Here is a 61,538-nt window from a genome sequence, read left to right as displayed (position 1 = left end):
CGAACCAGAACAGCGCATGGAAACACCGTTTACCTTCCTGCCGGAGCGGTACCTATTTATCTACTTGCACTTTGACGTGCTTTCGAACTGCTAGGTTGGCAGGAGCAGGGACCGAGCAATGGGAGCTCACCCCGTCGCGGGGATTCAAACCGCCAACCTTCCGATTGGCAAGCCCTAGGCTCTGTAGTTTAGACCATAGCGCCACCTGCGTCCCCCTCCTTGTTGATATGATGATCTAAAATAGAAATTATGAAAACAGCACTTACGAAAACGGACACACACCAGGGTTGGCATGAACAACACTTCGCAAAGTTCCCTGGGAGAACGGTAGCTCTGTGAGGGGAACATGGAGTCACCTAATAACTCTCAACGCCCTTGAGAAACTACAGTTCCCATAATTATTTTTTTTGGGGGGGGGATGCTATTTAAAGTGGCATGGCGCTACTTTGTGTAATGCAAATGGGCCTTAGAGGGAGCACAGTGCAGCAGTTAAGAGTACAGCCTGGGAGCCCAGGGTTCAAATCTCCACTCTGCCACAAAGTGACTTTGGACCAGACACACTCTCTCATTAACCTACCCAATGTATATACCTCACTTTTTAAAAGATAATTTTTATTTATTTTCCGTTTAATAATATACATTCACATCATTATTATCCACTTTATCTCCCTGGCTCTTTAGAGCCTATCAACTTCCTTCCCTCCCGGCTCATGGCTTTCAAAATTAACCTTTATATCATTGCATTTTGTACGTTTTCCAATTCTAATTACATCCATTACAAAATAGCTCAAAATTTAAATAAATATAGAAAGGTAGAAAACTTCTTCTTACCAGTCTTCAGATAACCCTGCTAGTGATGTTAATTGCTTACAATAAATTTAGATATCATATAAATTTACTCCAGTCCTTTTGGAATAATTGATCGTGCTGGTTTCGGATTTTTCCTGTCAGCTTTGCCAGTTCTGAGAAGTCCACCATCTTCATCTGCCACTCTTCTTTTCTTGGTGCTCCTTTTTGTGTCCATTTTTGGGCTGAAATAATTCTTGCCGCAGTTGTTGCATACATAAACAGTTTATATCTTACCTTCGTATCTCTTCACCCACCATACCCAATAAAAAGGCTTCTGGTTTTTTAACGATTTTCTTTAAATATTTTCTTTAATTCAGTATATACCTCACCTTGAGCTGCTGGGAGGAAAGGTGAGTTAGACAAAAAAGAAACAGAAAAACATTTCAGATGGTTGGAGAAGAGGGAGCTTAAGAAAGCAGCTTGACCTAATGTCATCGAGTAATTGAGATTTCCCGAGTTCACAGCTCAACCCTAAACCGATACCTACCCATCTATTACGCAGAAAAGTCCTTCCTCGGTGTTGGGAAATTGCACTCACCTGTCCCAGCTGACATGGGTAGACGACACCTCCGCTACAAACTTTGTCCAACTCCTTCCTTCCTTCCACGCGAGTAGTCAAAACTGCGTCCCGTGGCGGTGCGTTCCGCCGGCCAACTCCACCATTTTGGCCAAATGCGCTTCCTCTAGGGAGACCCGCCCCTGAATCTGTATGTGGGCGAGTCTCAGGGTGGGCTCTCCCCACCCTCCACCTCTCCACGTCCTTCCCCGGACCTTGGAGGTCCTGATCCTGGAAGCAAATTGGGAAAATTTTAGGCGTGACTCTCGCACTATTTAAGCGGTTCCAAAGGAGTCAAGTCAGAGCTACCGCTGGGGAAGATTCTTCTTCAATTCCCCTTCCCGCCCCAGCTTTATTTCCCCCCTTCCCTTTTTAAGAAAAAGGTGTGGTTCCTTCCAAGATGGATTCTTTCCCCCCATTCAAGCACCGAAAAACCTTCGGTAAGACTTATTTTCTTTCTTCCCACTTATTCCCCCCACCCCCCTTCTCGTGTAAACGCTCGATTTCGCGATTCGGAGTTGCTCTTGTTTGGCTGCTGGCGCCCCCTGCTGGCCCAAGGGGCTGAGATTAATTCGGTAAACTGGGGTGGGGGGCTAGACTTTGGGCTGTCCTGCTTTGGGGAGAGCTAATTTTGGGAGGAGAGGCCGAGGGAGAGGTTGTTTTTTTCCTATTGCCTTAATTGACCCAGTTCTGTAATTTTCCACTCTGTCTAGCCTCCAGGAAAAGTGAAGTGGCCACGATCCGGATGAAGTTTCCTGGCAAACTGCCGGTATGTAGGCTTCTCCTTATATTGTTGGGTTAACAGGTATGGGGGAATGTTTATTTCGGCTTGCTTTGTTGTACTGGACCGTTTTGCATGTTAAAAGTAAGCTGGGCTATGGCTCAGCAAGGGTTTGTGTATAATGCTTAAACAAACCATGGTTCAGTGAAATTAAGTAAGGCAGTTATGGGCAGTGCTTTTTCCCCCCTAAAAAAATGTTTAGGGGCACTCTCATTTTGACTCAAGAAAACCACCATTTTATTGTTCAAATCGAGAAAAATAAATACAGTAGATGGACAAAAGTACAAAGATTTACAAAATGTTTAGAGGTACCCCCAGAAAAAAGCACTGTATTTAGAGTAAAAGCGGGAGCTGTTTTGCTCCTAGTTCTGTGCTTGATACCCAGCCCATCGTGTTGTTATATTTATGCTTAGTTAATTTAAAAATAATTAAGATTCCTTACGTGTTCCTAGGCTTGTAGTTTGTTTGGCTCCCAACAACCAGTAATTCTAATCATGAATTGTTGTTCTTGGTTCACTATTTTGTTCGGGGAAGACAAACCATGAACCTTGGGTTCACACATAGTGCTAAGCCAAACCATGGTTTACCTAGTAGCGCAGGAGGACCAAAGCAGCTGTAATTGGTGGTTTGGCTGCCTGCACGCTTGCTTGCCATTGCTAAACCAATTAAGTCAAGTAATATATCAATGTAACTGAGAGAAATTCTCATTTTGTTTATTTTCTCCATATATAACCCTCCCTCAGTCTTCCTGTTCATGCAACAAATATTTTTCTTCTTTATAGGATTGTAACTGAGCTTAAGTGAAACATTCCTGACTCCCAGCTGATGCAGTTTCCCCAAAAATAGATGGTTATTGGGAAATCTTAAAACAATTATTTAGCCCCATATTGCAACCAAAAAACCCCCACCCAGAACCCTCACCAATAAAATCACATCCATGCTCCTAAAATAAGATGTTGCACCCCTGCAGATTATTATTATTAATTGAATTTATTATTAATTGAATTTTGTTCAAAGATTAAAATCAAGATATAAAACCACAAAATGAATAATACTAAAAACAACCACCCAATGGCGCCCCCCCAAAACACACACACACACACATTTTAAAAGGGCATAAGATGTAAATCGGATCAACTAAAAGCCTGGTTAAAAAGGAACGTTTTTGCCTGGCACTGAAGGGTGTATAATGAAGGTGCCAGGCGAACTTCCCTGGGGAGAGCCTTCCATGGACGGGGGGCCACTGCAGAGAAGGCCCCGTTCTCGTGTTGCCACCTTCTGGATCTTTCGAGGAGGCACACAAAGAAGGGCCTCCGAAGATGATCTCAGGGTCCATATGGAAAGAGGTGGTCCTTGAGGTATTGCGGTCTTGCGCCGTTTAAGGCTTTATAGGTCAAAACCAGCACTTTGAATTGAGCCCGGAAACTAATTGGTAGCCAGTACAGTCTGACCAAGATCAGTGTAATATGCTCAAACCATCTTGCTCCGGTGAGCAACCTGGCCGCTGAATTCTGCACCAGTTGAAGTTTCCAAATTGTCTTCAGAGGCAGCCCTACATATAACGCATTGCAGTAATCTAACCTTGACGTTACCAGAGCATAGACCACAGTACGGTGGTATCTCGGGTTAAGTACTTAATTCGTTCCGGAGGTCCGTTCTTAACCTGAAACTGTTCTTAACCTGAAGCACCACTTTAGCTAATGGGGCCTCCTGCTGCCACTGCGCCGCCGGAGCCCGATTTCTGTTCTCATCCTGAAGCAAAGCTCTTAACCTGAAGCACTATTTCTGGGTTAGCGGAGTCTGTAACCTGAAGTGTATGTAACCTGAGGTACCACTGTAGTTAGCCAGGGGTCAGCAAACTTTTCCACTGTCCCTCAGACCTTGTGGGGGGGGCAGACTATATTCTGAAGGGGAAAAAGGAACGAATTCCTATGCCCCACAAATAACCCCGAGATGCATTTTAAATAAAAGCACACATTCTACTTATGTAAAAACACGCTGATTCCCGGACCGTCTGTGGGCCGGATTGAGAAGGTGATTGGGCGGATCCGGCCCCCGGGCCTTAGTTTGCCTACCCATGAGTTAGGCTATCCCTGTCCACATAGGGGCATAGCTGGGCCACCAGCCAAAGCTGATGGAAGCCACTCCGGGCCACTGAGGCCACCTGAGCCTCGAGTGACAACAAAAGATCCAGGAGTACCCCAGGCTACGAACCTGCTCCTTCAGAGGAAGTGTCACCCCATTGATTTCCCACCCATCTGGTCTAGGGAACCACCCACAAGCAGTGCCTCTGCCTTATCTGGACTGAGTCTCAGTTTGTTGGCTCTCATCCAGTCCATTCCCGAGGCAAGACACTGGTCCGGCAGTGAACAGGTGAGTCAGGCAAATCAGTAGCAGGCTGATAAACCAGTGGCTATTGGCCATAATGGCGACAAGTAGAGCCTTCCTGTACAGAGACAGTCTATCTGAGACAAATTGGAAATGGCTGTCTTCACTTGTAACCATTTTGCTTAAGCTTCCCGGGGAATCTGACCATCTGCTATTGAAGAGCAATCTCAGATGTGGCTCTTCTTCCTTTGCAGATAATCCTGGAGCGCTACCCCAAGGAGAAGATGTTGCCAGCCTTGGACAAGACCAAGTTTCTGGTTCCCGAAGACCTCACCATGGGCCAGTTCATCACAATCATCCGGTGAATGAGCCTCTGAGGAGTCTGGGCAGTCTGTAAAAATGGGAGGCTTACTAAGCATCTGGCTGGGTCGCTCATCCTTCTACAACCATATGTTGGGCTGGATTTAAGCAGCGACTATGTTAATTGGATTTTTAATGCTCTGGCTTGGTGTGTGTGAGTGGGGGAGAAATATTATTGTATTGGCACACAGGGAAATAGGCTTGGAGGGGCAGTAGCAGCTGGGGCTGGTGGGGTGGAAGGCATGGAGGTGGAGCTACAGCCAATGACAGCCAGGGCTGGAGCCAATCATAGGCGGAGCCAGCTCCCGATTGGTTGGAAGTCAGAAGTCGGGCAGGTGTGGGCAAACTCAGGGCAGTGCGCCATGCACCCTAATGGACCAGACTCCACTGTTTTGGGGGGAGGTGAGGATGCAGAATTTGTTTAGGCTACCCGGAAGCCATGTTTTGACTCGTGCCCGTTTCCTCCCTCAGCAACCGAATGTGCATCGGGTCCACTCAGGCATTCTACTTCCTGGTTGACGGCAACCGCAGCCTCGTCAGCATGTCTTCCACCATGTCTGAAGTGTACATGACGTACAAAGATGAAGATGGCTTCCTCTATATGACCTATGCCTCTCAGGAGATGTTCGGCTGATGGCAAATGGGTCGCCTTTGGATCCCGAGTTCCTCGTTTATTTTGTCTGGGAGATGTGATCACCTGCATTTTGGACACCAACTACCTCTTCTTTCTCCCCACCCCACCAGATGATGGTTTTCTTGGAACGTAGGTTTTGATCTACCGAGGTGAAACTCACCCCCACCTCCTTGCAGTTGCTCCGGTATCTCAACCTCCTTGAGAAAGAGGTACCCCACAAACCGCACCTTTCTTAGTATCGCCAAGGCATGGCCTTCCTAAGCACGCACTACGTCAAAGTCCTTCCCGGCCTTCGCTCCTGCTCCCAGGTTGATACAGTAGGAGACTGCTTTGACCGTCAGGGATGGACATGAACCAGTGACCTTCCCAGTGTTGGGCTCCCAACTCTCATCAGCCTGGCCCAACAGTCAGGGATGGCAGGAGATGTAGTTCAGCAACACCAGGAAGGTCGTTGGTTCCCTATCCTTCAATTCAGGGGTGGTAGCTGGTTATATTATTGCTCCCCCTCCCATACTCCCCATTACCAAGTCCATAAATGAAGATTGCCTCCGATAACGCTTTCTTTTGACATCCAGGGATGATGGCTCCAGGGGTACCCTGTGTGGTGAGGGTTTTGCCCGCTGGAATGAGATCATCTCTTGGATCTTCTGTGGCAGGTGGGCCAGTGCAGCCTTCTTTTTCATGGCCCAACCACAAGGTTTCATGTGCAGAGGTGAAGGGGATCTGTTTTTTTCTATTTAATTGCAAGTATTAAGACTTCTGAAAAAGGGAACAGTGGAACAACTGGGTTTAAAATGTAAAATTACGGTTTACTGTAACGGGGGGAAATGTCACTTTGTTCAACACTTCAATTACTTTGTACCTTGCATGTTAAATCTACCACTCTTGAGTAGAAAATACAGTTTGAAAACATGTTTTGCGTGCCAAAATCTGCTTTTGTGGGGGGATGGCACTCTTCTCTTCCCCGTGCACCTTGGTTTCCTACATGACATAATTGGCATCAAGGTATTCTGCGTCAAGCCTGATTCAGACTCTTGGATATCTCAAGAAGATGGATGAAAGCAAAGGAGTCTTTGCTTAAGATCAGCTCTGCAGAACCCCAGCTGCGTCCTGACCCTTGCTCCCTTCCCTGCCATCCAACTGGAAATTGCTGGTTAGTCTTGGTGGACTCCTTGCATGATTTTTCTGCCTAGTGTAGCACTGGTAATGTTTCAATCTAGATACCGTGTGATTTTTAATTGTACGGTTATTGAGTCTTTTATTTCTTACATTGTATTAGCTTGCATCCTGTAGACGTCAAACTGCACTTCAGTAAAATGCAATGTAAGAAGTTAAAGAAGTAATAAAAATACTACTTAAAATGAATGTTGGTACAGTGGTGCCCCGCAAGACGAATGCCTCGCAAGACGGAAAACTCGCTAGACGAAAGAGTTTTCCGTTTTGGAGGTGCTTCGCAAAACGAATTTCCTATGGGCTTGCTTCGCAAGACGACAATGTCTTGCGAGTTCCTGCTGGTTTTTTTTCCTCCCCCCCCCCTTTTCTAAGCCACTAAGCCGCTTATCAGCTGATCCGATCAGAAGATAAGCCGCTAAAAGCCGCTAATAGCGCTAATCCGTCAATGGGCTTCCTTCGCAAGACGAAGAGAATCACAGAACGGTTTCTTTTCGTCTTGCGAGGCACCACTGTATTTAATGTAGCTATGCCACGGACCACAATTTGGGAATCCCTAGCCTTAGAGGAGAGAAAACCCTCCACCCACATACCCCACCCACCCACCCACACCCCAAAATCACAGAAGAGAGAGTACTGGAGCACTTGATGCCTGGTTTTTTTACTGTTAAATGGGTATCCTTGGCAGTGAGGCTGCTTTGTAGCTGCTTATAAGAACAAACAGGCTGGAGAAACACATTTCACAGTGGGAGGGTTGGCAAGTTCTGGGAGGAAGGTTGAGGCTGGCAGTGGCTGCTCTGAAGTGAGCAGGCTTGGAAACGGGAAAGAGCGTCGGAAGTGGCTCGGAAGTGGGAAAAGTTAAAATCTCACCTGCGCTGCGCATGACCCTGGCAAGCCCCATCTCTCGGCCTTTGATCTTTGTCTGTAAAATGGGAGCATGTCAAAACGGATGCAGCTTGGTGGGGATCTGTGCACTGCCTGCTTTAGACTGGGCTAGTGCCTATTGGGACTATAATAATAATATAATAATAATTTATTCCTTCACCCACCTGACGGGGTTGCCCCAGCCACTCTGGGCAGCTTCCAGCATAATAAACACATACAAAAAAAGTCAAACATGGAAAACTTCCGGATACAGGGCTGCCTTGTAGGATGGAAGGCAGGGAGACCAACAGTAGGTGGCGCCAGAGCCAATGACAGGCAGAGCAACCCCTGGTTGATGGTAAGCAGAAGGCAGAGCCATGGGGGCGCGCTAAAGTCAGGCACGAGGTTGGCGGGGCTGTGCCCCACTTTCCCTCGCATCAGCCTCCACTGTTTTAGACTGTCATGACATCCAACGTGTCACAAAGAGTAGGGCAGGGGGGCTGCTTTGAAAAGGAATACTCTGCCCACTTCTCCCAATGAGTCCCACCTGCACTGCATGGTGGGATAGAGTCAGAACCATGCCTTTCAACATAGTCTTCCTCACAGGCGCTTCTCCCCCTATGCAATCTTTTTCTGTGCATCCAGGAGGGCTAGTGCTGTTCCCATCCCCCCTGCTGTCCTCTCAAGTGAAATTCTGACTTGCAACAACTGTCAGGAACAAAAGGCTTTCAGACCTTTCCTCCCACAAAACTGAATGTCCTCTAGGCAGCAATACCTAGAGCTCAAGCTTAAATGCCGCTCCAACTTCATATTAAACCTGCAACCACAAGTTTGTACATAAATAAATACTGGAGTGGGAGGACGAACCCCTTCCCCAATTCTTTTTACGTTTGCTTCTTCCAAACGATGCCCAGGGGTGACCCGGGTGCAAACCTGCACTTCCCAACAATTCACCTCGTGGAAAAAGAAACAAGAAAGTCTCAAGGGCAAGGTGGGGAAATGATTAGGAAGCCAGGAGGGAAGGTTGAACCTGATAGGACGAGCCCCCATCATTGGCTCAGACAGTTAGGGCTCTGTCTCTCTGCCTCCTGGCTTCTGCACAATGTTTTACAAAAGGGATGGGGGTTTTTTTGTCCTTGCATGTTGGGAACTGTCCATCTGCTCAGTCGTGAACCACCTGCCCCATGGCCCAAACTGGGCGGGGGTATAGGCCCCCTACGAAGGGTTCTCAACATCCTGTTTGCAACGCTTGGCTGCCAGGTCCTCGTTGTGGGCCTTGCGGATGTGCCGGTAAAGGTCTCCGGACTGCGTGTAACTCCGCATGCAGTAGCGGCACTCGTAGGGGCGTTCCCGCGTGTGGACGGTGGCGTGGCGCCGCAGGGTGTAGGAGCACGAGAAGGTCTTCCCGCACGTCTTGCAGGTGGGGACGTCTTCCGTGAAGATGCCAAAGTTGGAGTGGGACTCGTAGTCCTGCAAGTACATCTGTTCGTGCAAGGGCGGAGTCACCATGTTGGAGAAGCTTTGTCCGGCAGGCACAGGGATCATGTGGTACGGGACGTGCTCTTGAGGCAGGAAGCCGCTCTCGGAAGAGACCTCTTCCATCCCACCTGGCTCTTCAAAGCTGTCGGGGTGGCGCCCACAGCCTCCGGCAGGCCCTGCCTCTACAGCGGACCTCTGGAATATTGTCTCCAGCCTCAAATCTGCGCTCTGCCCCTCCAGTTGATCCATCATGTCCGGCTCCTCATCGGAGATCACGATGGCTTCCACCTTGACCTTGACGGAGGACCTGCTTGGCTCCTTCTGGCAAAACACACCGAGACCACCTGTCTGTTGTTCTCCATACCTCTCCGAAGGGCCGGCATGACCCTCAGCTGCATTCCTTGGTGGCGAGCAGCTGTGTGATATGGTTTCGGTGGAGCTGCTAGGGCTGGAGAGGGAGATGTCAATGACAGGGGGTGGAAGAGGCCTCACAGGAGGAGGAGGAGCTTCCATCCCTGGCTGCGTGGTGTCCGCCATGTCCAAAGTGGAGGCCAATGGCTCCTCGGAAACCATTTTCTCTCCACCTCTCCACTCCTGTTTCTTGCTCTTCCCTGTTTCGCTTGGCTGAGGGGGCGGCAGCGGCTGGGCTCCGGATGTTTGAAGTTGGCACTTGGAGGTGCTGGGCAGAAGTTCTGAGCTGCCCAGGGGATCCTCCTCCTTCTTGGTGCTGTCGGCTTCTGCCAAGGCGCGGGCCTGCAGCTTCTTCTTGCACACCTTGACGATGTCGTTCATGTGCAAGTAGCTGGCGGCCGCCAGGATGTCTTCCACCGGCATGTCGTTGAAGGAGAGGCTGCCTTTGTACATGAATTCCAGCAGCAGCCCGAAGGCGGGCGCTGTGACGATCTCATTGTTAATGGAGACCAAGTCTCTCTTGTCCAGCCGCTCCTTATAGAACATGTGGAAAAAGGCACTGCAGGAGGCCAGCACTGCCCGGTGGGCCAGGAACTGGGTGCTGCCCACGAGGACCGTGCAGTCACAAAGGAAGCCCTCATGTTGCTGCTCCCAGAGGCTCTGCAGCAAGTTCTTGCTGTGGTTTGGGAACTCCATGCTGGGATAGCTCTTTCACGGTGAGGGGCTGACCAACAGCATAGTCCAGACTCCTTGAGAAAGCAGGGGAGGGGGGAGAGGGAACAAGAGAGAGTGGGGGAAAAACTTGGTAACTTGTAAGAAATGGCTTTTAGGACGTTGACCCCTTCCCCCTTTATTTATGCAGAAAACATTTTGCTAGAAATACATTCAAGGGGTTAGTACTAGCCCTAAATGACTTGGGAGCAAAGTACCCAAAAGGGCACCTAACCCAAGATCAGCTATCTCAGATTCTACAATGAGGTGCGTCTGCCTCCTTCATTATTGACTTTCAAGAGGAATGTGGCATTTAAGGGCTGACCATAAGATCAATCTTGAAATCTGTTGTTGACTGTAATTTTAGAATGTTTCTGCCTGCTCTCAGAATGCTTAAAAATATTAATGATATGTGCCCAAGGCAATGCAGGATATTAATCTGAGTAAATAGTAATGAATAATAAACATTAAAAGCTGCCTTATGCTGGCTGGAACACTGATCTCAATCTAGCTCTGCGTTGCCTGTTTTGCCTGGGAAAGACTCCTCAAGGTCTCAGGTGGATGTTTTTCTTAGCCATTCTACCTAACAGCCTTCTAAACTGGAGACGCTGCAGACTAAACATGGGAACTGCCAGATGTAAAAGGTAAAAAAAGAAGAGAGAGAGGGCACTGCCAACTCTGCCGCCTGAAACTCCATCTCCCAAGCGTCCAGCTTTTCTCATCTGGAGGCTGCAAAGCAACGGCATGTTGACTTAAGGTCTCCTACAACCCCCACACCAACTCCTGTTCTACAGCCCCCACCCCGTTACTATGCTCCACTGTTTGCAGATATTTCACCAGCTGCCAACCAGTTCCCTGCCCGGATTACTAATGACAATCCAGAATTTCCCAATTTCCCCCGTTCTGAACCCACAACCCCACCATCAAATACCTCAGTTTGCACCACGGAAACGCCATTTAACTTCCCGCCAGAGTGGTACCTATTTATCTACTTGCACTTTGATGTGCTTTTGAACTGCTAGGCTGGCAGAAGCTGGGGGGATTCGAACTGCCAACCTTCTGATTGGCAAGCCCTAGGCTCTGTGGTTTAACCCACAGCAGCACGGCCCTCCAAATGTCACTGAACTACAACTCCCAGCACCCCCGACCACGCTGACTGGGGGGGCTGATGGAAGTTGGGAGGGCCACAAAATCCCTATGTCAACTGCGTGCCCATTGATGTATTCCTATGATGGCAGCGCACACTCTCCATAACTGAGAACAAAGTCTGTGTTTCCCACTCCTGCACCCTCCTTACCCTGTATCCCAAGTCCTGGGACTTCTCCCCGTTATTTGATCTCAACCCCCCAATAATTATATAATAATCTCCTTTCCCATAAGGTCGAAGGTGGGAGGATCATTGGTGGCTCCCCCTCAACTGACCTCAGCATTTCCACCCCCTGCCCCCCCAATGAAGCCTGGAAATATGATGGAGACCCCCTTATAATGAATACCCCCTTTTATTTCCTTCTGCCCCGCCTTGGCCTCTGTGACCCCCATAATAAAAGCAGGGGAACCCCACAAATACTCCTCAATTTGCCCCTCCCCCACTGCGTGACCCCCTCCCCAAGTTGCCCCCCCTCCCCAGGTCCCACCCTCAGGGGGAGATAACGTGCTTCCTCCCCGCCACAATGCACTACAGACATATATCTATAAGGGAAAGCGCCCTTCTTCCTCCCCCCCAACAGGGGGTGCGTTGGGTGGTGGAAGAGCGCCTTCTTTCCCCCACTTACCCACCACAAAGCGGAGGCCTCGAGGGACCCGCCCCCTTCTGCCTGATTGGCTGCGCTCGCTAGGGAGGCGGGGCTCCCTCTAGTCACTCTCTTGCCTCCTCGCCTCCTGAATGGCTCCCGCTCCGCCCGCCTCCCCAGCAGCGCTCATTGGGGCTCCTCCTCGCCCGTCGCCTTTCTCGGCCAACTGTCTTTGAGTGCGTCGCGCCGAAAGGAGCTGAGGGGGAAAGGCAAGGGCGGGCCTCTCTCCGCCTGCTCTTTCTTCCGATTGGCTCAGCCCAGCTCCGTCAGCCGCGACGACCGCGGTCCGCTTTCGGCCCGGTGATTGGAGGAGGCGAGGAGCCGCCGCGCTTTCTGGAGCCTGAGTGGTCACCCCACCCTTGGCCCTTATCGCCGATTGGTGGGATCGTCCTAGAACTGAACCGGAGGAGGGAGAGCTTCGGTTTCCATAGTTACTAGGGAGTTGCGAGGCGATGGAAGGGGACCGCGTCGCTGTTGCTGCTTATGCAAATATTGTTTTGCATACATTTTGCTAATATATGCAGGTTACATAATTATTCATTGCTCGCAAATACTAAATAAAAAACAAACTTTTATTATTTTCACAATAATCATAATAATTATAACAAGAGTAACTATATTTTATATTATTATATTTATTATTAATAATTAGTATGAGTAATTATTGAGTAGTCTGGTAAAGTGCTTTTCCATATATCAGGTGCTTTGCAACAAAAAAATAAAAAGCCATTTATTGTCTCCCCCCCTTTTTCCCCCAAATGGATGCTTTTAGTTGTAATGGTCGATTGTGAACCATCCCAAACGGCAGCAGAGAAAAGTATATTGTCAGGATTCGTCTGTCTGGCAATGGAGTGTGCCTCTGGGGGTGAAGCCAAACCACTGGCGAATCGCAGTACCTGCTATGGCTGCAGAGAACTTGTAACTGCTGCCTCCTGTGTTGTTTTTGCTGTGTTTGCAGAGTACTGAAGTGAGCTTTCTGGGGCGCAAGGCTGAGCAGGGTGTATGGAGGTCAGACAAGAAGACAAGACCCTTCTCTCATCCTCACTGATGTGGTCCAAAGGAAAGCATATGACACCAGCTTGGCTGCAGGAGTTGCCGGAAGGAGGCATACAAGACACCATCCAACCACCTTAAGGACTTTGCTCTGGATTAGGGTTTACTCCTTAGCCTTTTGTTCTCCCGAAGATGTCCTTCAAGGCAGTGAGTACAGTACATGGATTTTTCCTTAGCGGGGTGTCCATACTTTTTTTAAAGAGGGCCAGATTTGATGAAGTGAACATGCGTAAGGGCCGACCAAAGTTGTTGAGCTTTTCTTAGGATTTTACCTCATGAAATAAACTACCACAGGGGCCAGATTAAACTGACTGGCGGGCCGTATTAGGCCCCCAAAACGGACTTTGGACATACCTGCCTTAGGGTTTACTCCTGAAGACATTCTTATGAAAGAGTATAGTGGATGGGCTACCTTCCCAGGTTGACGAGCCCCATCTGCCCCTCATTTCCCTCTACAGCACTTACAATAACCGCCTTCTTGAGCGTTGGATCCACTATTGGTTTTATCCGCTCAATCTGCCAGAGCCTGTCTTTGCATTCAGGGGAAATCCCTAACTCACCAAGAGTTTGAAACCCATTGGCTACCCTCACCTGGCACCTTCCATTCTCACAATCAATAAGACATTGCACACTTATTTGTCACTTTTACCTGACCTAAGTTTTACTTGGATGCTACAAAATTATTATTATAGTACAGTGGTACCTCTGGATGCGAATGGGATCCGTTCCGGAGCCCCGTTCGCATCCTGAAGCAAACGCAACCTGTGTCTATGCGTGTAGTGATTTGCCACTTCCGCGCATGCGTGTGACATCATTTTGAGCGTCTGCACATGCGCGAGCGGCAAAACCCGGAAGTAACACGCTCCGTTATTTCCGGGTCGCCGGAGAGCGCAACCCGAAAAGGCTTAACCTGAAGTGACTTCAACCCGAGGTATGACTGTATTGGGCTTTATCCAACATTACTCCTGCTTAGAGTAGGCCCATTTAAATTAATAGGCAAGTCTTAGGTCCTTTAATTTCAGCAGGTCTATGAATATAATTTAGTTGGGTATGGCTTTTTAATTATTATTGACCAGGTGGAATGTATAATGTAGTTCACTTCCTTATTCATGGGAAGGATATTTCCAGTAGTACAGTCATACCTTGGAAGTCGAATGGAATCTGTTCCGGAAGTCGGTTTGACTTCCAATTTGCAGCTTCTGAAGCTCCTGCAGCCAATCAGAAGCTGCGGAAACCACGTCGGACATGCAGGTTCCAAAAGAACATTCGCAAACAATCACTTCTGAGTTTGTGGCATTCAGGAGCCAAAACATCCGAGTTCCAGGGCATTCAGGTTCCAAGGTACAACTGTATAGATCAATTGCATTTAAAATATTTAGAATATATCATATTTATGATTATATGTAAAATTATTTAATATATTAGGCATATTTATATCCTGCTTTTCTACTTTAAACCATTCAATAGCCCTACTGTAGATAGCTAGCAACAAATGATGAAAGAAGGGAAATGCAAAAAATTAACAGTGTTCAAAAACCTCTGAAATCAGGTGTAGGTAGACTCATAGATGTGAAAATAGATGGATCTGTTCTGCCTCCACTGTTAGAGGGATGGAGGAGTGGGTGGCATGGGTAAGTGCTGGCTTAGGGCAGACAGAGGCTGTTGGGGGGCAGCGTCTCATTTTCCCTAATGGATGATCCTTCACTGTGTGTACAGTGGTACCTCGGGTTACATACTCTTCAGGTTACATACGCTTCAGGTTTCAGACTCTGCTAACCCAGAAATAGTGCTTCAGGTTAATAACTTTGCTTCAGGATGAGAACAGAAATTGTGCTCCGGCGGCGCAGCGGCAGCAGGAGGCTCCATTAGCTAAAGTGGTGCTTCAGGTTAAGAACAGTTTCAGGTTAAGTACGGACCTCCGGAACGAATTAAGTACTTAACCCGAGGTACCACTGTATTAATTCACTTCAAAGCATGGTAATCCATGATAAGCTAGCTCTGCCCCGAACATCTTTGCCAAAGCCCTACACCTGGTGGCACCAGCAGGCTTAGAAGGCCAATCAAACATCCTTCGCATAGGCTGGAAAAACAGATACAACAACGTCTTCTGCTTTGTTTTTGTGTCTTTGGCTGCTCGCCTTCCTGCTGTTGCACCGGCTGATGTTCCTCTTTCTCTCCTTTCCACAGCGGCCGCTAGGAGTCAGCTGTCAGAAGGCGAAGCCTGTATATGTAAACAACCTGCCAGCCAATTGCCGCCTCCTGTCATTTCAAATCCATCCAGTGGGTTTCTTTTTGAATTGTTAACGTCTCTGTGAGTCAGAGCCTTCCTGACAGATCGCTTGGGCTTTCGAACAGGGTGCCCGGCAGTGGAAATCTTCGGAGGGGGCTGCTGCTGGTGGGAGATCTTTCCTACCCGCTGAAGATCCCTTCCTTCTCCGACCTGACACGATATGAGGAGGAAAGAACCCACATCGGGCAGGTCCAGGGACATCCCGGTGAGGAGGTCGAGTCGCTTGCAACCGGACAGAGTTGGAGAGCAGGTGAGGCGGGGAAAAGTTTGCAGGATGCATGCTCAGATCCCAGCATATCCGTTGAAAGGGAGTTAGGTTCCAGGGCTGGGGAAGACCCTTGCGCTGCCAGAGTTAGGCAGCTAGATGGACCAATCAGTCCGAGCGCCAAGCTGCTTCCTGTACCAGCTGGACAGCTCCTCCGTGGGAACAACCTGCTTTCCAACAGTGAAGAAATCTAAAATAGTGGTTCCCTAATTTCCACCACTTCTTGCACCACTTGAAAATTGCTGAGGGTCTCGGCGCACCACTGAATTATGTTTTTTCTGCCTGCTGTAGCAGTTGTGCGATGCTGTGCTAGACCAGGCAGTGGCGTAGCGTGGGGGGTGCAGGGGGGGCGGGCGCAACATCTGGGGGGGGGCTCGCACTCGTAGCTCTCTGCCCCTACCTGGCTCACTCACTCTCTCCACGGGTTAGGGGGTGCAAATTACTTGCCTTGCCCCGGGTGCTGACAACCCACACTACGCCACTGAGACCAGGCATAGGCAAACTCAGCCCTCCAGATGTTTGGGACTACAACTCCCATCATCCCTAGCTAATAGGACCAGTGGTCAGGGATGATGGGAATTGTAGTCTCAAAAACATCTGGAGGGCTGAATTTGCCTATGCCTGTGCTAAACGCTGCATAATTTCTAACTGTTTTCTTGTTGCTGCTTTTATTTCTTACATATTGTATTTAATTGTACAGTCATACCTTGGCTCACCTAGCAGTTCGAAAGCATGTCAAAGTGCAAGTAGATAAATAGGTACCGCTCCGGCGGGAAGGTAAACGGCGTTTCCGTGCGCTGCTCTGGTTCGCCAGAAGCAGCTTAGTCATGCTGGCCACATGACCCGGAAGCTGTCTGTGGACAAACGCCAGCTCCCTCGGCCTATAGAGCGAGATGAGCGCGCAACCCCAGAGTTGGACATGAGTGCTCCGGTTTTTGAAAGATTTTTGGAAGCTGAATGTCCAGCGCGGCTTCTGCTGCTTCTGATTGCCTGCAGGAGCTTTGGTTTCTGAACGTTTTGGAAGTTGAACCGACTTGCGAAATGGATTCCGTTTGACTTCCAAGGTACGGCTGTATTACTGTTTCAACAGCACAGAATGCAAATTGTAATGCAGTAAAACGCAATATAACGAAAGACGCTGTACCTCCCTTCTCAGAGGTAGTATGCCTCTGAATAGCCCTCTTCAAATATCTAAAGGGCTGCCACATGGAAAGTGGAGCAAGCTTGTTTTCTTCTGCTTCAGGGTGTAGGACCTGAACCAATGGCTTCAGCTTACAAGAAAGGAGATTCCGATTAAACATCAGGAAGAATGTTCTGACCGTACGAGCTGTTCGACCGTGGAACTGACTTCCATGAGAGATTGTGGACTCTCCTTCCTTGGAGGTTTTTATGCAGAGGTTGGATGGGCATCTGTCCTGGATGCTTTAGCTGAGATTCCTGCATTGCAGGGGGTTGGACTAGATGACCCTTGGGGTCTCTTCCAGCTCTATGACTGTGAATACCAGTTGCTGGCAATCACAAGTGGGAAGAGTTGCTCTTTCACTCATGCCATGCTTGTGGGTTTCCAACAAGGATCAGGCTGGCCGCCATGAGAACAGGGTGCTGGACCAGATGAGCCACTGCCTTGACCCAGCATGCTCTTCTTATATCCTTACGTTAAGCAATCAAAATACAATCAAAAATCAATATGAATGCTTAATGTGATGGATGTGCTGTTTCTGATCTTCAACCACTAATCCACAGACCTACCACAAAGCACCTAAATGAAGCTCACAGATGACTCACACACACAATTTGGGAATCCCCGGGCTAGAACAATACAGTGGTACCTCGGGTTAAGTACCTAATTCGTTCCGGAGGCCCGTTCTTAACCTGAAACTGTTCTTAATCTGAAGCACCACTTTAGCTAATGGGGCCTCCTGCTGCTGCTGCTGCCGCGCCGCCGGAGCACAATTTCTGTTCTCATCCTGAAGCAAAGTTCTTAACCCAAGGTAATATTTCTGGGTTAGCGGAGTCTGTAACCTGAAGCGTATGTAACCTGAGGTACCACTGTACTTCTCCTGATTTCTAGTTACCAGCAAAGCAACTATTATTGCAGATTGTTAATGAGGCAAAATTCAGATATCTGGGTGCAATTGACAATGTTTCTCCCGACTCCGTCCCAGAACTGGCAATAATGCTGATGGATTTTGTCAGCCCACAGCAGTAGGAAATCCTATTGCTGTTGTTAGTAGCATTACTTGGTTGCATTATACCAAAAGTCTCAAGGTGACTTTGCAAGACGATGAAATCAAAACTAAAAGATAACCACCACAGTAAAAGCTGAAATCATGCATAAATATGTATCATTTGGTGTGGTGTGAGTTGATTGAACAGGTGAGCAACCATCCACAGCAGCAAAAAATTGCTGGACTTAAAATGATATTTTCAGTATATGTCTGTGTATGATTCTAAGCCAAGGTGAAACAGCAAAAGTGTCAATGTAAGATGTCTGATATGTCTCATTTCATGGCCTTTATAGTCAATTGATACATTTTAATTAAAGTAAATCTTAATTTTTAAAAATATATCTATATGTATATCTGTATCTCTATATCTAATTAACAGGCAGGTTCCTAAGTGGTTTCAGAGTATTTGCTCTCTTTGGCCAGAATACTTGCAGGACAGGAACAAAATTTCCCCTTAGATCATCTTAAAAAGCTGATAATTCGGGAAAGGGGCCTGAAACATTCCTGAGGGGTCAGCCTCCCTCCCTCTGGTGCTGAAGGAAATTGCCTCTGTGCCACACTAACGTGTCAAATGCTTGAACCAGAAATGGGAAATATCTGGCCCTCCACAGGTGGTTGGACTACAGCTCCCATCAGCCAGCATATGACCATTGGCTGGGAATGATGGAACCCGGAGCCTGGCAACATCTGGAAGGCCACAGGTTCCCTAAACTGGCCTTTAAACTTCATATTTGATGGAGAAGCGAATCTTGAATCGATAGCTGGATTTTGAACACCGCTTTTGGAAGGGGAGCCACAATTCAATAGCAGAGCACAGACTTTGCTCTGTAGAAGGTTCCTGCTTCACCTCTTTGCTTCACCTACATTGGCTCCCAGTACATTTCCGAGCACAATTCAAAGTGTTGGTGCTGACCTTTAAAGCCCTAAATGGCCTCGGTCCAGTATATCTGAAGGAGCGTCTCCACCCCCATCGTTCTACCCGGACACTGAGGTCCAGCACCGAGGGCCTTCTGGCGGTTCCCTCACTGCGAGAAGCCAAGTTACAGGGAACCAGGCAGAGAGCCTTCTCGGTAGTGGCGCCCTCCCTGTGGAACGCCCTCCCACCAGATGTCAAAGAGAACAACAACCACCAGGCTTTTAGAAGACATCTGAAGGCAGCCCTGTTTAGGGAAGTTTTTAATGTTTGATGTATGACAGTATTTTAATATTTTTTTGGGAAGCCGCCCAGAGTGGCTAGGGAAACCCAGCCAGATGGGCGCGGTATAAATAATAAATTATTATTATTATTATTATTATTATTATTATTATTATTATTATCTTGGCACCTCCAGTTTAAAAGGAACTCTTGGATGGTGACGACGATGACGACTTTATTTGTACCCTACCCATCTGTCTGTGTTGCCCCAGCCACACTGGGCAGCTTCCAGCATATACAAAAACATAATAAAGCAGTAAACATTAAACTTCCCTATATAGGGCTGCCTTCAGATGTTTTCTAAAGCCTCTGAGCTTGCAAGGAGTGACACAAATGAAAGTTTACAGCAGCATCTTGCACCAACCATGCACTCACCCTTGCAGAGAAGTGGGCTTTGGTGTCTTGGTGAGGAGGAGAAGGGGAGATCTCAGAGAGGTTGGGCACACTAAGGGCATCGTGCCCGAAGCCCATCCTGCCCCCACAAACTGGAACGGGCACTGGCCATACTGGCTATGGGAGCTGGAGTCCAGTAACTTTTGTATGGCTGCAGGTTTACCCATCAGCGGCGGCTGGTCCAATAGGGAGGCAGTAGCAGAGCATGCAGGAGATTAAAGTTGCAGTGGCACCTCTTCTTAAAAAAGATCACAGGCTGCTGGGCTGTGAAAGGCTTTCCAGCTGAGAAACCAGAAAGCCAGATGGCAGCGTTGGCAGCAATGCTGGGGTTAGATCACTCAGACGCCTGACTTGGGCAAAGGCAGCTCTTGCAGCGCAGGCTCCTTTCAAAGGGCAGGAAGTTTTCTGTGTGAGTGGCGGGCAGAGGAGGCGGGCAGAGAGCTCCTATCTCTTTGTGACTGTAAAAACATCTGTGCAGCAAGAGGAAACTCCCAGGGGAGCTGCCTTGCGCTAATTGCAAGTAACGGTTGCGGATGGCACCCCTTGGGTCGAAGCCTTCGCACACACGTGTGCTTTCTCTCGCACAATCCGTCAGAGCGCCAATACTCCCTCAAGTTGCTTTTGGATGATGACAGGGTGATCGGTTCTTTTCCCTTATTTTTAAAATAGATTTTATTAAAGTTTGAAAAATAATTTGAAGGTTAATATCAGAGAGCTTTTCATCAAGGATAAAAAAAACTAAGAAAGAAAGAATTCCAATTCCTCATCTGTCAGCTATATGTAGAAAATTATTCAACACAGCTACTCCAAGATAACACCCAACAAATCCACTTTCTATAAACTATTACAGTGGTACCTCAGGTTACATACGCTTCAGGTTACAGACTCCGCTAACCCAGAAATAGTGCTTCAGGTTAAGAACTTTGCTTCAGGATGAACAGAAATTGTTCTCCGGTGGCGCGGCAGCGGGAGGCCCAATTAGCTAAAGTGGTGCTTCAGGTTAAGAACAGATTCAGGTTAAGAACGGACCTCCAGAACAAATTAAGTACTTAACCTGAGGTACCACTGTATTACCTTCAGTCCCCAAACCCAGATACAGTGATACCTTGGTTCTCAAACTTAATCTGTTTGACTCCCAAAACCGTTCGAAAGCCAAGGCGCGGCTTCTGATTGGCTGCAGGAGCTTCCTGCACTCAAGCGGAAGCCGCGTCGGACGTTCGGCTTCCGAAAAAACATTTGCAAACCGGAACACTTACTTCCGGGTTTGCGGCGTTTGGGAGCCGATTTGTTTGGGAGCCAAGCCGTTTGAACACTGTGTCATGTTCATTTTCTTATTCACGCAAAAAGTCTATAAGGGTTTTCCACCCTTTAGTAAATGTCGACAATGGTTTTTCTCTGATTAAAAACATCAAGGGGGATCAGTTCTGATGGCTCCTTGAAACATGTTTTTTAATTTCGGAAGGCACCAGGATTATTCCCAGGATTGTTGGGGGCAGAGAGGATGTGTTTTATAAGTGCGTTAGGTGTATAGTGCATACGCAGTCCTCATCAACCCTCTTTCTGTACAATAACAAAACAAAAACCCGCTGCTAAGAGGAAGTGCCCCAATATACTGTAAGGCACCAGCTGCCAATCAACACGACTCTGCGCTGTTTCTCAAACGCAGGTTTCAAGGGAACCGCAAAGCTTCAGAGGAAGTCATGTCGCTGACATCCTTTCGCCCAGGGAGAGCATCAGAGCTCACAGGAAGCAGGCCGAGCCAGCCAAGGACCCATCACCCAGTCCCCCCAGAGGTTCTTCGCAATTGTCGGAAGAAGCAGAAGTTCATGAAGACAGCGGGCAAACCGTGTTGGAAAGAGACACCTCCTTGGTGAGTCTGTTTCAGAGCTAGTTGAGGCAGCTGGACTTTGACATAGCTGTCAACCGTCCCTTATTTGGCGGGAAAGTCCCTTATCCCAGCGCTGTGTCCCGCTGCTGCCCCTTATTGATGATGTCCCTTAAATTTCCCGGGTTTCAAAGGAAGCAGCTCCTCTCCCTCCCTCCCTGCCGGCCAGGGAGGAGGGGGGCTCCAACTGTGTTGCTTGGCTGCGTTGCTCACCCAATAAGGAGTCTAAGAACGACTGGGGGGTGGAGCTTGCATGCTTTGTGCCGATCAAATCGGCCGCGTTACCTGGGGACTCGCCTTTGCTCAGCGCTTCCCAGCGGAGAGGTGACAGTGGTTTTCCTTGCTGCATCCCCTTTGCCGGGTTGCTGCGCTGTGGGAACCACCGCTTGAGGCTTCGTTTGGCTGCTGGTTGACTAAAATCCCTTATTTTGACTGCTGATCCCTTATTTTCGAGGCTGCTAGTCCCGTATTTTCAAATCTGTAAGTTGACAGCTATGGACTTTGGCCATAGCTGTGCAACAAAGACAGGGTCACTCTCAGGGCTGGGGGTGTACCATCCAAACCTTTCTCTTTCCTCTCCAAATTCAGAAGCAAACTAAATGTACCACAGGGAGATATACTTACTTATCTATTGCAGGAGTGGGGAAAATTTTCTGGTCCGAGGGCCGCTTTCTTTCTAGGCAGCGTTTCGAGGGCCACACACCAAAACTGACCTAGGTCACACAGGCGCATCATTTATTTGTAGCACATTGCTTCCCCCAAATAATCCTGGCAAATGTGGTTTTACAATTGGGCATTGTAGCTCTTTGAGGGATGGACTACAGTCCCCAGGAGTCTTTGGGGAAAGTCATGTGAATTAAATGTGTGGCGTGGATGCGGCCTTCCTTGAATCCGGCGTGACTTACTTCTGTGTAAGGAAGCGCAAGATTGCCAAGTCAGGTGGCAATGTGAAACAGGCAGTGTGGAAAGGGCTAGAATGATAGGCGCAGGGATACAGGAAGTCTTTGTCAGACCCTCAAGCTGTTGTGGGACTCCAGCTCCCATCAGCCTCAGCCAGCATTGCCAACAGTCAGAGATGATGGGAGCTGGAGTCCAGGGTGGGGTGGGGGCATTCACTGCTAACAAATAAATAAATGAATAAATAAATGGGGAAAGTACCATTCAGAAGGTCAGCTGCCTTGTTTCTGTCAGTCAGGATTTGGTTCACAGGCAGAGTCCATTAATAGTAAGAGGACAACGACAACCAAGATGGCTGCCACAGCTGGGCTCACTGAACATAAAAAGACATCCCTCCATTTTCCTTTTCAGTCCCCCTTTGTCAGGCTGAGGAGACTGGATGTGCCACAGGAAGAGGAGCCTTCCCCACCCCAAAATGGGGCAAAGGAGGTAACAAGGGAGGCGTAACAAGAACAGGGGTCTTTTTTTTAAGCAGAGCCATCTGAGGAAATGGCTGCCAACTTCCTCCATATCCCAGTAGGGACATTGGAAGCTGCCTTATACTGAGACCATCGATCCATTTAGCTCAGTATCGTCTGCACTGATTGGCAGCAGCTCTCCAGGATTTCAGGCAGGGAATCTCTCCCAGCCATACCTGGAGGACTGGACAGGGGACTGTCAGCATCTTGTACCGCAGGAGCAAGCTAACCAGAAACTCTTCCATTTAACTGTGTTTCCAATTTTGTCCGAACCGGAGGGGAAAGAATGTTAAACCAGCTTACAACCATGGCTTAATATCCTGGCTTGTTTCCAGCCTGTTACTTCTTGTTTTCCTATTTGAATGAAATGTGAAACTACAGGTTGAGTGGAGAACCTCGGGACTGGATGCGGCCCTCCAGGCCCCTCTGTCAGGCCCTTGGAACTCTCCCCAGCCACACACACCCTCTCTCCATGCTGTGGAGTTAATATTTACATTTGTAGCCCCACCCACTTCTTCTTCTGGCCCCACCTACCACTGCCATGTGGCCTCTGGAAAGTTACTTAGATATGAAATCGGCCCCTGGTCTGAAAAATGGGAGACTTCCTTGTTTGGTAGCTTGCTTGCTCAGAGGGACAGTGTGTATGTGATCAAAAGACTCATTCGGATCTCGGCACGTGAAGCCGAGATACGATTTTCACAACATGAGCTTTTTCCTCTCTTGCCAGCTGCCTCAACCAAACATCGAGTGGGAAGTGGTGAAAGACAAGAGGGCCCGGCTGCAGGTTCTGGAGACCTCTCAGCCGCGAAGCAGCAAGGCCAGGCCCCAGATGGAGAGGAGGACAACGGCCAGCTCACAAGGCAGGGTGGAAAACGAGACGTTTGCCCTTGGGCAGCAGAGCAGGACAGGAATCACTGCCAGGTCCAAGGCGCCAAGCATGAAGAAGGCCGACTCCTCTAAGTCACAGGCAGGAGCCCCCCAAAAGTGGGCCAAGGTATATTAGAGAATCCCAAAGCATGCTCCAACATACCCCATATATTCTCACTAAACTGCTTTAATCTGCGGAACAGGTACTTTCACAAGTGCCACGTAATGTTTATTCTACCCTGGCAAGGAAACAATCCTTTTAGTGCGGCAGCGCTTAGTCTCTGGAACTCCCTGCTGTTTGGCAAGCATCTTCCTTGTACTGTTTTAGGTGCTTGCTTAAAACTTTTTATTGTTTTTTGGGCACGTCTAAGCATTCCGCACAAAGACAAGCCTGTCGTTCCACACAAAGGCAGGGCAAGAACTGCCACAATGGTGAGGCAATGCAATTAAAAATATGGTAAAACTGAAACAGGTTTAGAAACATCTACAAAGCAGTCTTTAGCAAAATCTAAAAATGTGCAGAACAGTCGCAGGCTCCCACAGCTGATAATTGCAAGGTTGCCAGAAACTGTTACACACATTTGTTTTGAAACTTATGGGTTTTATCTATATTTTGCTAAATTTTAAGTCTACTACTTTTTAAAGTGTGATTGTGTTGATATTTTCTTCTAAATATTTCATATTGTTTTGTGCCAACCACTTAAGGTTTCTTGCTGATTAAGCGGTATATAAATCCGGTTAAATAAAAAAATTAACATGGAGGCAAAAACACACAGAGTTTGAAATGTATGAGATAGTTGCTTTCTCAGTGGGGAGACAGAGGACACCCCCAGACTCGCTATTTTTGAGTGAAATTCAGTCACCTATTGGCAAATTCTGGCTGTGCAATTCTAGTTGTTTTGGAGTGCTTGTGCAACAAACCCACTTCCTCAAAAGATCTGACTTTTGGTGACAAGGAAAGCAATAGTGGAAATGTGTGGGATTACATTTACTTTGACACACTATCAAACCTCTCCGCAAACAAATCAGAATGAATGCTCATTCTATGAAGGTGCATAAATGACTCAGTGGTAGAGCCTCAGCCCAGTATATCTGAAGGAGCACCTCCACCCCCTTTGTTCAGCCTGGACACTGAAGTCTAGCGCTGAGGGCCTTCTGGCGGTTCCCTCACTGCGAGAAGTGAAGCTACAGCGAACCAGGCACAGGGCCTTCTCAGTAGTGGCACCCTCCCTGTGGAATGCCCTCCCATCAGATGTCAAGGTAATAAACAACTAAACGACTTTTAGAAGACATCTGAAGGCAGCCCTATTTAGGAAAGTTTTTAATATTTGATGGGCAGGGAAACCCAGGCAGATGGGCAGGAAGACATTCCCTGTCTGAAACGCTGATAGTGGGGTAGGAGAGCTGGAAAAAATGCCAATATATTTATTTCACATCCGTCAACCCATGTGCCCTTGGGTTTCAGATAGTGCATAGGTAGACGGGTCTAAAAAGTCCAGGACACAAATTTTCATGGCCCTCCAGCAGCTATGACGGCTCATTTACCAAAAGTAATTTATTTAGCGTTAACTCCAAAAGCGTATACTCGATTCTGACCAAACTAAGCCTCCTAGAGCAAAATGTACATTGGGCTTAGTCTGGAGATGGCACTAAATAATATCCTTCTTCCTCTCAACCCCTTTTGTCTTCTCAGCGTCTCCCGTATCGGTCCGTTCTCTGTTTCCTTCTCTTCTTGCTTATCCTGGGCTTTGTTTGCTGGTTCGCATGGGAACACGGAAACCCCGGCTCCTTCCTGGGGCTGGTGGGATACGAAGCATGGAGATGGAGCAGCTTCCCGAAACTGTGGAATGCGGTGGAGGAGTGCAGTAGTCAGTGCAGGCAAGTAAGGGGCATGCGCATGTAAGGGCTACCAGCTATTATTTTTTATTATTAATTCAATTTAGGTACCGCTTTTATCAGAAGATCCCAGGGTTCGGTGTACAGATTTAAAAACACACTGCAGAACAATTAACAAAGAGATTACACGCACTGCATAACACAAATGTTGTAGACAATTTTGTTGAAACATGACAGCCTTTTATAAAACACTTTACTGATAATCCTGAAGAACGGCAACTACCGAAATCACAGGCTGGACTTTGGCAAAATTAACTAGATTGATCTGTCCTGGAGAGAGGAGAGAGGCAGGTTGTTTTTGTATCCTTCTCTTTCTCTCTTTCGTAATTGTTATGTATTAAAGGTAAAGGTAAAGGGACCCCTGACCATTAGGTCCAGTCGTGGCCGACTCTGGGGTTGCGGCGCTCATCTTGTTTTATTGGCCGAGGGAGCCGGCGTACATCTTCTGGGTCATGTGGCCAGCATGACTAAGCCGCTTCTGGTGAACCAGAGCAGCGCATGGAAATGCCATTTACCTTCCCGCTGGAGCGGTACCTATTTATCTACTTGCACTTTGATGTGCTTTCGAACTGCTAGGTTGGCAGGAACAGGGACCGAGTAATGGGAGCTCACCCTGTCACGGGGATTCGAACCGCCAACCTTCCAATCGGCAAGTCCTAGGCTCTGTGGTTTAACCCACAGCGCCACCCGCGTCCCTTGTTATGTATTAGAAATCAATAAAACTATACAGTATTTAAAAAGGAAACACTGAAAAAAGGAAAAAAGGGCTTTCAGCTGGGGGTGTTGTAGTCCAGGGTGGGGGGAACCAGGGCAGAGCCTCACCCTCCAAGCCTCTTGGTCTGGCCCTTGGCGCTTTTCTCAGGCCGCACCCCTCTCACCATAGCACGGCATGTGGGATGGAAGAGATTCTGAAAAGAAACCAGAATCCATGGAGTTTGCCAACCTGTCCAACATAGAAAACAGCACCACTGCATTTCTTTAGCCTTCACCTGCTCCCCTCTCTTCTTCCTGGCTTTAGCCTGGTGTTGGTGGAGAGCATCCCATCCACTTTGGATTACGAAACGCTGACTCCTCACCACCCAAGCATCTACCAGGCTTGGATGGACCTCTTAGATGGCGCCAACAGCAGTGTGGAGATAGCAGCTTTCTACTTCACCCTACGAGACTCCGATGTTCATGTGGAGGATCCCTCTTCAAAACAGGTCAGTCACTAGGATGGGGCAATCTCTGTTCCAGTTTTTCTGTTTCTCCTTTTTCCAAGCTTCAGTCCTGTACATTTCCACATCTGTTTGCATTTTTTTTTAAAAAAGCCACGTGAAAATCAACCAGCATTTTACTGTATGCAGTTTTGCCTAACACACACATTTTTGCAAATCAGTTTATCCCAATAGAATGCAATTTGTATGTTATTTTCTCTTATAGGTGCATTGTTATGCACCCTTTACCCCAGAACATTATTTTTTGCACGTATTACTTGATTGGAAAACTGCCTCGCAAAATTTGGAGAGCTGTGTGTTTGTGTAATGCAGTTTGTGTGAATTAGCTGGATATGCCTTTAAAAGCAAGGTGAATCCAATTTATCCTTCATGTGTTAGTCCTGGGCAGCTAGTGCTTGAGAGGTAGAACAATGCAAGGATGCACACAATCTTTACAGAGAAAATTATGCATCTTTACTAAATTAGGTAGGGCAGAAGTTTTCAACCTTTTTTTGAGTCCACGGTTCCCTTGACCAACTACATTATTTCTTGACACCCCTGTGGGTCTCAGGAGCCCAGTTATGTCACCCCTTGCCTGCAGAGCTGGCAGCCTCTCATCCACTTTTTTGAACACCCTCCCCTGTGAACAGTTCCCTCAACCTCCTCTCCTCTCTCTCTCCTTGGGAGTCCTCTGGGCAGCAGCCCCTGGTCTCTGAGCTTCCCTTCACCATTCACCTGCAGATCTTATAGCCAGGACTGCTGCAATAGACAGCTGTGCAATCTTTTGGGGAGCAGAGGCATACAGAGCCCAGGCCATCATGTAGGGGGTCTGTGGTGGGAGTATACAATCCCATTGTTTCAAGACATAACATTGTAGGGAAGTGAAAGTTTTATCTATTTTTTGCACCAGCAATATTCCCCCCAAAGGGAGGTGCACCGTTCCTGGAGGTACTGCAATACCAGGTCGATGCATGGAGTGGATGGAGCAAGCCCCTATTCCATCTCCCAATTCCAAAAATCCATTTAATATATAGTCCTCAAATAGAGGACATATCAGATATTAAACTGATAAGAACAGATACTACACTTGATCTTAGCCAAAAGGCCGAGAAGCGATACCAAACTGAGCAAAAATTAAGCAGGTCTCCTTTTCCGATGGCTTTTGAGGTGATGGTGGGTACTTGGCGCCGCAAAGCTCTCACCACCCCATCAGAATCAGCACCATTTCCAATTCCACAAAATACACTCTGACAACATTTCTACCTGTTTTCCAACTCAGCAGCCTCTTCATGGACAATTTAACCCCAAAACTAGATCATTCTTTCGATCTTGTCAATTTCTCAGCCGTCTGCCCGGTTGCTTGATGGCTATTGGTGTGCAATCTGCATAAACCCGCCCACTTACCTGTTAGGTGCTGCGTAACTGTTAACCAGCAGAGGTCGCAAAGGTTTCCCTTTGATAGCTTGCTGTTCATTCGAGAGCATCCTGCAAAAACAGCTGTGCAAGCCGAGCAAAGCAGTGCTGCAGAATAAATTTTCCCCTTAAAACATTGAAACGCTGTAAAAGGAATTCTTGGCGTGTAATGACTGGAGAAAATCTATCTGGTTCTGCAGATGCTATTTCCTAGCAGAGCCAAATCCTTTAAGTTTACCTGAAGATTTACTTCCTTCTGCCCTTTTAACTTTGATTTGAGCACGAAATGCACATACAACTTTGTCATGAGTGTTTAATACCATCCTTTTACTGACTTTCCTTAATTAAATAAATTGCAGGTATCTCTGCCCCCCAAATTAATTCCCTTTTTCTTCACGCACATAGAAATGAACCCGCAAATCTATTTGAGATGGAGATGTGAGCATCTCTAGGCTCCATGCATAGCAATACTGTAGTAAGCGTTGTGCTTGTCGTTCTTGCAGGGCAAGGCGGTGTTTGAGTCTCTGCAGTCCTTGCCTTCTCGCGGGGTGAAGCTCAGCATCGCTGTGAACAGCCCCCAGTTTTCCCAGTACGACACAGATGAATTGGCCCGCCATGGTAAGGTGTCACGTAGAGCAGGGTTTTTTGTATTGCTTGGAAACCTTTCAACATTCAACTGTTAGCCAGCCAAGGCTGTTGTATGCATTATTATACCATTAACGCACACTCATTCCCTCAAAGAATTCTGGGCAAGGGTCAATGGGGATTGTACCTCTTGTGAGGAGTAAAGTAGAGTGCCCAGAATTCTTTGAGGGGGAGAATGTACAGTAAGCCCGCAACTTCTGCTCATTGAACTTGTGCACATTCAGCTTTATGCTCTTGACCAAAATAATAATGATAATGATAATAATAATTAAAAATAAGGCAGACAGGCATCCAGGAGAAAAGATTTTGGCAATCCCACCCACTATTGAACCAAGTGTGTTTTTACTGCAGTGGTACCTCGGGTTACATACGCTTCAGGTTACAGATGCTTCAGGTTACAGACTCCGCTAACCCAGAAATATTACCTCAGGTTAAGAACTTTGTTTCAGGATGAGAACAGAAATTTTGCTCCAGCGGAGGCCCCATTAGCTAAAGTGGTGCTTCAAGTTAAGAACAGTTTCAGGTTAAGAATGGACCTCTGGAACGAATTAAGTACTTAACCCGAGGTACCACTGTATATGCGATTTTGGCTTTCCGTGCAATCCCCATGTAAATTGTGGGATTACTGTACTTTGAATATGTTTTATGTTGGAGTTAGGTGTGTACGTGTGCATATAGTGTATATATTCAGAGCTGTAAGAAGGGTCCCTCCGGAGGGCCATCTGGCAGAGTCCCCTCTCTCTCTGGCCTTCCTGATAGCACATTATCTTCCCCAATGCTTTTCTTCGGGGGGGGGGTGCCGATACTTCATATCCTTGAGTACCCCCAGAAAAAAGCACTGCCTCCCCTTTGTCTTTGGTTAATGGTTGATCTCCCAGGTGATTTCCTGAACACAGGAAGCTGGTGGGGCCTGTATTTTAACACTCTGCTAAATCTGAAAGGGAGAGAATCTGTATTCCCAAGCGTGAAGGCTAGAAGCTTGCTGAATTCTGAACACTGAGTTCTGCCCTTGGTGGCAGAATATACATAGATTATGGATGCATGTGGTCTGTAATGGCATCGGCTCCAGTTGCTTTTGGTAACTGGAGTAGCACAGGGACTGAGCTACAAGTAAAATAGTCCTTCGTTCGAATCTCACTTCTGCCACCAGGCTACATAGACTTAAATGAGCCATTCTCCCTCATCTTCAGTATTTCCAGTATGGGAGTAACACTGGGGTTGCAATGAAGGGGGCAGAGGCAAATCCAGGGGGAGATCATTCCAAAGGCTCAGTGGTAGAGCATCTGCTTTGCATGCAGAAGGTCCCAGGTTCAATCCTCAGCTTCCCCAGGTATGGAGGTGACTGGGAGAGTCTTCCTGCCTGAAATCCCAGTAAGTTGGTCAGTGTACACCAGGGGTCGGCAACGTGAGGCCCATGGGCCAGAAGCGGCCCACGAAGACCATTTTACCAGCCCACGAACCGCCCCTGAACCAAGCCACCCGCTCGGCGAGTCCCCCATGCACTGCGCTAAACCAGCGCAGCACGGTGCAGGGACCTGCTGTGATAGGAATTTTGAGGTCTTAGATATATGTTAAATGTTCATAACTGTACCAACCAAGCACATACACAGATCAGCACAGGAAGACCGACCTGGAACCATTTTGATTTAAAAACTGTCCCAAACTGAACAAATGTTTTCTCTGCAAGGTCAAAGGAAAATGGAAAAGCCTCCCCATTGTCTTTTCCTTCACAAATCCTGTCTTAAGGGTATGTCTGTGTTTGAATAGGGTGTGAGCCTGTGACCTGGCCCAGGAACTAAGTATTTATCATTACAAAAGATTGGCGGGCTCCCCAGGCAATCCAATCAAGTAACCTGCCAGACAGGAGATAAACAAGGACAGGAGAAAAACAACATTCAAATTTCTGTTTAGACCACCTTTTCTGTGATGTATCTGAGGGGTGGTCTTAGGTTACACCCCTTCTGTGATGTATGTATGATGTTTCTGGGGGTGGTCTTGATCTACAGGGTGGCAATTTCAAAAGTCTTTATAAGGCCTTGCATGCCATTTTTCTGGGCTCCTCCTCCTCTCCTGCAGGTGAGGGGAGCACCCTGTTGCAACAGATCAATAAAGATCAAGCTTACTAGCTGCTTTGCTTCTCAGTATTCTCTGGTTGGCCTCTGTTATTCTCTCCTACCAATAGGGAAGCTATGTAAGGACTCTATATGGGCTCTTGGATACCCCATAAGAGAAAAGGGCAATTTTTGTTTACATCTGCCAAGCGGTGCCGGAAATCACGTCCACGCAGGTGCGATTTTCAGAGTCTGGACATGCGCAGAAGCGATTTCTGGTGTTGCACTGCGCCAGTCCAGCCCACGGACAATCTCCATGGGAGTGATCCGGGCCATGGCTGGTAAACCTTGCTGACGCCTGGTGTACACACTTCTGAGTTAGGTGGACCAGTGTCATGATACAGTGTAATGCACCATTCCTATGTTTCAATAATGCAACCTCGCAGGGCTGTCATAAGGATTACAAAAAGCTGAATGCACGTGACACACCATATAAGCGATGATGACACAATGGCCTCTTAACATCATTAGGATCATTCCAATGGGGAAACAGAAGGCGGGTCGGTGTTAAATCCTTGCCCCTTCCTCCCGCAGGTGCGGATGTGAGGTACGTGGACATGAAGAACCTGACAGGAGGCATCTTGCACACCAAGCTATGGGTGGTGGATCGGAAGCACATCTTTGTGGGCAGCGCCAACATGGACTGGCGCTCCCTCACTCAGGTACCTCTGGGCGTTGTGGGTGGAACAGGTTCAAGAGCATGGGCAGGGGACGGCTGCGCATTGGAAGCATCTGAGGATGTGCTCTGGGGATTGTCAATGGGGTGGAGACTCTCACAACCCACAAAACAATTGTCAGGGTCAGGCACTCTGTTGGGCCCACGCTTTTGCCCATCGGATCTGGGGGGGGAAGGCTGGCTTTCTTGCTAGCAGTGGCAGAAGCCATCAACAGTTCCTGAGCAACGCTGGGGGTGCTTCAAGACCCCCGGGAGCTATGGACCCAATTCTGTGCAACTCTCTCCTGGCTGAGATCAGGCAGGTCCTTTCTCCCTGTTGAACTTCAGGCGCTTGTATTAGAAATATGTATTCTGATTTTATTTTTTATTGTATCAATTTCACAAATTTATATACTGTACCACTCTATTATAATAAAACCACAAAGCCATTAACAAAAATAAGAAAAGAATAAAATTGTCAGTACAAAACAGCTAATAATAACAATTAGAAACAGTTAGAAAATGAAAATTAACATTCTAACTGTCTGGATAGGCTTGCCTAAACGAAAATATATTTTAGCAAGTGCCAAAAAGGGCACAGTGAAGGTGCCTGCTTTATGGTTAAGTTTAACAGGTTCTTTGTTGTATTGTTTGTTAATTTGAGAGACTGTGGTGTCATATAGTACATAAATCATTGAAATATAACAACGATGATTAACATTTTAAATTGCTACAATGCCCCAGAGCACTACTGCACCAGGGGCATAGTGGGTAATTAAAATGGCCGCTGGATTCAGCTGCTTGGGACTTCTCAGAGCACCAGTCCACAGAGGGGGCGATTTAAAGAGGGCAGGTTTCTGCGAAGAGCCCCACCTGATTTCTAGGGCTGATGCTGGCTCTACACTTCATAGAGCATTTTTGCCAAACAGGTGCAGGTCGATGCAACTTGAGAAAATAAAAAATGTTCCAGGTGCAATGTGGGGCTGGTGAGGGGTGTACCCTGAGGCCCAGACAGAGGGGCTGTCTTTTGTCCTTAAGCCCAGTCTCCCCATACCTTGGGGCTTAGCCTAGACAGACAGACAAATCTCCTAAGGTCCTGCTCACCTGGTTCCTTCTATCTTACAGGTTAAAGAGCTGGGCGCTGTGCTGTACAACTGCAGCTGCCTAGCTAGGGACCTACACCGAATCTTTGCCATATATCACATCCTGGGGAAAGATGGGGCCTCCATCCCGCCCAAGTGGCCGGCAGACCTGGCTGCCAAGTCTGGCCTGACTCATCCCCTGAAGCTGCAGCTGAATGACACCGGCGGTCAGCTGTATCTTTCTGTAAGTTGGGTCGGGGTGGAGAATATTTTTTGGCCCGCAGGCTGAATTTCCACACTGGGTGGATGACAGATGTGGCTCTTCCCTTTGCACAGTAGGCTACATTCCGGCCTATCAGGGATCCCAGGACCCTCAGCCTCACTGGCCTACGCCCACAAAGTAGCAGTGTCTCTATTTCTTTCTTCTTTTTCTGCCACCAGTTATCCCCAAATGCTTTGAAACTTCCTAGTAACGTTAGTCTTGGAGTCGTCAGAGACAGGATGAACTTGAACTGGGTTTATTATTAAAACTGACTCATATACAGGGCACTCAGAGGTGGCGGTTGGCAGTTTCTGTAGACTTGAGAACTTCTGCTACTAACACAAACCTCCAGGTGGCTTTTTCCCTCAAGCAAAATTTCCTGGTCCTCCATGCCGGCCAATTACTTCCATACCTCCCTTCTCCAACTGCCTCTTTTTACAGTTAAAAGTCAGTCAGAGGTTAGAATTACTTATATTATTGCATTTATACTCCACCAAGGAGCCCGAGGTGGCATGCATGGTTTTATCCTCACAATTTCCCTGTGAGGTAAAGTTAGGCCAAGAGGCACTGACTGGCCCAAGTTAATCCAGTGAGCTTCATGGCTGAGGGTTAGATTTGAACCCAAGTCTCCCAGGTCCTAGTCGGACAACTCTAACCATTACACCACACCACCAGGCGGGAGTATTATGAGAACAACTCCCTATCCATTTTCTTCACACCACGTATCGTTTTAACACTTCTGCCATGTTCTGCTGTCCCTTACTTGATTTTTCCAAAACTAAACTCAGCCGCCTTGATTTGCCCCTCCTCCTCTTCTGCCCCTTCAAAGCTCTCTGATTTTGTGGTTCCAGAGCTCTCCACCGGCCCTCTGCTCCTCAGGCAGAACCTCTGATCTCACCGCCATTTTGAGCACCATCGAGGATGCTGAAGACTTTGTCTACATTGCTGTGATGGACTATGAGCCCCAGTGCACATTCTGCAAACCAAAGAGGTAGGGCGAAAAGGGACCGAAAAGGCACATAAAAATCTGAACCTAATAAGTGATAAAGGCATAAGGGGAAGGGGCCGCAGCTCAGCAATGGAGCATCTGCTTTTAATGCAGAATGCCACAGATTCATAGAACGGTCAACTTGGAAGGGACCCTGAGGATCATCTAGTCCAACCCCCTGGAATGCAGGAATACGCAGCTGCCCTATATGGGGATCGAACCTGCAACCTTGGCATTATCAGCGCCATTCTGTAATGAAATGAGCTATCCAGTTGATAATATCTCCAGGCAGGCTGGGAGCACCCCCTGTCTGAAAACCTGAAGAGCTGCTACCAGTCAGTGTAGACAATACTGAGCTAGATGGACCAGTTTGGTCTGACCCCTTATAAGGCATCTTCCTGTTTTCCTAAAGCTAAAGTTGGTCATGCCTATTCCCTTCAATGGGTCTACCCTGAGTGGAACTTGCCCCGGACACAAGCTTATTGTATTTTAGTATTTTGTTGGAAGCCGTCCAGAGTGGTTGGGGAAACCCAGCCAGATGGGCGGGGTATAAATAAATTATTATTATTATTATTATTATTATTATTATTATTATTATTATTAATTATTATTAAGCTTTAAAGTGGCATATATCTGCTCTGGAATTCAGATGTTCATGGAAAATGGCCCGTTAGGACTGTGTTCACACATCATACATCTAAAGCCCATTCTCTGTCCCCCAAAAATCCTGGGAACTGTGGATTGTTAAGGGTGCTGGGAATTGTAGCTCTCTGTGGGGTAAACTATAGTTTACAATGAATTCTTGGGGGGGGGAATCATGGGCTTTCAATGTATGGTGCCTATGCAGCCTTAGCCGCTTTGTAGGGCCACCACCAGCTTTGGGTTTCCAGGGACTAAAGGACTCCCCGTTCCCTATACAGTGGTGCCCCGCAAGACGAAATTAATTTGTTCCGCAAGTTTTGTCGTCTAGCGAATTTTTCGTCTTGCGAATCACGAAATCCCATAGGAATGCATTGAAAATCAATTAATGCGTTCCTATGGTCAAAAAAAGTCCAAACAAAGCCAAATTTGGCACAACAACAGTTTATTAACTGCTCTTTAAAGTCACACATACTGTAAAGAGCAGTTCAAAAATTGAAGGGAAAATAAATTAACTTTATAAACAAAACATGTATTTGTTTTTAGACAAAGGAAACAAAGTCGCGAGACGTTTTCGTCTTGCGAAACAAGCCCATAGGGAAATTCGTCTTGCGAGGCAAATCGAAAACAGAAAAACCTTTCGTCTAGCGAGTTTTTTGTCTTGCGAGGCATTCGTCTTGCGAGGTACCACTGTATAATAATGCTGTTGCGCTTGGCCCGGCACTCCCAGGTTCTGGCCGGTCATTGATGACGCTCTGCGCACTGCGGCCTGCGAAAGGCGGGTGAAGGTGCGTCTCCTCATCAGCTGCTGGAAACACTCGCATCCCGCCATGTTCGTCTTCCTGGATTCGCTCAGAGTCCTCAGCTACGAACCTCTGCATTGCCCCATTGAAGTGGTGAGTCTGGGAACTAGAGAGAACAAGCAGACAGGCCTCCTTGGATGGAAGCTGTTTGGCGCCCTTAGGTGCTTCCTCCACTGTCAGAGCCGGCAAGCTTGCAAATGACAGCGACTGGGAACTGCAGGAGGGGAGAGTGGCTGTTGGGCTCATATCTTGCTTGTGGGCTTCCTGCAGGCATCTGGTCGGCCGCTGTGAGAATAAAAAGGTTGCCTGGAGGAGCCCTGGGTTAGGTCCTAGTCCGAAGCTCTAACCCAGAGCTTGCCAAACAGCTGGGTTTTTGGACTACAGTTCCCATCATCCCTGACCACTGGTCCTGCTAGCTAGAGATGATGGGAGTTGTAGTCCAGCAACAGCTGGAGCCCCAAGTTTGTGGAAATTCTGTTCTAACCACTACACCGCAATGGGCTCCACTCTCTTAACGGTGTTAATCAGGTTCAGGAAGCTGCAGGAATCCAATTCAGAATCTGGAGTGCCAGAAATATAGGAACATAGAACTTGGGAAGTGAAGGTTTGAACTCAAGCCTCTAAGGCAGGGGTCAGCAAACCTTTTCAGCAAGGGGCCGGTCCACTGTCCCTCAGACCTTGTGGGGGGCTGGAATATATTGGGGGGGGGGGATGAATGAATTCCTATGCCCCACAAATAACCCAGAGAGGCATTTTAAATAAAAGCACACACTCTACTCATGTAAAAATACGCTGATTCCCGGACCGTCCATGGGCCGGATTTAGAAGGTGATTGGGCTGGATCCGGCCCCCGGGCCTTAGTCTGCCTACCCATGCTCTTGGGCTTAGCCCAACGCTCTAACCTCCACACTAGGTGTGAGGAACCTTTGGCCCTCCGGGTGCTGCTGAACTACAACTCCCATCATTCCTGGCAAATTGGCCTTGTTGGCTGGAACTGATGGGCGTTGTAGTTCAGCAGCATCCAGAGGCTCAGAAGGCTCAATGCACCAAACAGGACCCTCCAAGTTAGGCCAGTTTGCAAAGAAGTGAACAGGCCTTACCTCTGGCTCCTAGTGGGGTGCAGAACCAGAGGAGGCATCTCCCACTAGTGGTAGTAGTAGGCAACTTTTTTCTCCTTTCAGAAACTCTTTGTCGTTCCCTCGGAGGGAGAGCAGCCACCGATCCCTTATGCACACGTCAATCACAACAAGTACATGGTGACCGACAGAATCGCCTACATTGGTATGTAAACCTTGCCTGCGTTTTATGGCTCTGTCCCTAACAGTTCCGTGATGGGGCGGCCAGAGCTTCCGCTTAGATGTCCTTTGAAGTCCCTTCCAGCTGTGATGATCCTAAGCTAGTACAGTGGTACCTCGGTTTTCAAACGTCTCTGTTGACAAACATTTCAGAAATCGAACAGCGAAAACCCAGAAGTAAATGCTTCCATTTTCGAACGTGCCTCGGAAGTTGAACGGCTTCCACTGTGTGTTTCTCAATTTTCTCAATGAAATTTGCAGGCCGCCCTTTGCGCCTCGGTTTTCGAACATTTCAGAACTCGAACGGTCTTCCGGAACGGATTACGTTCGAGAACTGAGGTGCCACTGTATCTATTTTGCTTTGGGGGCAGGGCAGGGAGGGGCTGGAGAATCTCACCTTAGCACCACGAAATGCAAAGATGCATTTGGCATAATGTGAAGTTTGATCCTCCTTCTGTGGCATAAACCGGGTTGCTCACCTTGCTCTGCTGTTCTGCCTCTCTGGACCCCCATCCTTTCCTGTCTTTTGCCCTTCTCTGCTTCCCTGAGTAGGAGGAAGTCAAAGGGGCAGTTTTAGAAGGTCCCCTTCCTTGTCAGAGAGTTTAAAGATGCCCATGGTGGCAAACTGTTGCTCTACTTCAAGGCTGTGGAAGCTCCCCAATGTGGACCCCAATGTCCACAGTTATTATGAATTAGATTTATTAGTTACTTCTTCCCAAGGGCCTCCAATCATTACTATTATTGTTGTTTATTAAATTTGTATACCTCCCTATACCCGCAGGTCTCAGGGTGGTTACAACATAAAATCATAATATAAAATCACAAAATACATAATAAAAACACAAACACAAACAACCCAATAATCATGCCCCCCTAATACATTTCAAAAGGACATTGGATGTCAATCAGCCAAAGGCAACTTGACCCAGCCCATGAATGTCCTCAAAGCCACCTCTTAGCCTGCTTCCTCCCCTTTGGATTTTTCAGCCACCCAAGCGCCCAGGAAGTCCCTAATCTGCTGTGCATTTGTGTGTGTGTGTTTCCCTCTTTGCCAGGTACCTCCAACTGGTCTGAAGATTACTTCACCCGCACTGCAGGCGTGGGTCTGGTCGTCAACCAGAGTGAGGCCTCTGCAGGAACTCCAGGACAAACCCTGCGCCAGCAGCTGGAGAAAGTGTTTCTCCGGGACTGGGACTCTCCCTACGTTCAGCCACTCAGCAAACACTGGGAATGTTCGAGGAAGTGAGGGCGGAGGGTGACCCACTCCACTCCCTGCCTAGAAACAGGTTCAGGGCTCAGCCTCGCTCTGACCCCTTGACCTGGAAGCACTCCTTTCAACATCCTGCAGTTTAGAAGCTCTTGCCTTGGTGCCCCTGCTCCTGCGCTTGCGTCCCGGAGGAATCTGGCCAGCAGGCGTTGTTGGGGGTGGGGGGAAAGGAAGTTGGACTCTTTGGGTCATCAGTCCGACCCAGAGCGGCTGCTTCTGAAACTCCTAAGCAGCCGCTCATAGAATCATAGAATCATAGAGTTGGAAGAGACCACAAGGGCCATCGAGTCCAACCCCCTGCCAAGCTCATTCTGTTGGCGCAAGTGAGGAACAGCTACAGCTGCTTGGCCACCAGAGCTGGAGCGCTCTTGCGCATGCCTAGGGAACCTGCAGCCTTCCATATGTTGCTTAACTCCCATCAGCCTCAGCACACCCAACTCACTGCAAGGGATGATGGGAGTTGGAGTCCAGTAACATCTCGACAGGTTCCTCACTTGCCCACTGTAGGGTGGGACGAGCTGCAGCCAACAGGAGAAATATGAACTTAGGGTGGGAGGAGTAGGGCAGGAAGGGGGTTGTAGCTGCCGCCCAGCTCCCTGTTTACACCAAGGATGGGGGAGCCTGCAGTTGCCCACCTCCCGTGTTGATGGACTTCACCACCCATCATCCCTGACCATTGGCCATGCCAATGGGAGTTGGAGTCCAGCAAAACCTGGAGGGCCACCAGTTGGCCACCCTTGCTTTACAGGACGAATGGGGGGATCTTGGTCCTGGGGGCCAAATGCGACCGTTTGGACACCTCTGGACATCCGCTCCCCAGGTGGCATCCCTCCCTAGCCCTGCTCTCAGGCCTTTCCCCCAGGAATTGTGGCTCCACGGTGATAATGCATCTTGCTGGCCTGGGTGGAGGATGGAGAGGCATGTGCCTGGAACACAGCCTAGTTACCGTCTTTTTCGCTCTATAAGACGCACCTTTTCCCTCCTAAAAAGTAAGGGGAAATGTGTGTGCGTCTTAAGGAGTGAATGCAGGCTGCGCAACCATCCCAGAAGCCAGAACAGCGAGAGGGATCGCTGCGCTCCCTCTCGCTGTTCTAGCTTTTGGCTTAGCTGCCCTAAAGAGGCTGCGCAGCTATCCCAGAAGTCATACAGACTCTGCTCAGTTCTCCCTTTAAATAATATTTTTTCTTCTTGCATTCCCCGTCTAAAAACTAGGTGCGTCTTATCGTCGGGTGCATCTTATGGAGCGAAAAATACAGTGCAAATATCAGGGGCTGGCCCACTAGGGCAAATGGGGCAACCTCAACTTGCCCTCACCTGCCTGCCTGCCTTCTTACTTACAGCCAGTCCAGGGAACAGCCCTGCCTATCATCTTCCTCCTGTCTAGCCTCAGTGTTGTAAAACTCAGCAGGGAGGAAGACGAGGATGTGACTAAACTGGAATGGTGGGTTCAAGCTGTGACACTGGTCTGGCTTCACTGTTGGGCTCCTTTGCCTTCCACCTCCCCAGTCCCAATGGGCACCAGCCACCTCTGTGGACAAAGCTAAGAGCCACATCTGTCTCTCCAACCACTTTTTTTACAGCCCCCTTCCATTCACCACTGGCCCGTGGCCCCGAGAAGGCAACGTATAATGCTGCCCCAACAAGCCTGGCTTTACAGAGACGGATGTTTACATTCCAATATTTCTTTTCGTTTGCTTGCTAGCTTGCCAAAGTTTTCCAGTTGCCCAGTTGGCAGAGAATGGTGCTGCCTTCTGCCTCGCTCTCTCCTTGCTGCTTGACCCGAACAAGGTCACATCTGTACCCTCCGTCTAAAGCAGGCGTAGGCAAACTCGGCCTGCCAGATGTTTTGGGACTACAATTCCCATCATCCCTGACCACTGGTCCTGTTAGCTAGGGATGATGGGAGTTGTAGTCCCAAAGCATCTGGAGGGCTGAGTTTGCCTATGCCTGGTCTAAAGCATTCTCTTAGTCGTGGCTTCCCCCACAGAATCCTGGAAATTGTGGTTTATTAGGTTTCGCTTATCAGCTCTTAGAACACTTTATGAACTACACTTCCCAAGATTCTTTGCGGGAGGCATGCCTGTTAAAGCGGTGTGAGAGTACCCTGGAATGTACTGGAGCATTTGAAATGGGTGTAGATAAGTTCTGAAGGGAGGGGGTTGCTGGGACTCAAGTAAGATGATTAGCTGCCTTCCTGCAGGTGTTTTTATTCTAGGGGCATGGCTGTGTGTATATGTATGTGTGTGCATCTTTTAAAGATATATCTTAGCAGTGCAGCTATGTACAGGTTTGCTAAAGGGATAATGATGTTGCTTTTTTTACGTTGTATATCCCCTATAAGGGAAGAGGATCAGCAGGGAATCGATGCAGGGAAATCAACTAAAAATCAGAAAATGGGTAAATCAGCCAGAAGTCAGATATCAGCTGGAAATAAATGATGAGGCAGGGAAATCAGCTGGAAATTAGAAATCAGTATGACAGGGAAAGGGTCCTCAGGTAGGTTTATTTTGGGGGGAAATTAACTCAGGGAGCATGTTTGAGTTGGGGAGTTATGTGTCTTAAGCTGCAATCTTGTGTATGTCTACTCAGAAGTAAGTCCCACTGAGTTCAATAGAACTCCCATGAAAATTGCTGTGGAATTGCAGCCTAAATGTATATGAGCTTTAAGCAGTGAGTGAGACAGTTCACCCTCTTTGGGGATAGGGAAATGCTTGGGGTTGGGTTGGGTTGGGGCTGGAGTTGCATTCTTAGCAGAATTTATTTTTGATATTACAAGTGTTTTTAATAAAGAAGTCAAATTTTGTTTGTGTCTTTTCATTGACTGCACACCCAACCAGTTTTTAAATTCTCAATATAATCTAAAGAGTGCAAGCCATGCTTCTGGTTCTTTATGGAGTACAAGAAGGCAGGTCTCTGCCCTGAGGAACTTACAGCATAATATGTGAGGCAGAGGTAAGGGACGGAAGTGGAGGCAGGAATAAATAGGGAAGCAGTATGCTGGGTGTGGAGAACATTTGGGCTCTCCAGGCATCGCTGAACTACAGCTCCCATCAGCCCCAGCAAGCATGGCCAATGGCCAGAGATGATGGGAGTTGTAGTCTAGCAACGTCTGGAGGACCAGAGTTTCTGATACTGTACCTGCTGCCCCAGACTCCTTTGGGAGGAAGGGCAGGGTACAAATGTAATAAATAATATGCAGTGACCTGTTTATTGAACATTCATCCTGATGCATTTGCAAGGAGGCTAGACATTCTGATTTGCTGGCAGAAGGTGGTATAACAACAGGGCACGGGGAGTTTAGGGGATTGTGCCAAAGCTTCATAGAAAAGGTGGGTTTTGAGGAGGAATTTGAAGGAAGTGCTTTGGTCTTTTGCCAGCTGAGATGTATATTGCTAAGACCCACCCTATTCTTGTAGGATTGCAGTTTGTTTTAAACTGTGTTTAACATTTTGTTTTAAATTGTTCTGACCTGTCCTGGGATGGTACGATGAAGGGCGGGTAATAAATTGTATTATTATTATTATTATTATTATTATTATTATTATTAATACAGGAGGTATCTCATGGGCATTTGGGGAGTTTCAGACATATGGAGAAAAGAGTATTTCCAGATGGTAATAATCTCTGGGTTTAAACTACCTCACAGGGTTGTTGTGAGGATAGAACAGGGAAAGGAGGAAAGCATCTATGCTGTCTTGAGCTTCGTGGAGGAAAAGCAGAATATAGATGTAATAATGAACAGCAATAATATGAAAACAACAGTATGATGACATAGCTTAGTCAGTAGAGCAAGACACTCTAAATCTCAGAGTTTTGCCCCATGTTGGGCAAAATATTATTTCATTGCAAGGGGTTGGATTATATGACCCTCGTGGTCCTTTCCGATTCTACAATTCTATGACAAATAAAAGCACACACACAAAATAAAAAGTGAGTAAAAGCAGCTGCTAAAACCAATTCGTTGCTCGTTGTTTCCTGCAAGTTAAAAGCAATCCATTTTTTTAAAAAAAAACTTGAATACACAGCTTCTGGTGACGTGCAGAGAGCCTCCATCAAAGCACAAGGAAATTACAGGTAGCTCTCATAGGACGCTGCTGAGTCAGATGACTGGTCCATCTAGGTGTTCAGTGTTACAAGCACTGACTGGCAGCAGCCTTCCAGGGTTTCAGACAAGGAATCTCTCCTAGCCCTACCTAGAGATGTCAGGATTTGAAGCTGGGACCCTCTGCATGAAAAGCAGGTGCTCTGTCGCTGAGCCATAGCCCGCCACCCCAAGGCAAGAGATGATGGGGACTGTGAGTGGCTACTAACCATACAGTACTGGCTGTGTTCTCCCTCCAGGGTCAGAGGCAGCATATGTCCCTGAATACCCTGCTAGATGGCCCACTGGCCTGATCCCTTCTTCTGTTCTGATGTCTAGCAAACGTCTATGGAAAGAGCCGCCCCCTCCCCGTACGCCTATACACATCCCACTATAGGAGAGCCCTGTGCACCCGCCATGACTATAGGCACTGGCATCGACCGCTGAGGCGCACGCGCAGATGAGCAACGTTCCCTTCCTCTGTCCCGGCAGCTTCCTGTTTGCTTCGTTAGGCGGCAATGGAATCCTATCGCCGCGCAGCCAATCAGGACGAAGCTGCCTTGCAACATTTAGAACGCGCGGTGCCTCTGCGTTCCTTCCGGTCTCGAAAAGAAAAGAGAGGTGTGGACGGGGACGCGCGCGTGCGCGCAGGCGGGCACCAGGATGTTTTACCATGTGAGTATTTTTTTATTATTATTACTGGGGAGTCTTAGGGTTTTGCTCCTTTCCTGCTCGAGTGGTACCCAGGCACCCCACGTGGGACGTGGAAGATGTGGTCGCGGGGGGCAAATGAATGATGTGCAACGTCAAGGTGGTATTCTGGCCCTTCCGTCGCCATGTAGTCTTGGAATAACTCAGTCGGTAGAGCAGGAGACTCTTAATCTCAGGGTTGTAGGTTCGAGCCCCACTTGGGCAAAAGATTCCTGCATCGCAGGGGGTTGGACTAGATGATCCCCGTGGTCCCTTTCACGCTTTCCAGTTCTAGGATTCTACGTTTCTGTTGCAATCTGAGGAGTTCTCTCAAATTTCGGTGGCACCCGGTTGGAAGAGGAGGAGATCGTGGACAAGGGAGATCAAACGCAGCGCTGCTACTTGCAGGTGCTATGCAGCCGAGTTCTACTTAGGGTAGACCTGTTGAAATGAATGGCCCTAACCTAGTCTTGTTCCCGGATTTCAGCAAGTCAGCCCTGAACAGAACCTTGACTACCCCAGAGCAGCCCAGCACTGTTTTGTGACTATTAGCATTAGAGGGGTTTTTTTGTTTTTTGAAAATGTATAGGATTTTATTTATTGATTGCAGTTATATCCCACCCCCATCGTTCAGCCCGGACATTGAGGTCCAGCTCCAAGGGCCTTCTGGTGGTTCCCTCACTACAGATGTCAAGAAAATAAACAACCTTTAGAAGACATCTGAAGGCAGCCCTGTTTAGAGAAGTTTTTAATGTTTGATGTTTTATCGCTTATTATTATATTGGGAGCCACCCAGAGTGGCTGGGAAGACCCAGCCAGATGGGTGAGGTATTATTATTATTATTATTATTATTATTATTATTATTATTATTATATCCCCTCCAGAACAAGGTGGCATACGTGACTCTCCCCCATCTCATTTAATTCCCTTATGCTGAGAAGCAATGAGGTCCGTGGCCAAGTAGGGATTTAACCCCTGGTCTCCCAGGTAGTGATCCGCCAGTCTAACCACGACACCACTCTAGCTCTCATATCATCCTGGACCATCAGAAACGGCTCTGTCACTCTATTGCAGTGTTTCCCAACCTTTTTTGGGCAAAGGCACACTTGTTTCATGAAAAAAATCTCGAGGCACACCACCATTACAGCCCCGTGACGTCAGCGCGCAGCGTCACGCCAGGAGGGACATGAATTGCTAGCAAATTACATAATCACCTCCTTGAGGGCTGGCTCATCTTCTCCGAAGGCAGAACCCCATTAATTAACAGCACAGACTCACACCATAGCCAAGACGAGGGGGGGAAACCTCAGTCATGCACAGTCATGCACATGTGGGGGCTAAATGAGGACGAAGACCGGGCAGAGAGCAGGGTTCAAATCACCCCACCTGGCCAGGACAATCCCTGGGTGCTCCCTTGGGCCACTTGCCTGACCCACCTCGCAGGGCTGTTGTTGCGAGGATAACACGGGGAGAACCACACGCGCCCCCGGGAGCTCCTTGGAGGAGAAAGCGGGCGATGAATGCAATGCATGAAATATATGAGAGGCGACCAGGTTTTGCAGGTGAGGGGCCCCCGCCAGCCTCCGCTTCCAACACCCGGCGCAACGACGCCGAAGTTTCCCCCCGGGCTCGGCTCGGGGAGCAGCGCTGCTCCCCCCGGCTCCCCTTCGCCCTCCCGGCTCTGTCTGCCGCCCACTGGGGACCCCCCTCACCTGCCAAGTCTGGAGCGCCGGTGGAAGTTGCATGCATGCATGCAGGGCGGCGCGTTGCCATTGCATTGCACTGCACTCCATGCAACGCCTGCACGCATGCATTGCCTTGCACGCCCGCCAAGGGGTCTCCCCGTGGTCCGATGCGTCCCCTCCAGCGCGGATGCAGCATTGCAAAAATAACCCCCCCCCCCGACGCAGCCCTACCTGGGGGGCAGCCTCCGCCTCCGCCGCTCCGCCTCCGCAGGGATCCCCGGGCTCCATCCTGCTGCCCGATCTCCGCGGGGGCGCAGGCAGGCTGTGCGGGGTCTGCGCGGAAGAGCACCTGCCCGCCCGGCCGCCGCCGCGCTCATTCCATGGCCGGGAGAAGAGCGCTTCAAACAAAACGCCCGGCCCGCCAGGCCACGCTGGGAAACGTAGTTTGCGCACCCCGCGCGGGCGCGGAGCCCAAGGGCGAGGGGACTACGGATCCCGGCAGCCCCCGCGCCGGGGACGGAGGGGGAGAGGCCGGGTGCAGGGATGGAGGGACGGGTGGGCGAGCGAGTGAGTGAGTGGCAGCCGCCAAGCCTTGGCCAAGAGCCAGGAAGGGCCTCCCCGGAGGAGGAGGAGGAGGAGGAGGGAGGCGCAGAGCGGGAGGGAGGGAGGGAACCCCAGGGGTCATCTAGTGACGGCGCCCCAATCGAAAATTTGACTTTAAAAAAAAAATCTTTCGAATTTTTTAATTTTCCCCACGGCACACCAGGCAACATCTCGCGGCACACTAGTGTGCCGCGGAACAGTGGTTGGGAAACACTGCTCTATTGACTATGATGGCAAATGGAGTCTCCCTTGTCCACAGACATTATATCTCTGAAGCAGTTGCTGCGGACACACATCAGGCGGCAGTTGCATCTGGCTGGCTCCCTGTTGACATCTGGATGCTGGGCTAGAGTCAGATCTTTGGGTGGCCCAGCAGTTCTCTACTGCAATCCTAAACCTGCTTACCTGTTAGTAGACCTCATTGAAAATGCTGGGGAAGGGTCACAGCTCAGAGCATTGCATGCAGAAGCTCCCATGCTCAGCCCCTGGCATCACCAGGTGATGGAGCTTCCTTGAGAAGCCAGTGTAGTGCAGTGGTTAATTGTTGGAGCTGGGAGACCTGGGTTCGAATCTCCCCGCTCAGCCATGACACTCACCGTGTGACCTTGGGCCAACCATTGTTTCTCTGCATACTTTGCAGCAGGGCTGTTGCAGGGATTAAATGAGGGGGAGAACCATGTGCAGCACCGTGAGCCTCTGGGATATCTAAACTGGGACATAACAGGCAGCCAATCAGTAGTCAGGTAAAGGTAAAGGGACCCCTGACCATTAGGTCCATTCGTGGCCGACTCTGGGGTTGTGGCGCTCATCTCACTTTATTGGCCGAGGGAGCCGGTGTACAGCTTCCGGGTCATGTGGCCAGCATGACTAGGCCGCTTCTGGCAAACCAGAGCAGCGCACAGAAACGCCATTTAGCTTCCCACCGGAGCGGCACCTATTTATCTACTTGCACTTTGACGTGCTTTCGAACTGCTAGGTTGGCAGGAGCAGGGACCAAGCAATGGGAGCTCACCCCGTCACAGGGATTCGAACTGCCAACCTTCTGATCGGCAAGTCCTAGGCTTTGTGGTTTAACCCACAGCGCCACCCACGTCCCAGTAGTAAGTTAGTGCTTTTTAAAAAGTAGCCAAGTGTGTTATTGGAATTAAGCTGGTGACTAGGTGCTGCAATGAGTCCCCATTCTGCAACAGGGCCTTCTCCCTCCACTTGCCTTTGTTTGGCTGTGTAGACCAGCTGTCACAGTGCAGTGGGAATAAGATCTAATGTTGCTATCTGCTTAGTGGCTGTTGCACTAATGCAGGGGTCAGTAAACGTATCGTGCCTTGGGCCGGTGTCTCCAGTACCGATTGCGTGAAGGGAGCACGTGCCCATACGCGTGTGCACACGCTATTTCCGGCGCACCTCCGGGTCGGAGGAGCACCGGAAATAGCTTGTGCGCATGTGCACGGGCCTCTGACCCGGATGTGCACTGGAAATAACGATTGCACATGTGCACAACACTTGCGCATGCGCACAAGCTATTTCCGGTGCTCCTCCAACCCTGCAGTGCAGTGCCGGTAAGAGCGGGCGGCGGGGGTCGCCGTGGGCCGGATAAACGAGTCCCTTGGGCCTTATCCTGCCCATGGGCCTTAGTTTGGGGACCCCTGCACTAATGTCTCTGCTGCTCCACACCTGTTTTGCCTCCAGATCTCATTGGAACACGAAATCCTGCTGCACCCTCGTTACTTTGGGCCCAACCTTCTCAACACTGTTAAGCAGAAGCTCTTTACCGAGGTGGAGGGGACCTGCACGGGCAAGTAAGTGAAAGAGCAGATTGGGATCCTCTTTCCCCGTGATGCTTGGCGGTGTAGATCAGCAATGGCCTGGATGAGCGCCAATAAAGCACTGCACATTTAAACCAGTGTCACCCCTGGTTTTCCCTCCAAAAATCCTGGGAACTGTAGCTTAAATCAGATCTTTATGTGGAACAATGAGGACTGATATCTTACTTCGTTTTTAGGTGAAGGTTCATAAGTCAGTGGGCGAGCATTTTGGCAGTTGTAAGGTTCTGGAAACAAGGACTCTTCTGCAGAAATAGTAATGGGTCTTTGACTCCCCCATCCCACATTGTTGCACCACTGCCCCCTGAGAAGCAGGACTGGATTTCTGCAATGCGCTCTACACCGGGCTACCTTTGAAGGTGACTCGGAAACTATAACTAATCCAGAATGCGGCAGCTAGACTAGCGACTGGGAATGGCCACTGGGACCATATAACACTGGTCCTAAAGGATCATCATAGGCTCCCAGTGCTTTTCCAAGCACAATTCAAAGTGTTGGTGCTCACCTTTAAAACCCTAAATGGCCTTGGCCCAGTATACCTGAAGGAGCATCTCCACCCCCATCATTCTGTCCGGACACTGAGGTTCAGCTCCGAGGGCCTTCTGGCGGTTCCCTCACTGTGAGAAGTGAGGTTGCAGGGAACCAGGCAGAGGGCCTTCTCTTGTTAAAACCTTTTATCGTGTTTTTAATATTCTGTTGGGTGGGGTATAAATATTATTGTTCTTTTTAATAATAATAATAATAATAGCAGCAGCCTGAGCCAGGATTAACTTATGCAACTGTGACCAACAGCTTTAAAAAAAATAAATCAGATGCCTAAAAGCAAAGGGATGGAAAAAGTTAACTTACTTACTCCACCCCCATCACTTAGCACTGAGGTCCAGCTCTGAGGGCCTTCTGGCGGTTCCCTCACTGCGAGAATGGGAAGTTACAGGGAACCAGGCAGAGGGCCTTCTCGGTAGTGGCACCTGCCCTATGGAACGCCCTCCCATCAGATGTCAAGGGAATAAACAACTATTTGACTTTTAGAGGACATCTGAAGGCAGCCCTGTATTGGGAAGTTTTTAATGTTTTATCATATTTTTAATATTCTGTTGGGAGCCGCCCAGAGTGGCTGGGGAAGCCCAGTCAGGTGGGTGGCAAATAAATAATAAAATGATTGTTAATTATTTCTCCTCCTACCCAGATATGGTTTTGTAATCGCTGTCACTACCATTGACAACATTGGGGCGGGTGTGATCCAGCCTGGGCGCGGCTTTGTCCTTTACCCGGTCAAATACAAGGCCATCGTCTTCCGGCCTTTCAAGGGCGAAGTGGTGGATGCTGTTGTGACTCAGGTGAACAAGGTGAGGTGAAATGTCTTGGGCAACATCCGCACCATACATTTAAAGCGCTATAGCACCACTTTACACAGTTGTGGCTTTCCCCACAGGTACCTGGGAAACGGAATTTGTTAAAGGTGCTGAGAGTTTTTAGGAGGCCTTTATTATCCTCACAGAGTTCCCAGAGTAGTTTAACAATCATTGATAATAATAATAATAATTTGTGCTGGTCCCGAGAGTTAACCGTGCGGCGAGGTCCGAGTCCAGTCCGAGGTCGAGGGTGCGGTATGGAGGCTGTCCATCAAGGCTGAAGCAGGGTCCAAGACAGGGAACCGGGTGAGGTCAGGAACTCTGACAGAAGAACAGGACAGGGTTCAAGCAGGAACAGGCTACCAACAATGTTGCTCCCGTAACCTGGGACTGGGGCTGGCTGGCTTTTATCTGCCCCGAAGCATAGGGCAGCCCTGGTCCACAGGTGACTCACCTCTCCTGGCCTGGAGGCGAGCACTCCTCCTGCGGGAACTTAGTTCCCTCCGCCTCTCTGCCCTGAGCCTCTGCAGCTCAGGAGAGGCTGGAGGGTTACCGGACCCAGAGGCAACCTCAGTTTCCTCTGACAAGGCTGAGAGTGGAGCACCTGCAGGCAATGGGTCCTCCATCACCTCAGGAGCCAGAGCGGACTCAGCTGGTGCCTGCACCTGAGGATCCAGCACAGGTGAGGACCCTTCAGGCTCAGGCCCCAGCCCCGGCTCAGCTGGTTCTGGAGGCGGGGACTCCTGTGCAGGCTGGGATTCCTCAGGTTCAGCCTCTGAGTCCGAATCCCAGCCATCACATATTATTATTATTATTATTATTATTATTATTATTATTATTATTATCAATCCTCATTCCCAGAGAATTCTGGGAACTGTATCTGTGAGGGGAAAATGGCTGCCTAACAACTCTCTGCACCCTTGACAAACCACAACTCCCAGGATTCTTTGGGGGGGAAGCCATGCCAGTTAAGAAGAAGTCCTTTTGCACTGGAGGGTCCCTCTGACTCGCTTTGCCAACGTCTGTCCCAAAGTCCTGGCCTGCTGTTCCTTGTGCGAATGCCAACATACTTTCAAGATGGGGGTTGCCTGAAAATGATGTTCTTTGTTGTTCTCTCACCAGGTCGGACTCTTCACTGAAATTGGGCCCATGTCTTGCTTCATTTCGCGACATGTAAGTGCCCTAGGCTTGGCGGGGGGATGAGGGGCAATGTCTCAGCGGCTTCCAGAAGGGCTGTGAAGGTGTCAGAGAATGTTGTCCATCCTCTACCACAGAACTATCATCCCACCTTCCCTTTCGCCACCCCTTCAGCTGCTCATATCCCCTCTTAATTCTCTTTGCAGTCCATTCCCTCTGAAATGGAGTTTGACCCCAACTCCAATCCTCCGTGCTACAAAACGGTAGATGAGGTAAGTCATCCTTTCCTTTGAACCAGTTCAGAGAGTGGCTTTGCCTACCATCTTCCTCCTCCACAGTCTCTCTGTTGAGGATGGGGGCAAAACTAGCATTTGTTGGCTCTGGCGCCACCTACTGACTGGCTCCCTGCCCTCTGCCCTACCATTCCCCAGTGGGCACCAGCCAGCCATTGAGCACAGCCCTTCGCTATCTCTTTTCCCCCCAACGCAGGATATTGTCATCCAGCAAGACGATGAGATCAGGCTGAAGATTGTGGGTACCCGTGTGGACAAAAACGATATCGTGAGTTGTAAGAGTATTTATTTGCACCCTGACTTTTTCGACCAAATGATTTTTGAAAGCAGCTTACAGGTAACAATACAAAACAATAATACAAAACAATAACAGCAGTTCACACACGGACACCCACCACCCTCCTGGCTCAGAGGCAGTGTGGAGTAGCGGTTAGAGTGCTGGACTGGGACCTGGGGGACCAGGGTTCAAATCCTCACTGGGCCATGGAGCTCCCCTTGGGCTAGTCACTGCCTCTCAGCCTAGCCTCGCCTACCTCTCAGGGCTGTTGTGAGGAGAGCATGAAGAGGAGGGAAAAAGTGTATTCCATTTTGATTGATATTTTTAACAGATACTCTTTGTTGATTTTATTCTTATATGTTCTATACCGCCTCGGTATAGTTTTATGAAAGTGTGAGTTATAAGTAAATGAAGAATAATGTTTTAAAAAATTATTTCGCAGTTTGCTATTGGGTCCCTCATGGATGATTACCTTGGTAAGTTTCCGACTTTTCCCAGCATGGTGGATTGCAAAAGCTGCTGTTTTAAAAATAATTGAATTATTTGGGGGTGGGGCAGCGGACTTTAAAAGGGGAAGGGGGAGCTTGAACGATCACTAAGGGTTAAAATATAGCCAGGCCGTGTGATGGGATTATCTTACCACTACAGAAGTGGGGGGCCTATTTCAGCTTGGGGGTAATTTCCCTCTGGGTAATTTTCTGGGGGCTGCGTTGCCTGCAGCGGGTGGGGTGGGAGGCGAAAGTGGGTGGAGCAATGGGTGTGGATTTCACTTTGTGGTAAGCTAGTTTCTGAGCGCATGCCCACCCACGCCCTCGGGTGACTTGTGCTTTTTTTGGACATCATGCAGGTTCAAACCACAATGGGAATTCACTGCAGTTGCACTTTGGGGTCGGTGGGCTCATGTCTCCCCCTCCTGCTTTTTCCCCACAGGCCTTGTTAGCTGAAGTAACCCGTCCCTCGGCTCTGTGCGGAAGATCCTGACCTGTGGCTTCTAGGAGTTGTATTTACAACACACGAACGCCATTTATCCAGGACTGCCGGCAGCTGGGTGACGAAGGCTGGACGGATATGACCCCCTCCCTTCTCATTAAAGGGTTTCTTGTTCTGTGTTCAAGTCTGCCTCCTCCGTGTTTTTTCCTTCCTCTTCCCTGCCCACCCCCTCCAACCTCCTTTTGCTCCCATCCTTTCCACATGGGGTGGGGCAGGATAGGAACACAGGGAACTGCTTCACCCTGAGCCAGACCATTGAGGCCACCTAACTCCATACTGCCTACACTGACCGGCAGCCGGTCACTAGGGTTTCAAGCAGGGAGTCTTTCCCTTTTTATTTTTTAATTCATCTTTATTGATTTAAAATATCATCTTACATACACCTTACAAATAATGACAGCAAAATTAAACACAAAAATATAAAAGAAAGAAATACTGTAAATAAGGATAAAAAGCAAAGAAGAGTTAACAATAAGAGATTGACTATGACATCCTGTCTTTTCTAATAAAGTCTTCTGAAAGAAACTTCCACTCATTCTCATTGCACTTTTCCTATTGTCTTAATTTTCTCGCACAGTTTGTTTTATAACTTTTCCTGTCTATTTTCCTAGTATATTTACTCCATTTGTTTATTTTTGTTTACCATCATTACTACTCCAAAATTTCTTTTCCTAAGTTATTTCTACAATCCTTAAAATTACAAGAGTTCTTAAAATCCTGCCAATGTTTTTTTACCACCTTACATTTCCACCACATACGATAAAAAGTACCTTCTGCTTCTTTACATTTCCAACAATTTTTTGTTCTTGTTCTGTACATTTTTGCGAATTAAACCGGGGTTAAGTACCCCTGGTACATCATTTCCATGTAATTTTATTTCAATAAAGTACATGCTGTAAATTTCAGAGCTGTCTTCCAAAACCTTTCCAATCTATCATTTGTAATGGCGCTTGCCATGTGGACGAAATCCTTCGGTTTTCCCTGTAAATGCAGCTTTTCTATTGAGTACGGTCTCCGTTGAAAAAATCCTTCAGTTTCCACCCCATTGAAGAAATCCTTCAGTTTTCACTTTTTAAAGGCGGTTGTTGTAACGTGTCCGGTCGTGATTGACTCACTGGAAACCCAGCTTCCGTTTTGAGTTTTCCAGTTTTCCCATGTCCCTGTTCTTGTAAAGGGTCCGCATGGCCACTGGGTGTCACTGTAGCGCTGCTTCAGAAAACAATCCTCCTTGTTCTGGTATTTACATGAAAACCAATAAAATTATTTGGACAAAAGAAATGCTGTTTAGAAGAGGAGGTGCTGGTCCTAATTTCTGTGGCTTCCTGTGCCAATTCCTCTGCCTCCCTCAAAATAAACTAAAATGACCTGTTTCATAGAATAATGTATAACTTGTTTTAGAAAATTGTAAGAGTGTGTTTTAAGGGTGAAACAAGCCCTTTAAAAACAACAGGAGCTATTTTTCATGTTTTCTTTAAGCCTTTAAGCTTTTAGCAGTAGATTAATCAACTAACCTTTTATTATATTCATTTTATTTTATTTTATTATTTATTTTATTTTATTATTTATTTTATTTTATTATTCATTTTATTTTATTTTATTATTCATTTTATTTTACTTAAGTAAGTACCACCGGCACATTATTTTCATGTAATTTTATTTCAATAAAGTACATGCTGTAAATTTCAGATCTGTCTTCCAAAGCCTTTCCAGTCTATCATTTGTAAGGGGGCTTGCCAGGTGGTTGTGGGAGGGAGAGATTTTTTTGTGCCCCCACTTTCACCTGAGTTTCAGACCGGGCCCCGGCAGGCTGATATTGTGTCCCACATCTTTTCCCCATTTTATCATAACAGATTTGACCTGTTCCTCTTTGGTGTCCAATTCCGAGAGCTGATTATACATTTTTGACAATAATTTAGTATCATCTTCTCATATACCGTATTTTTTGCTCTATAAGACGCACCAGACCATAAGACACACCTAGTTTTTGGAGGAGGAAAACAAGAAAAAAATATATTCTGAATCTCAGAAGCCAGAACAGCAAGAGGGATCCCTGCGCAGTGAAAGCAGCAGTCCCTCTTGCTGTTCTGGCTTCTGGGATAGCTGCACAGCCTGCATTCACTCCATAAGACGCGCACACATTTCCCCTTACTTTTTAGGAGGGAAAAAGTGAGTCTTATAGAGCAAAAAATACGGTATCTCTTTGAAATCTTGATGCTTCATGACTAAATATTTTGTTTTTGTCACTTTTTAAAGTTTCATTTAGCTGAAAATATTGTAGCCAGTCTGTAACCTTTTCTCTAACTTCTTCAAACTCCTTTAATTTTTCTAATATTCTGCTGTTAGGCCACGGGGTCCTGGTGATTTTCCTACCTTTGCTTATTTAATTGCGTCCCAAACCTGCAGAGCTCATCTTCTTGGCTTCCTTGGGCTGTTTTTCTGTTCTCAAAGGGAATGCTGAAGTCTGCCATTAGGATTTCCTTGCCTTAGAATGCGTGTAGGTTTAGGTATAGAGTTAGATTCAAGTTTAACTTTAAAGTTAGGATTACACTTTGGGCTATGGCTAGGGCTAAATTTAGGGTGGGGGTTAGGGTTGGGGTGAGAGGGGTTGGGGTTGGGGTGCTGGCATCCAGGAGGGAGACCTTGTCTCCTCCCCTTATTCCTAGCAGCCAGGCACCCCCGGACTTCCCCTTGCAAGTTTCTGCTGGCCTCCTATTATGTGGTGTATCAGTTATTATTACAATAAGAGAGAACATCAGAGCAACATAAAACAATAACATTGCGGGTCAAAGAGGATGGATCAGAGACAAGTACAAGAGCCGCTGACCAAAATGACGGAGGAACAATCTGGTGTTATTGTCTGCGTCTTGAATAAATCCTTCGGTTTTCACTGTAAACGCGGCTTTTCTATCGAGTACGGTCTCTGTTGAAGAAATCCTTCAGTTTCCACCCCTTTTGAAGAAATCCTTCAGTTTTCACTTTTTAAAGGCGGTGGTTGTAACGAGTCCAGTCATGGTTGACTCACTGGAAACCCAGCTTCCGTTTTGAGTTTTCAGCTTTCCCCATGTCGCTGTTCTTGTAAATGGTCCACGTGGAATAACCCCAAGAGGCCACCGGGGTCACTGCAGCGCTGCTGCAGAAAGCACTCCTCCTTGGTCTGGCATTTACATGAAAACCAATAGAATTATTTGGACAAGAAATGTATAACTTGTTTTTGAAAATTGTGTGTTTTATTGGTGAAACAAACCCTTTAAAAATAACAGCAGCTATTTTTCATGTTTTCTTTAAGCTTTTAGCAATAGATTAATCAACAAAAGTTTTATTATATTCATTTTATTATTCATTTTATTTAACATTGCGGGTCAAAAGGACGGAGGCACAATCTAGTGTTACTGTCTGCGTCTTGAATAAATCCTTCGGTATTCACTGTAAACGTGGCTTTTCTATCGAGTACGGTCTCTGTTGAAAAAATCCTTCAGTTTTCAATTTTTAAAGGCTGTTGTTGTAACGAGTACATCGTCGTTGACTCACCGGAAACCCAGCTTCCGTTTTGAGTTTTCAACTTTTCTCATGTCGCTGTTTCTTGTAAATGGTCCTTGTTCTTGTAAATGGTCCGCGTGGAATAACCCCAAGTGGCCACTGGGTGTCACTGTAGCGCTGCTTCAGAAAACAATCCTTCCTGTTCTGGCATTTACATGGAAAGCAATAGCATTATTTGGACAAAAGAAATGCTGTTTCGAAGCGGAGGTGCTGGTCCTGATTTCTGTGGCTTCGTGTGCCAATTCCTCTGCCTCCCTGTTCTTGTAAACGGTCCGCGTGGAATAGCCCCAAGAGGCCACGGGGTGTCACTGTTCTTTTTACTATAGGAAGAACATTCACCAGCACTTTATTGCCAGCCGCTCCTAAGAAACCCCTTTATGTGTGCAGTTCGGGCAGAAATTTTATCCCAATACAAAGCACTTTTGTTTCTCATTTTCACCACTAGGTTCATTTCCACGCACACTTTCCTCTCAAATGCACAAACACTGGCTGCTTGGAGAAACTGCATGGCGCATTTCGGACCAGGGAGAATTTGTTAGAGCGGCTGTGTTTTGAATTGTTTTGGAAGGTGCGCATTTGAGAAACACAATTGAAAGGGGACTGAACTGGATTCTTCCTGACTCCTTGGGGGCGGAAGGGCTCCTGCGAGACGAAGGGGAAGAGCGCCAGGTTCCTGCTGAAAGGAGAGAGAAAACATCACATTTTAGTGAAGCGGGTCTGTGGTTGGGGAGGGACGTTTTCTGGGACTTCCCAACACCATGGCCTCTAAAGCTCACCTGGTGTCAGGTTTCAGGTGCTTCCATCTGTCTTTTGGTGCCAGCACTATTTCCCCACAGAGGAAAAGGCAGCGCCATTCCTGGAGACCTTGCAACCCCAGGCTGATGTGGGGGGTGGAAAGGTCACGAGTGGGGCAGACTATCTGCCCACACCACAAGCTCCCTAGTGGGGGGGAGAGTTGGGGGGGGAATGAACATTTGGCAATTAATGCACCTCTTTGGTTGCAGATAGTACATGGGTAAAAGTAAAGGTAAAGGGACTCCTGACCTTTAGGTCCAGTCGTGGCTGACTTTGGGGTTGTGGCGCTCATCTCGCTTTATTGGCTGAAGGAGCCGGTGTACAGCTTCCAGGTCACGTGGCCAGCATGACTAAGCCGCTTCTGGCAAACCAGAGCAGCCCACGGAAACGCCGTTTACCTTCCCCCCGGAGTGGTACCTATATATCTACTTCCACTTTGACATGCTTTTGAACTGCTAGGTTGGCAGGAGCAGGGACCGAGCAATGGGAGCTCACCCTGTCGCGGGGATTCGAACCGCCAACCTTCTGATCACCTGCGTCCCAGTACACGGGTATATTTGTCTAAAAAGCATGAGACTCAATTTCCTCGACCCTCTAGCAGCTATGGCAGCTCATTTACCAGAAGTCATGCATTTAGCATTAATTTCCTTCTGGTGGCGGGTGGCGCTGTGGGTAAAACCTCGGTGCCTAGGACTTGCCAATCGCATGGTCGGCGGTTCGAAACCCCGCGGCTGGGTGCGCTCCCGTCGTTCGGTCCCAGCACCTGCCAACCTAGCAGTTCGAAAGCACCTCCGGGTGCAAGTAGATAAATAGGGACCGCTTACCAGCGGGAAGGTAAACGGCGTTCTGTGTGCTGCGCTGGCTCGCCAGATGCAGCTTGTCACGCTGGCCACGTGACCCAGAAGTGTCTGCGGACAGCGCTGGCCCCCGGCCTATAGAGTGAGATGAGTGCACAACCCTAGAGTCTGTCAAGACTGGCCCGTACGGGCAGGGGTACCTTTACCTTTTACCTCCTTCTGGTAAAAGAGCCACCGTAGCCGCTGGAGGGCTGTGAAAATGGGCGTCCCGGGCTTTTTAGACTCACCTGCGCATGTACTATCTGAAACCAAAGGGGTGCCTTGGTTGCCAGACGTGAAATCCCCTGGCATTATATTAAGCACTCTTTATAAGAATGCAGTTATTTCAGAGAAGATGCCAGGCCAACAAGGGTTGTTTAACAGAGAAGTATCTTTATTGCCAAAGAAGAGTCAAGAACAGGAGCAGGAGTCACTTCCCAGTTGGGCACAGAGCCATCTATAGTGGAAACGGCAGCATATCAGCAATGTGGACATCGCAGTCAGGACTCAGCCTCTTTCCCTGAGTGCATCTGCCGGCAAAGGACTTTTGCAAAGCTGTTTTTTTTAATAATAATATATTTTTATTTGGTTTTCAACAAACATAAGATAAATGATAAAGCGAAAGCAAAAAAGAAAAAGTATTTACACAAAAACAATATCAAAATGGGATTCCCTGATGCCCGGACTCCCTCCACAGCCTCCCTGGGTCCCATCAATTTTCTTTTCAGCTGCATATCATTACTACTCCAAAATTTCTTTTCCTAAATTATTTGTACAATCTCTAAAATTACAAGTGTTCTTAAAATCCTGCCAATGTTTCAATCTGCTTACAATACTTTTGTAAATACATAATGAACATTTTCCATTCTGCTTCAAATATCTTGTCATCTTGACTTCTGAGCTTCTGCGTTGATTATGCCATTTCAGGATAGTCCATTAACTTGGTCTGCCAGTCTTCTTTGGCAGAGTATACATTTTTGACAATAATTTAGTATTGTCTTCTCATATCTCTCTCTGAAATCTTGATGCTTCATGACTAAATCCTTTCTTTTTGTCACTTTTAAAAGTTTTATTTAGTTGAAAATATTGTAACCAGTCTACAACCTTTTCTCTAAATCCTTCAAACTCCTTTAATTTTTATAATATTCTGCTGTTAGGCCACGGGGTCCTGGTGATTTTCCTATCTTTGCTTGTTTAATTGCGTCCAAAACCTGAAGAGCTCATCTTCTTGGCTTCCTTGGGCTGTTTTTCTGTTCTCAAAGGGAATGCTGAAGTCTGCCATTAGGATTTCCTTGCATTACGATGCGTGTAGGTTTAGGTTTGGGGTTAGGTATAGCGTTAGATAAACTTTATTCTGAGGAGTACAGTTTGTTCTAGGGCTAAATCTAGAGTTATTGTTGGGGTTAGGGTGAGAGTGGGGGTTGGGGTAAGTGTTAGGGTTGCTGATAGGGTTAGTGTTAGTGTTGGGGATAGGACATGGGCTAGGGCTAACTTTAGGGTTAGGGCGGGGTTTAGGGTGAGAGTGATGGTTGGCATAAGGGTTAGGGTTAGGGTTAGGGTTGGGGATAGAGTTAGGGTTCGGGATAGGGTTAGTGTTGGGGCTTGAGCTAAGGCTTGAGCTAAAGCTTGGACTAAGGCTTGGGCTAAGGTTCGGGCTAAGGCTTGGGCTAAGGTTTGGGCTAAGGCTTGGGCTAAGGTTCGGGCTAAGGCTTGGGCTAAGGCTTGGGCTAAGGCTTGGGCTAAGGTTCGGGCTAAGGTTCGGGCTAAGGCTTGGACTAAGGCTTGGACTAAGGCTTGGGCTAAGGTTCGGGCTAAGGCTTGGACTAAGGCTTGGGCTAAGGCTTGGGCTAAGGTTCGGGCTAAAGCTTGGACTAAGGCTTGGGCTAAGGTTCGGGCTAAGGCTTGGACTAAGGCTTGGACTAAGGCTTGGACTAAGGCTTGGGCTAAGGCTCGGGCTAAGGCTTGGGCTAAGGCCTGGACTAAGGCTTGGGCTAAGGCTTGGGCTAAGGTTCGGGCTAAGGCTTGGGCTAAGGCTTGGGCTAAGGTTCGGGCTAAGGCTTGGGCTAAGGCTTGAACTAAGGCTTGAGCTAAGGTTCGGGCTAAGGCTTGGGCTAAGGCTTGGGCTAAGGTTCGGGCTAAGGCTTGGGCTAAGGCTTGGGCTAAGGCTTGGGCTAAGGTTCGGGCTAAGGCTTGGGCTAAGGCTTGGGCTAAGTCTTGGGCTAAGGTTCGGGCTAAGGTTCGGGCTAAGGCTTGGACTAAGGCTTGGACTAAGGCTTGGGCTAAGGTTCGGGCTAAAGATTGGACTAAGGCTTGGGCTAAGGTTCGGGCTAAGGCTTGGGCTAAGGCTTGGGCTAAGGTTCGGGCTAAGGCTTGGGCTAAGGCTTGGACTAAGGCTTGGGCTAAAGCTTGGGCTAAGGCTTGGGCTAAGGTTCGGGCTAAGGTTCGGGCTAAGGCTTGGACTAAGGCTTGGGCTAAGGCTTGGGCTAAGGTTCGGGCTAAGGCTTGGGCTAAGGCTTGGGCTAAGGTTCGGGCTAAGGCTTGGGCTAAGGCTTGGGCTAAGGTTCGGGCTAAGGTTCGGGCTAAGGCTTGGGCTAAGGCTTGGGCTAAGGTTCGGGCTAAGGCTTGGGCTAAGGCTTGGGCTAAGGTTCGGGCTAAGGCTTGGGCTAAGGCTTGGGCTAAGGTTCGGGCTAAGGCTTGGGCTAAGGCTTGGGCTAAGGTTCGGGCTAAGGTTCGGGCTAAGGCTTGGGCTAAGGCTTGGGCTAAGGTTCGGGCTAAGGTTCGGGCTAAGGCTTGGGCTAAGGCTTGGGCTAAGGTTCGGGCTAAAGCTTGGACTAAGGCTTGGACTAAGGCTTGGGCTAAGGTTCGGTCTAAAGCTTGGGCTAAGGCTCGGGCTGGGTCTAGAACTAAGTTTAGGGTTAGGATGGCGGTTGGTGTGAGGGTTGGCGTTGGCGTGCTGGCATCTGAAAGGGAGACGTTGCCTCCTCCTGTTCCTAGCAGCAAGGCATCCTCCGACGTCCCCTTGCAAGGTTCTGCTGGCCTCCCAGTATGTGCTGTATCAGATGGTATAATAAGAGAGAACAACAGAGCAACATAAAACAATAACATTGCGGGTCAAAGAGGATGGATCAGAGACAAGTACAAGAGCCGCTGACCAAAATGGCGGAGGCACAATATGGTGTTGCTGTCTGCGTCTCGACTAAATTCTTCGGTTTTCACTGTAAACGCGGCTTTTCTATCGAGTACGGTCTCCGTTGAAGAAATCGTTCAGTTTTCACTTTAACTATGTGGTTTTTGTAATATTTACAGTCTCCGTTGAAGAAATCGTTCAGTTTCCAATTTTTAAAGGCGGTTGTACTAACAAGTCTGGTCGTGTCACCAGACACCCGGTCTCCGTAGAAGAAATCCTTCAGTTTTCACCAACTAAGTTTGTTAGTGGTATGAGCTTTCTTGTGCATGCAGACTTCTTCAGACACACTGAAACAGAAGTCACCGGACCCTTCTATATATAGTGAGAGGATGGGGCGGAGTATTACTCACAAGGGGGGTGGGAATGGATGATTGGCTGTTTAGAAGGGGAAGTGCTGGTTCTAATCTCTGTGGCTTCCTGTGCCAATTCCTCTGCCGCCCTCCAAAAAATAAACTAAAATGACCTGTTCCATAGAATAATGTATTTATTCCATTCCATTCCATTCTATTCTATTCCTATTTAATTCTATTGTATTCTATTTGGCTATTTATTCTGTTTTGTTCTCTTTTATTCTATTCTATTTTAATCTATTCTATTATATTTTGTTCTCTTTTATTCTATTCTATTCTATTCTATTCGGTTCTATTTCATTCCATTTGGTTCTCTTTTATTGTATTCTGATTAATTTTAATTAATTCTATTATATTCTATTATTTAATTTAAGTTAATTCTATTTTATTGTATTTTGTTCACTTCTATTCTATTCTATTCTATTCTATTCTATTTTGTTCTCTTCTATTCAGTCAATTTTATTCTATTTTGTTCACTTTTATTCTATTCTATTCTATTTTGTTCTCTTCTATTCAGTCTATTTTATTCTATTTTGTTCACTTTTATTCTAACATAAAACAATAACATTGTAGGTCAAAGAGGATGGATCAAGACAAGTACAAGAGCTGCTGACCAAAATGACGGAGGCACAATCTAGTGTTACTGTCTGCATCTCGAATAAATCCTTTGGTTTTATCTGTAAACGCGGCTTTTCTATCCAGTGCGGTCTCCGTCGAAGAAATCCTTCAGTTTTCACTTTTTAAAGGCGGTGGTTGTAACGAGTCCAGTCATGGTTGACTCACTGGAAACCCAGCTTCCGTTTTGAGTTTTCAACTTTCCCCATGTCTCTGTTCTTGTAAATGGTCCTTGTTCTTGTAAATGGTCCGCGTGGAATAACCCCAAGTGGCCACTGGGTGTCACTGTAGCGCTGCTTCAGAAAACAATCCTTGTTATTCTTGCATTTACATGAAAACCAATAGAATTATTTGGACAAGAAATGCTGTTTAGAAGAGGAGGTGCTGGTCTTAATTTCTGTGGCTTCCTGGGCCAATTCCCCTGCCTCCCCCCCAAAAAAATAAACTAAAATGACCTGTTTCATAGAATAATGTATAACATGTTTTTGAAAATTGTACGTGTGTGTTTTATGGTGAAAGAAACCCTTTAAAAACAACAGCAGCTGTTTTTCATGTTTTCATTCAGCCGTTAAGCTTTCAGCAATGGATTAATCAACTAAAGTTTTATTATATTCATTTTATTTATTTTATTTTATTATTCATTTTATCTTATCTTATGTTACTTAAGTAAGTACCACCAGCAAATCATTTTCATGTAATTTTACTTCAATAAAGTATATAATTTTTTGCTGTTAGGCCACGGGGTCCTGGTGATTTTCCTATCTTTGCTTGTTTAATTGCGTCTGAAACCTGCAGAGCTCATCTTCTTGGCTTCCTTGGGCTGTTTTTCCGTTCTCAAAGGGAATGCTGAAGCCTGCCATTAGGATTTCCTAATGCGTGTAGGTTTAGGGTTAGGTTTAGAGTGAGATTCAAGTTTAACTTTACAGTTAGGAATACAGTCAGGACTAGGGCTAAGTTTAGGGTTTGGGTGAGAGTGAGAGTGGGGTTTTCTATCCAGTGCGGTCTCCGTTGAAAAAATCCTTCAGTTTCCACCCCTTTTGAAGAAATCCTTCAGTTTTCACTTTTTAAAGGCGGTGGTTGTAACGAGTCCAGTCATGGTTGACTCACTGGAAACCCAGCTTCCGTTTTGAGTTTTCAGCTTTTCCCATGTCCCTGTTCTTGTAAATGGTCCACGTGGAATAACCCCAAGAGGCCACCGGGGTCACTGTAGCGCTGCTGCAGAAAGCACTCCTCCTTGGTCTGGCATTTACATGAACACCAATAGAATTATTTGGACAAGAAATGTATAACTTGGTTTTGAAAATTGTAAGTGTGTGTTTTATTGGTGAAACAAACCCTTTAAAAATAACAGCAGCTATTTTTCATGTTTTCTTTAAGCTTTTAGCAATAGATTAATCAACAAAAGTTTTATTATATTCATTTTATTATTCATTTTATTTAACATTGCGGGTCAAAATGACGGAGGCACAATCTAGTGTTACTGTCTGCGTCTTGAATAAATCCTTCGGTATTC

The 61,538-nt window shown here is 47.7% G+C and overlaps 4 protein-coding genes across 7 annotated transcripts; 3 read left to right on the top strand and 1 right to left on the bottom strand.

Annotated features, from left to right (window-relative positions):
* The first annotated feature begins 1,540 nt into the window (after positions 1–1,540).
* On the top strand, positions 1,541–6,422 carry LOC310694544 (microtubule-associated protein 1 light chain 3 gamma-like). The gene is made up of 4 exons (XM_083477692.1): positions 1,541–1,845; positions 2,119–2,174; positions 4,769–4,875; positions 5,346–6,422. Exons 1-4 carry the CDS (start codon positions 1,806–1,808, stop codon positions 5,506–5,508), a joined length of 366 nt encoding a protein of 121 aa, XP_083333818.1. The 5' UTR covers positions 1,541–1,805; the 3' UTR covers positions 5,509–6,422.
* Positions 6,423–7,323: 901 nt separating this feature from the next.
* On the bottom strand, positions 7,324–12,182 carry ZBTB3 (zinc finger and BTB domain containing 3). 2 transcript variants are annotated; one of them, XM_083477621.1, is made up of 2 exons: positions 11,916–12,182; positions 7,324–10,181 (listed from the first exon to the last, which is right to left on the bottom strand). In XM_083477621.1, the coding sequence occupies exon 2, from the start codon at positions 10,126–10,128 to the stop codon at positions 8,758–8,760; it is 1,371 nt and encodes a 456-aa protein (XP_083333747.1). In that variant the 5' UTR covers positions 10,129–10,181; positions 11,916–12,182; the 3' UTR covers positions 7,324–8,757. The 2 variants fall into 2 exon arrangements, with proteins under 2 accessions (XP_083333747.1, XP_083333748.1); XM_083477622.1 differs by having other exon boundaries at positions 11,920–12,182.
* A 188-nt stretch (positions 12,183–12,370) lies between these two features.
* On the top strand, positions 12,371–40,578 carry LOC310694478 (5'-3' exonuclease PLD3-like). 2 transcript variants are annotated; one of them, XM_083477536.1, is made up of 17 exons: positions 12,371–12,457; positions 12,892–13,133; positions 15,174–15,526; positions 21,024–21,227; positions 22,551–22,628; positions 23,385–23,651; positions 25,218–25,402; positions 26,439–26,622; positions 28,533–28,647; positions 31,320–31,447; positions 32,566–32,766; positions 33,636–33,775; positions 35,142–35,307; positions 36,396–36,495; positions 37,565–38,011; positions 38,082–38,723; positions 39,033–40,578. In XM_083477536.1, the coding sequence occupies exons 3-15, from the start codon at positions 15,437–15,439 to the stop codon at positions 37,753–37,755; spliced, it is 2,049 nt and encodes a 682-aa protein (XP_083333662.1). In that variant the 5' UTR covers positions 12,371–12,457; positions 12,892–13,133; positions 15,174–15,436; the 3' UTR covers positions 37,756–38,011; positions 38,082–38,723; positions 39,033–40,578. The 2 variants fall into 2 exon arrangements, with proteins under 2 accessions (XP_083333662.1, XP_083333663.1); XM_083477537.1 differs by lacking the exons at positions 12,371–12,457; positions 12,892–13,133 and adding an exon at positions 14,269–14,327.
* Positions 40,579–42,362: 1,784 nt separating this feature from the next.
* POLR2G (RNA polymerase II subunit G) lies at positions 42,363–50,829 on the top strand. Of its 2 annotated transcripts, none has more exons than XM_083477683.1 (8): positions 42,363–42,532; positions 46,523–46,632; positions 47,843–48,002; positions 49,131–49,181; positions 49,352–49,417; positions 49,635–49,706; positions 50,158–50,191; positions 50,646–50,829. In XM_083477683.1, exons 1-8 carry the CDS (start codon positions 42,521–42,523, stop codon positions 50,657–50,659), a joined length of 519 nt encoding a protein of 172 aa, XP_083333809.1. In that variant the 5' UTR covers positions 42,363–42,520; the 3' UTR covers positions 50,660–50,829. The 2 variants fall into 2 exon arrangements, with proteins under 2 accessions (XP_083333809.1, XP_083333808.1); XM_083477682.1 differs by lacking the exon at positions 42,363–42,532 and adding an exon at positions 42,639–42,668.
* The last annotated feature ends 10,709 nt before the right edge of the window (positions 50,830–61,538 follow it).

This window comes from Podarcis liolepis (genome assembly GCF_965112155.1).
Source record: "Podarcis liolepis genome assembly, chromosome: 15".
Taxonomy (NCBI): domain Eukaryota; kingdom Metazoa; phylum Chordata; class Lepidosauria; order Squamata; family Lacertidae; genus Podarcis; species Podarcis liolepis.
This window is presented reverse-complemented; position numbering and strand designations above follow the sequence as displayed.

Bases quoted from the DNA above. Each gene is read 5' to 3' on its own strand.
- LOC310694544 (XM_083477692.1), top strand. From the start codon at position 1,806: ATGGATTCTTTCCCCCCATTCAAGCACCGAAAAACCTTCG. The intron at 2,175-4,768 runs GTATGTAGGCTT...CTTCCTTTGCAG, and splicing joins AGTTTCCTGGCAAACTGCCG to ATAATCCTGGAGCGCTACCC. The intron at 4,876-5,345 runs GTGAATGAGCCT...TTCCTCCCTCAG, and splicing joins CAGTTCATCACAATCATCCG to CAACCGAATGTGCATCGGGT.
- ZBTB3 (XM_083477621.1), bottom strand. From the start codon at position 10,128: ATGGAGTTCCCAAACCACAGCAAGAACTTGCTGCAGAGCCTCTGGGAG.
- LOC310694478 (XM_083477536.1), top strand. From the start codon at position 15,437: ATGAGGAGGAAAGAACCCACATCGGGCAGGTCCAGGGACATCCCGGTG. The intron at 15,527-21,023 runs GTGAGGCGGGGA...TCTCAAACGCAG, and splicing joins CGGACAGAGTTGGAGAGCAG to GTTTCAAGGGAACCGCAAAG. The intron at 35,308-36,395 runs GTGAGTCTGGGA...TTCTCCTTTCAG, and splicing joins TGCATTGCCCCATTGAAGTG to AAACTCTTTGTCGTTCCCTC.
- POLR2G (XM_083477682.1), top strand. The intron at 49,182-49,351 runs GTAAGTGCCCTA...TTCTCTTTGCAG, and splicing joins CTTGCTTCATTTCGCGACAT to TCCATTCCCTCTGAAATGGA. The intron at 49,707-50,157 runs GTGAGTTGTAAG...ATTATTTCGCAG, and splicing joins GTGTGGACAAAAACGATATC to TTTGCTATTGGGTCCCTCAT.